A 72,089-nucleotide genomic window follows, 5' to 3' on the forward strand; every position below is an offset into this window, starting at 1 on the left:
GACACTTGGGGTACAGTCTTTGCTTCCATTTACACAAAAACACATGGTGTTCCGTCTATGGCGGTAATACCAGAAGTGCTAAAACAGATTCAGAATGAATACGGTCCAGAACCTGCTTTAACTCTTGGTATGAAATTACTGAAAGACTTCAAGCAGGTCTCGGCTATATTACTAGCCAATATAAAAGGAGAAGCAGCATCTGTGGCGATCCGCCAGAAGTTGAGTGAAACAGATATAACAGATCAACCAATTGAGCTTGCCAGAATCATAGAAAAATGCTATGAAGAACTAGGTAGAGACAGCTTGGGTGGAAAACCAGTAAAGCCCCAACTGCTCGAAAATCCAGAAAAATTATTCATTAAAAATAATTCAAACACTCCTAAAAAGAGCTGGGCTGGAAATAAACAATCCACTCCCAAAGAAAAAGTTTTCCAGTCCAGAGGAAGGTCTCCTCGACGGAGGGAAAGAACTCCGACTCGAGAACACCAGTCTCCCCAGAGGGAGCCCTCTGAGAAAAGATATAACCTTAGAAATAGGGATAATTTGAAGAAGCCTGATAGATATCAAAGTATTGATACACGTCCCTCTCGATCTTTTTCGCAGAAATCGGAAAGAAGAGGACGGTCAGACCCAGGAGAGCACACCAAGTCCAAAGACAAGGAACCTGCTCAGAGTAAAAAATCTCAATTTCCGAAAAAGAAGGTAGCCAGTATTAGAGTAATCAACCATGCCGAGAATACTGAGGACACAGTTGAAAAACGGGGAGTGGGCACAGACAACGCTAGACAGTGCAGCAGAAATCAGTATAGCCCGCAAGATCCTGATGAGTCATCTGGAGACAGTGGACACGAATGAATACATTCAGGTTGAAACTGCCGACACCAGACTTAGCGAGCCCCATAGGATATACGAAATAACATTGCGTATAGAAGGTGATAAGACTAGGAAAATAAGGGGTCTATTTTGGGATAAACTCTCAAAAGGCTATGATATTCTGTTAGCTGAAAAAGATTGGCCCCCAGAGTTTGTCAGGGAGTGCCCTAGTGGTGAAGAAATGATTATGCCTGCCTTCTCGAATCACATTCCGATTCACAAAAAATATACATATGCAAGGAAATGGGCAGTATATAAAAATCATGTAGGATGGGATGAGGACTCTCCTCCCCACAAAATCCAGTTAAAAAGTCAACCGACTGCCCAAAGGCAGTATCCCATTAAGCAAGAAGCTAAGAAACAAGTCAGGGAGATTTTAGATCAACTTGAATACCAGGGGGTGATTGAAACATGCACCTCTCAAATGAACAATCCTTTGTTTCCTGTCTCCAAGCCAGACAATTCATATCGTCTAGTTTTGGACTACAGACACCTTAATGCATGTTGCAAAACATTTGCAGTACAAAATTCCCATAGTGCTGCACTAATGAATAACATAGTTAGAAAAAAATATAAAACGACATTAGACATATCTAATGGTTTCTTTTGTCAAAACATTGCACCAGAAAGCAGATACTTGACCGCTTTCTCAGTAATGGGGTCTCAGAAAAATTCTGTAGGCTCCCACAGGGATTCAAGAACAGCCCAGGACTATTCTCAGCTAGAGTAACAGAGTTACTACAAATGTATGATGATGAGGCATTATCTTACGTAGATGATATCTATCTCACAGACGACGACTTGGAGACTCACTTGAAAAGAGTGAACACCATTATACTTGGGTTCGCAGCAGAGGGTTACAAATTCAACTTTAAAAAGTCTCGAATTGCCCATCTGACAGTATTATTTTTAGGATACGAATTATCAAGTGAAAGAAAAAGCCTAGCGGACAACTTCTTAGAGAAGTGCGCTGTACTCCAAGCTCCAAAAACACTGAAGAATTTACAATCGATTCTAGGTTTTCTGAATTTCGGTAGAACTTACATTCTAAATTACGCAGAGAGGGTTAAACCTCTCTACGAACTAATTAAACCTGATTTTAAACAAATCAATTGGACTAAAAAACACACAGAAATTTTGAGATCACTGCAAACAGACATGTTAGCAAAAACAAAATTAGATACACGTGACAATACACGCAATCTTGTAATCCGAGTCATCCCAGGAAGATGCGGATTCACGTACCTGACCTCTAATGATGGAGAAAAGGTACCAATTTCAATTAAATCTCACTTGTACACACAAGCAGAAAAAACATTCAGTCCCACAGAAAATACTGTGAAAGCAGTAGAAACTGCATTAACAAATGAAGGGAACTAGCACACGGCAAAAGGATTAATATCCTCACAGCGGAATCCGCCTTCGAGGCGCTATTCAGCCCAGTAAATCTGCCTACAGTGTCACTGGATCCGAAATGGATATGGTGTGTAGATTCTCTTGGGGCAGAAGATGTGAAATACTATTTCGCCACGCAATTCGAAAAACGGAATGATTTAGAATATGAAGAAGAATATCCTCTGCCAATCGAACTTCTGCCTTTCCCACAGTACGCCTGTATAATCTATACAGATAGATTTGTACAGCATTTCAACGTAGAGAACAAATCCTACGATGCAGCCTACGCGAATGTTAAAGGTCGCTGGCTGAGCGGTAAATTCAGACCGAAAATAACAAAAACTGAATCAGTGAAGTACGGTTCGGCTCAGCGAGCTGAAATCAGATCTTTAAAGATGGCGCTTGAAAATGCAGAACGTGAATTCCCGACACTTATCGTGTGCGATTCTCATTTATGCGTCAACTCTTACAATAATAAGTTGCAGAGCTGGATTGAAAACGATTACAAAGATGACACAGGTGCCACAATAAAGCATAAATTGCTCTGGAAACAGGTAGCTCTTTTACAGAAAGAACTACAAAAGACTCACGTGATACACGCACAGAGTCTTCAACGTGATGGCGTTCACGTTGCAGGGAATTCATTGGCTAATACAGCCACAGCGGAAGCAACTAAACCGGCTTCCGTAGCCACAAGAAAGCGTGCAGAAAAACACATAGACGGGGAAACCATGCTGGCAGTAAAAACGTCCGTAAAAGGCGACTGTGCAGCACTACCTGTGAACTATCCACTCAATTATGCATACGTAATTGATGCAAACTCCGTTCCTTTTGCTCGAATCCCTGGAGTGGGGGATAGGGTAATTCCAAACAGGAACCGGAGAGGTTTCCTATTACAGGAGGCACATATGGGGTTGGGTCTGAGACACCAAACAATCAGGGACTCTCTGAGAGAATTGTAATCAGAGTACTGGTGGCCGGAAATGAGTGAAGGAATTCATGATTTCGCAAAAAACTGTGAAGACTGCAACAGAGATCGCAGTGGAGAACCGGCCAGTGTAGTGTCAGAAACCCTAATAGAAAGCATAAGGCGATCTATCCGCGCTATCAAACAAGAGAAACGCGTCCCATTGTACATCATGAAGGCTAAACCCATTTAAAAAATGTGGCCTCCAGCGCTCGGCTGATGCCAGAACGGTTATAAAAGATCTGAGAGTCTTTATCGGCACATACGCAATTGCCATGTTCCATTCTGACCAGGGTCCTGCTTTTAGCTCTCGAGCTTATAAGGGGGCCATGGCCAGCATGGGAGTTGGATTGCGGTATTCTTGTCCATCACACCCCGAAGGATATAAAGCAATCTATAACAGCAAAGGTATTAGGTTCAGGTGCTGGGTGGGTCAAACATTTAATAAGTGTCCAGTTAAGCCTAAATAACTTGCCAAGAAATTCTCTAAAAGGTTTCAGCCCATACGAACTATTGTTCGGAACTAGAATGTTAATTCAGGACTTAGATAGTCAGGTATCAGTGGTACAAGATAAGAAAACAGACTTTGACATCAAAGATCGTTTGGCTGTTTTACAGGACTTGAATGAAACAAGAAAATCCTTAAGCAACATAAAGTTAAAGCAACAGCCAGCTACCACTGACGAGGCACCACCAGCCCCAGCAAGGCCTGTCTGGATTCCAAAGATTGGGGATCTAGTCAGAGAAAAAATAGCGGTGAAGAAGGAATTTGTACCTTCTTACAGAAAAGCAGTACCTGTCTTAGCTATCAACGGAACAAGATCAGTAGTACTACCGCCCCTTGCTGGTAAAAAGGAGAACAGAGTTGTATCAATCGACCTGGTAAAACCACAAGCATGTGGCCTATAATCAACAGTAGGCCCAGTGGACTCCCGAGAAACAACAGAATACCCAAACTTGCAACAATCCAAGAGGTTCAAACTGAAAGACTAATCACATTCGATCAGCCTGCAGTGCACAGAGAGGGACTATGCAATAATGCCATGGAACTCGTGCCTCTTGAGACACAGATTGAAACAGTTCGTCAAGAAACACCAGTCTACAATGACGTGGCATCAGAATGTGCTACCGAAAGACAAATTGAAAGAACAATTCCAACAATTGACAGAACTGCCTCTGGCTACTTCATCAACTTCGATAACTTTTCTGAGGATCAAACCGACCCCGAAGTGATGCCAGAAATAAAAAAGACTTTTAAAGAAAAAGCAACAGAACTCTTTCATCAACTCAAGGAAATTTACCTTGTTTCACCATGGTTAGAGTTCTGGTTTGGTCTAGGTATATTTTTTCTCCTGCTTTGGCTCATCATGGTACTTTGTTTGGGAAAATTAATTGAGGGAAAATATAGTACAATGGACACAGCAAGTCAGAACATCAGCTTAGTCCTCAAACCACACAGATCATCCCATGTGAAGAAAAGAGAACTGTCAACAGTAAATGTCACAGCCATTCCAAAACCCGGTGGGGTAGTATGGGAGAAAACTGACTATGAAATCTATGGTCCGGTTGAGATCCTGAAGTATCCTCATCAATTCAAGGTTTCCTTAAGTGACTTTGTAAAACCTAGTACATTCTCTGATGATTGGGACTTTGAAAGTATTAATAATATGATGTCTGATTTAGTAATGTCAGCTAGATTCACAGATCATGATTATTTACAAGGTTCGTCTAGTTATGAACAGATGTTCTGCTACACACACTATGGTGATCATTACTTGCATAAATCTGCACAGCCTAGAAATGTTTTTAAGTATAACCAATGAGAACATCGTGCTACACCACCTAAAAGCAGTTCTAAAACATTCTATGAGAAATTTCAGTACTTCTCAGGGTTTAGCACCAGTAATGCAGAAACGTTTTATTATAAAATATTAGATAAAACAGGATTGAAAACTATGCTGACAAATACTAAATTGATATATTCAGAAGCATTTTATGAAAAAATTATGACATTTGGTTTTGATTATTGGAAAAATAACATTGAAACAAAAACCATCTGGGGTACAAAAGAGTGGCAGGTACAAGGCCTAGAAGCACTATTTCGAGCCTGCATGATCCCAGAACAAATAATGTTTTTAAAGGATACAATTCAACAAACAACCTGTCTTGGCCTAGCTAAGATCAAAGACCTTAACAAACCGTCTATTCCGAAGCCAATAGCTGATAATGTAACAACAGATATTGAGATAGACGTATCTAAAATTTTACATCTAAACAGAACACATCCTGATTGGAAAAAGTGGTTAATCTGGCCTACTGACACAAACAACTGTCAAGATAGATTCCTGAACAAAACACAGGGGTTAACTATGTCCAGACAAGACCCTAGATACTCCCAGAGACAACATCCAGGGATAGTAACAACATACAGTGTAGGGAACCTGTGCCTTGAATGGCTAGAAACATCCACACTGGCTGAAATTAAGCAACACTTATCTTTACTTAAAGAGGGTGCTGATTTGCGCGATTTTATTATGGGATCACGCAAACAGCGTCAAAAGCATTTCATATCGACCAGTATCTATGCTGCATACAAGGAGGCTTGGAAAGTCACACAAATTGAAACAGCTGAAAAAATACGAGAAATTGATCGTATTAATTTGGAAAAATCACTTTCTGTAGTGGACAATGGTTAATGACTTTGTCCTCCAGAATATATTCACTGGACAGTATTGTATCATCTGCCATAGATATAATAGACAAAGACTTGCTAATGTTACAGCATGGCCAGTCACAATTGCGTTCTATTGTACAGTTAGGCTGGGCGCTGCAAAATCTTCGTTCAGGCTATGTGCCTTGGCGTTTAATCAACACAACTTCATTGTTTTCCATCTTTAACCTTACTGATAAACAAATCAGCTTGCACAGAAAGGAGCAGACTATACAATCCTGAGCATCGAAAAACTTAAGAGATTACCTTTGACAATGTCAGAAAGTCCTGTCATTGAATGATTAATAAACGGGATTATCACAATTCCGATAACAACTTTCCGATTCAAAAATTGCCTTGAATACATACCTACTGGCCAGTATGAACGATTGGGTAAAGGATACATTAAATCAGCATGGAACTTACCATACACACATACATGCTATAGTGACAGCAACAAAAATGTATTTCTTAGTGGTGAAAACTGTAAACATTCACTAAGCGGTATACTTTTGTGCCAGGGTAATAATTTACACGGAGCCTGTGATGGTAATTCTAACAACCTTTCATGCCACCAGCATGTCACACCTGCAACGCAGATAGAGCCTTTCTTTATGCAACTCGCAAATGGGAGTTACATTCTAAGAACGGATCACAGATGTTGTGGCCTTTTGCCAGGAAAAGCCTATCTCGTAAGCGTAACATCCATGGTCAAATGCTGTATGCAAGCATTGTTTCCAAACGGCCCTGGAGATATTGAGACTCCCATCTGGCCTCGTCTGAATTTCTCTTCAATACGAATTGATACTTTAAGCAGAATGAAGTCTGTGCTTTTACAGACAACAGTGCCCATCACGTCATCAAAAGAGACGTATGATCTCCTAGTTGCAAGGACGGCTACAGAGATTCATGACCTTTTATCAACAAATTGCCCCGTGCATTTCACAGAAATGCTTAGCCAAATTCTTAACATGTCTAGTGCCATAGGCATCCCAGGCGTATTTAAGACCATTTTTACGGGACTGCTAACACCATTTCAAGCAATTCTGGGAATCATTCCTAATTTTGTCCATTCAGTCTTTGGCGGCATACCCCTATTTTTGGGACTTGTAGCAGGCATTTTATTTTTGACCCTCCTGCTCCGATATGGCAAGCCAAAGCTCAGACATGACTCCTAAAAGGATGGAAGAAATGATCCTAGCAATCCGCTACTGGGACAGAATAACTAGAGTCCTTGGATTGGCCAGGCTGAGAGATCTAAACATGACCTGGTTTCTTTCATTCAGACCGATATGGCAATCCTGCATCTTACCTGTGCTTCGATGTATGCTATGCGGAGATGAGTGCGTGTTGGACATCTGTCTTGCACTTCCATCAGCAGTACCAATGGTTATCGATACTTTGCTAAGTCCGATAACGGCTCACGCATTGTGTTGTCCCCAGCGGCTACTAATCCTGATGACGGCATTCGTTGAGATTCCTGTGCTACGACTAGGTGGTAACAGTGGAGCGAAAAATAAAAGCAACATCACCCAGGTACGACCATCTGTGAGCATTGCTGATCGAGACTTTGATGATAGCAATCATTCTCACACCTGCCAATTTACAGCACTATCGAACTTGGTCGAACTGTCACCTGATTTTGTAGACCAATTCTTTGAGAGCCTGTCTGATATGATGTTCTCCCCCGAACAGAAACAATAACTTTAGAAAAGCATTCCGACACACAGCGTTCCCATGAACTCTGAATTCGGCCTTCGGTTTTGATCAACAAAAACTGCTAAAAAGCGTTGGAACTCTATTCCCCCGTTCAACAACAATTTTTTTTTTTAATTGAACACTTTAAAAAAAATATTCACCTTTTTCTGGCACGAAATTCTTTGCTTAAAGTAGACCTATTCATAGAGAACAGAAGCTTCTACTTCTATTTTTAGGTAAATCTAGAGACATAATAACTTTAGGGGGAAAATAACAGTCTGGTATCGTTAACCATTCAATGAAAATGAAACCCTAAGTAATGGGGTAGCAATAAATGGTGTAGGTGAGGATAAAGATTCAATGTGAGTGATTTGTATAATTGATAGTACAAGTATAGCAATTCATGTTCCACGTCAGGATTAAGATGCTTTGTGATAGATCAAGCCATGGGATAGCTATTCATGGCACAAGTCTAAATAGAGGTGCATTGTCAGACGCTGTTGGAGGTGCAGTGCTCGAATAGAAAGACATGATATAAGTGAGGATGCTGATACAGTGTGTGAGCTCTGTGGGAGCATTACTACTGGATAGCTATGCATGTTGCAAGTCAAGTAATATATGCATTGGGGAGCTCTGTGAGAGTCTTTATACTGATAGCTGAGATAGCAGTGCATGGTGCAAGTAAGTATAGGGATATTACCAAGCAATAGCTATCGCTTGGTTAGCGTGCAACAATTATCGCCGAGCTGCGGCAATTTTTATCGCAGATAAACCTTGGTATTATCAAGGTTTATCGCAAATGCGATAAAAATCGGCCGCAATGCATGAATATCGCTGAAAAGTCAGCGATATTCATACATTAGCAAGCTAATGCTCTTAGCCATGTTATCCACCTCCCATTGGATAACATGGCTAAGAACTGCTCAGGGCAGGTGTTAGCTTTTGGAGATATTTGCGCTTAGCGCGAATATCTCCAAAAGTTGGTAATAGGAGATAGCGATGTTAGCGACTGTTTCCAGTCGCTAACATCTTGGCACGCCCACTTTGCATGTCATTAGTGATAAATATCACTGACATGCAAAGTGGGGCCCAAGATGGTCGCTATCTCCTACTAGCTGTCACTAACTGGTGTTAGCGACAGCTAGGTAATAGGGAGATCATTTTATCTCCGCTTTCTTGGCTTTTAAAGCCAAAAAAGCTGAGATAAACCCCCTTGATAATATGCCCGGCAGTGTGAGACTGACAGAAACTCTTACTACTGGGTTACCAGTGCATGATGCGAGTCAGGATTGAGAAGCATTGTGAGAGCCCAGAGGAAGTTCTAGTGCTGGATTAGCAGATGTGCTTCGTTCAAGTGAGGAGGGAGTTCCAATAAGAGAGCTCTGTGCTAGACTTAGTACCGGGATAATAGGAGTGCATGGTGCAAGTGAGGATAACGATGCAATGTGAAAGCTACGAAGAGGAGAGTGCATGGTACAAATGAGGAGAAAGATGCAGTGTGAGCTCTATGTTAGTCTTAGTACTAGATTAGTGACGTATGGTGCAAAAGAGGGTAGAGATATCTTGATGGAGCTTTATGGCTGTCAGTACTATAATAGCATGAGCAAACATGTCTAGTTTAAATGCTTGCACCAATAAAACTTCACAAATGAAATCTTGCAATTTCCATCAAATGAAAAGTATTTCACCCTATGCCAGGACAATTGGCAGATACAGTTTTGCGAGGTATAATCAGACTCCCACAGATTTCAAGTAATTCAGCGTAAGGCAGAAATAAGCTCATCTAGTCCAGGAAGTATCTATGCATTATGTTATGAGATGTTTTGATTGGCCCAATCTACCTCCAGGAGTACAAGTACAGGAATGCAGAGTTAAAGCTCGGACGAGGTAAGCTACTTGTGAGGCGACATAGGGCCTCAAGGGACATTGTAGAAAAAGTGTAATTCTTATTTCCTTTTCCTCTGACTGCCTTGTCAGTGCTTAGTAGTCTAGCGCTGCAGTTGGATTGTTCAGCCTCATCTCTTGGGTGTGTAACAAAAGCTTATCCTGGTCAATAGGCCATGTTCATCTGAAATCGTGACAGGGCAAGGGAGCCAGTATTAGACACTGGTGTAGGCTATTTCCTAGACAACTGTTTCGTTTTGCGAGGAACACCAAACAGCAGAGAGCAATCATCTCATTTTTAGGTCGAGCCTAGTGTCCGCATGCAAGCGCTGCTCTAGGGGAGATCTGTGGCAGATTAGTACAGGAGAGAAGTCCCGCCCACTACCTTACCCATATTTTTCATTGGCTTGTGTGCTTGTCCTTTGTAAATGATGTCTTCTGATTCATTATGAGGCTTGCTATTCCCTCCTTATTACAGCCATGTCATTATTTGATTCCTCCAATGGGTACTGGCCCCTTTACTTCGGTTCTGACACAAAAGCACTATATTCTTTACTGAGTTTGTCCTACTTGAGGCAGGACAAAGTCCTTTGTTTACTTTCAGCGCGCTGTGCGCACTTTCAAAGGTTCTGGGACAATCTCGACTGCTTGTTTCTAAATCTCACGGATCTTACATAGAAGGCTTTCTTTATCCTGCAAAATGCCTGTAATATACATTTGCACAATTATAAAGCGTGGGCACGTGGTGATTAAGTGATTTACCCAGATTCACAAGATATTGAGTGGCACTGATCCCGAGGTCCGGGTTCTGTGTTGGAGGAGGGGGCGGGACAGAGCCGAGGGCGCTATGTGAGCTTGTTTTCATTCCTGTCATTTCCTCTGTTTATCCCCTACATTTTAACCTTTCCCAATGCCTTGATTTATTTTAGTTTCTCCCAAGCCCGCCTTCCATTTTTCTTTCCTATGTGCTCTGTTTTTTTAAATGCAGTCCCAACGTTTTCACATGATTCTCATTCCGTTCTTTCCTCTGTGCTCCTTTCTTTCTTCTCTCCCATGCCTTGGTTTCCGGTGTTTTCTTTAAACCATTTCTTCATTTTATTTGTCCATGCTCTTTCATCCCTTGTCATACATCATATGTTCTATTATATCCCACGTGTTTCTTGCTTTCATTCATGTGCATCTTTTTATTATTTATCTCTTCGTCTTTTCTGTTCTTCCATGCGGTCTCTTTTTTGTTGCTCTTGGTTTATTTTTTTTTCTCTTCCTCTGTGCATTGCATGCCTTGTCCCTCCCTTCCCATGCTCTAGACTTCTCCTTTTCTCTCTTTATTTATGCATATTTATGCACCCCGGACATTATGCAAAGGTGCAAGAGTACTTTACAATAGAAGTATTTTGTTACATGGAAGTTATAGACCCCCTTATTGATCACCTACCTACCTTACCCGAACAGCGTCAGCAGCTTCTCACCCTCCCTGCTCCTCCCTCCCCTCACATACTGAAATGTCACCAGGCTCTGTCTCCATCGAAGGCATGGATGTACCAGCCCTCATTGACACTGGTGCATCTTTTAATGTGATGGACTCGGAGCAGTTTGACTGACTGTCACCGCGACCCCCACTTGCACCTTCCATAGCCCGAATCTACACGTATGGAGGGACTGACCCGCTTCCTCTCCGTGGCGTCATCCAGACCACCGCCACCAGCGGAAACTACTCCACTGAGGCGAGGTTCCACATCCCCGAGGGGACAAAGGGGACCCTACTCAGCTGCCACAGGGCTGAGGACTTGTCTTCTTCACCAATCAGATTCATGACTCCCATGCTGAAGCAATCCTGAAGGAGTTTCTGGCTCTCTTCAAAGGACTGGGGAAGCTCAAGGACAAGAAGTTCAAGCTCAACTTTGACCCCTCGATACGACCTGCGGCCCTCAGGCACTGGCGAGTGCCGTTCAACATGAGCCCGCAAGTCGAGGAAGAGCTAAGGAAGCTCGAAGATCTACAAGTGGGCCTCGTAGCGATCCTCCTTCAAGAACACAGCCCGGAGGTTTGGAAGCCAGAGACCTATGCCAGCAAAGCTCTCACTGACACTGAGACCAGGTACGCTCAAATCGAAAGGGAGGCGTTGGCTATCAAGGGGGCGTGCTAACATTTCCACCTGTATCTGTGCAGCCAGGAATTCCATGTCGTGACTGATCACAAACCGCAACTCCCATTGTTTGCAGGCTCGTCCCGGCTAGCGCCCCGAGGATCGAACAGTGGGCTTTGCGGTTGCAGGAATACAACTTCAAAGTAATCTATCGTCCAGGGGCCCACAATTTCCGGACCCCTACCAGCCAGAAGGTTGGATCATGGTGAGTGCTCAAGGGACTATGGTCACTGCTCAAAAGGGACCACACTCAGTGACGAGGAATGTGTTCAGCTTCAAGAAGACCGCTGAGAGGGCGCTGGATAGAAAAGTTTTCGATGATCAAGACTCTTTTCCAAGTTTCTCGCCTCCTTCCTCACCCAGCATGGGGAGTTCATCACCAGAGATACCCCGGCAAGTCAGCCAGGGCTGTGCTGATTCTACACGGTTGTTGTGTTAAGGCACTGCCACTGAATCGTCTGGGAGTATCCCGTCCAGTGCATCGGCTGGTCACAGGGTCAGGAGCCAGAAGTATGGTCTCCGGCCGAATCCGGTGCTGAGTCAGCAACTGAAGAATTTTGCATATACTACTCCATGAACTGGGAGGACTTGATGGTTCAGAACCGAAAGAAAGGAGGGATGTAGAGAGCCACCCAGGCCCTCTACTACATTGTTGCACCTTTCACGCATTCACACACGCCTCGAGGCAGGCTCAACCCGAGGGGATAAATAAATGGCCGGAGACCGCTCAGGGTCTTCCGCCATGGGAGTGAAAGTGGTAGTCTTGTGTCCATTATTTGAGCGCTGCTGCAGCCTAGTGTTTCCCAAGTCCCGCCGCAGTACACTTCCCTCGGACAGCATGAGCAGAGATACCACAACAGTCCTGAGCCAGCCTCCCCCTCCCATATGGCATCAGTCGAGAGGCCTTGGTAGCCCGGATTTCAGGACAGGGGTAGGGATGCACACCAATTTCTCCATTTATCCATTTAACCCATCTTCTAACGGAATGCGTGCTAAATGGCTAGGTGCCATGCCCCCATGTCACCTGGGTAAATCAATATCACATAAATGGGGTGGAATCTCGCCCCAACCAAACGCACACCTGAACGTTGCCATCTTGACAATCATATGATTATGGTAGAAAACTCAGAAAGGGAAGACCAGGTCCAAAGTGGTGTGCTGCCTTGATTGGTGAACGAGGATCACACGGGTGCATGCGTAGAAGAGTGTGTTGAGTCACACTGGGCTGTGACGGTGCGGAAGTGGAAAGCGGCGCATTTAGCCACAGTTGTGCACAGCGCCATAGTGTAGTCTCACTTATCTACTACTAGGCGTGTTTTTAATCTTGACACCTACACTAATCTCTATTAGCAATCCCCTTGGTCTAGGTAGTCAATTTTAGCAAACACATTTTCTAGAGCACTGCACTCATTCTGTACTATTCTTTGAGCAAAACTGTGGCTAAATGCGCCGCTTTCCACTTCCGCAACGTCACTTGATGATATGGGCGGTGCATGGAGCGAATGCCTATTCCCATATGATGAAATGCCGCCAAAAGGGTGGTCTGATGGGAATTTCACAGCCCAGTGTGACTCAACACACTCTTCTACGCATGCTTGTTCACCACTCAAGGCAGCACACCACTTTGGACCTGGTCTTCTCTTTCTGTGTTTTCTACCTTGATCATAGGGGCATGAGTTGACTGGTCGATAAATTATTTCCCCTTTTGACCCTTTGCACATTTGGTTTTTACAATCATATGACAATTTTATCAATTTATTCATAGTAATCCTTATGGGAAACGCTTGTATTTCAACACATTTTTCTCGCCACACGCGGAGTGGGATGCCAATTTATACGTTTTTGAATGCTCATGTTGAGTCCTCCGAACCTCTTACACAAAGGCTGTGCATGTTTATTTAAAAACCCAATGTATTTCGGGCCACTGGTGCCCTTCATCAGGGGTCACTCCAAAGACAAGTAAAACAGTAACTGTTACCTTTTGAGCCATCTAACATCAATACCATCGCCAAAATGATGTACAATTAATTAAAAAACCCTATAACAATATACCATACTTTGCTGCCCCCACATTCGATACTTATTATGCCAATATACACGGTTGCATTACTAAAACTCTCACTCATCAAACCATCCCCAAATTTTCCTTATCCCACCCACACTACTCCCCAACTCATCATCTGTATGTTCTTATGCCCGATAATTCTATCGACTTGGCAGGCCTAGCACTAAAACGAAAATTTCTTTCGATTTATGGACACTTTCTACGTGCAGGTGAAGGGCACCGCCATGGGGTGTCCTTACGCCCCGGAAATGGCGGTGCTCTTCATGGCCCTGTACGAGGAAAGGTTTGTCTATTGTAACAACCCACATAGCGAGAACATACTAAAGTGGTATCGATACATAGATGATATCTGGTGCCATTGGAACGGAACCAAAGAACAATTATTCCAGTTCCACAAATGGCTTAACAGCAGGCATCCAGATATCAAATTCAGTATGACGCACAGCACTACACAAATAAACAAAGGAAGAGTGGAAGCTCCGGTAATGGAGAATTGTGTTCTTGTCTGTCTGTTTGCGATGTAGTGTAGTGACCAGTACTTTATTCTGAGGAAAGACTTCAACATCTAAGAATGTTAGTCGTGTAGTGCTGTGCCGATCAACAAAAGGAGAGACAGGGATTCGGGCACTCTCGTCCCCAGTCAATAGCAAATAAACAAAGGAAGAGTGTCCGTCAGACAAGCGTTCAGAAATTATTATAGCACGTGAGAACGAGATCCAGTGAGGGAACAGCTAGGTACCGAGAGGGTGCAGAGCGTTGCGGGCGGTGTGCCATTTTCGCTCCCACCCCCCTCTTGAGTTCTATGCGGCGTGGTTCATTTTGTTTACAAACTTCTTGGTTCCTCGTAACAGAAGTAAAATCCCCAGACTGATAAGTTTGTAATTTTTAATGAACCTTTTTACACATAGTGCTATTTTTAACTTTCACTGCCTTTGGCAGGGTGGGCCTTAGCGCGCCCAGACCTGTCAAGGTAACACTCGCTAACTGGTCCTGAAGAAAGCCCTGTAAATTCACACATACCACGGGCAGAAACATGTTGACCTTCCTTTGAAAAGAGACACACCAGTATATTTTATTTGGTTAGTTTCCCCACACATAGTTTTTATTATGTCAGGTTGACCAGCCAATAAATGATTTTTTGGTACAACCCTGGACATTTTTAAATTCACCACTTTTTTTCACCCCCTACCCTCACAAAAAACCAGCTCCGCAGTCGCCTGGCGTCGCAGCACACCGGGGAGGTATTCGATCTCTCCCGGTGGACCCGATGATGAAGCATGTCACCATTAGGGTGAGTGAGGGTTTCCTGAAAAAATACAGCATTTTTTCTTGAAATTGGTCTTGCCATACGACCACTTACAACTGGCCTCGTTCTCACATGCTATAATCATTTCTGAACGCTTGTCTGACGGACACTCTTCCTTTGTTTATTTGCTATTGACTGGGGACGAGAGTGCCCGAATCCCTGTCTCTCCTTTTGTTGATCGGCACAGCACTACACGACTAACATTCTTAGATGTTGAAGTCTTTCCTCAGAATAAAGTACTGGTCACTACACAACATCGCAAACAGACAGACAAGAACACAATTCTCCATTACCGGAGCTTCCACGCACCTGCCATACAGCCAACTGCTAAGAATCAGACGCAATTGCGCAAGAAAAGAAGATTACCTAACACACGCAGAAATCTTTTGCGAGCAATTAAAAGCCAGAGGGTACCCCACAAAAATGTTGAAGCATGCAACCAAGCGTGCATGGTACACACCAAGAGAAGAGTTACTAACCAAAAAAGAAAAACAACCACTGGAACAATTGGTTTGTGTCACCACATACGGTCCACTCACTAATCGCTTCAAGTCGATAATTCTTAAAAATTGGAATTGTTATCAAACCTTGAAACTCCGTTTGCAAAACCTTTGTTTGCCCTTAAAAAGAACAAAAATCTTGGCCAACAATTAATAAGAGCAGACCTGGGCACAACAAAAGTAAAGAGTGACTTACGAGCTCTATGGAACTTAGATCCACTACAGGGACACCACAAATGCGGAACCTGTATAGCATGCGCAAGCACTATTGAAGGAACCACATTTGAACACAATAACACAAAATGGAGTCATAAATAATTTACGAACTGTAAAAGCAAAAACATTGTCTATGTAATAATTTGTCCTTGTGACAAAATTTACATTGGAAAGACTAATCAGCAAATTTACCAAAGACTGGCACAACATCTCTCCAGAATAAAGCAAAAAGTATTGAATGCACCAATGGTACAACACTTCCTTGACCTGAACCACTCAGAAAAAGATTTAAAGTGGTCGGTTCTCTTAGCAATAAAATCACCATTAAGGGGAGGCAATGTGGAAACATTGCTACTCAGAAGAGAAGCATACCTAATCACGAAGTTTGACTGCGTGTCCTTAGGACTCAATGAACAATTAGAAGGCTAAAAGTAGGCTGTGTCCTCTGTATAGGACTCAATCGATCGATATCAGTTAGGACTACATATCCCACAATTCCTAAACCACATGACTAGAGTATAAGTAAGGAAGTCATGTGACTAATACCACCTAGTAAATCGCCGAACACGGAACAAGGCAGATACTTATGGAACCAAGACATAATTCTAAAGGAAAGAGACCACCCATAGGGAATACCCAATTATTATCAGTAAAATATCCCTCTAACATCGACCATTTCACCCTTACAGTAAACGCGACTATTCATTAGTAGCAACAACGCAGACGCCGTAACATTCAAGAAAGCAGCGGCGAGTCTGCGGGCTGTAACCCAACGTAAGTAAACATTACGAAGGTTCAAACGTGAATGCTGTAACAAGTCCAAATGCTAGAATTATAGTATTGTTTAAAACCTTCTTCCACATAGACCCTGCCGCAGACGTCCGTACAAAATTTGACTTAAGAAGGATAAGATCTGAATTTTGGCCATCACTTTCAAGAACTTAGGTAAATGCAAGTCCTTACTCTTATTTGAAAAGAGATTGACAATACAAGCATACATGTTGCACTAGATAAAAAGGTTGCCCTTTACCTCTGCAGAACGAGTTGTCAGTAAGAAGAACCAGACAGACTAGGATTCCGTTCTCCGCAAAGGTAATAACGAACGAAACAGACTAAAGGCATTTCCTCAATAAAAGAGAGAGGTCCCTGTCTCAAACATGTCCCATATTGTTTTCACTTAGGTACCCACTAACAAAAGCCCTGAAGAAGAGCCTGATGAACTACGCACAGGCTTGGAAACGCGTCAGCTTACCTTTGGCTCTCCCTTGTCCACTTCAGCTGACGATTTTCTTTAGTGCAAAGGGTGTAAAATAAGAAGTGACTTTCTTCAGCCAATAACTTGTTTTTGATTAAAAAAAACCTTTTTTTCCCCTTGCCATACCAGACCGGAAACTTTCTAAAGACACTCGACAACAGGTCTGGTGATAAAACCCGTTAGGAGGGTACAACTTGCACAATGTTGAAGGTAATGTCATTTTGAGAAATGTAGTATTTTTGTATTGTAAACATCACAAAGGTTCACTTGTTTAATGTTAAATGTATAAATGCTGCATATATTGAATATTGTGCTGTGTATGACGAAGCAAGTCCTTGGACTATGATAAATACATTCTCAAATGAAGCAATTGTAAATTTTGAAAAAAAACAAAAAACACCCATTGATTAAACACAATAGGGTGAAAAATCTGCCTTAAATAAAATTATTGGCAAAACCAAAAAAGCGTCTGGGTCCCCCCTTTTTTCTAAAGCATTTGCGTGTCCTACCCAGCGCTCAAACTGGACACAACCCCTTGTTTACCTCACGATAATTCTAATGGCATTTCCTCATGCGATTCCGCAAGTCTTGTTGCTGTTAATTCATCTCTCATTACCGGCTCAGTAGTTTTATTCTGCTAATACTACCCACATTTAAACACCACGAACCAGCCCCTCATCCAAATATCACCTGCACACCACTTCTTCTACAATTAGCCCGCACACACTGCCTCTCCAAGGAAAGCACCAGCAGAGAAGCCTCAACAGCCCAGCCCTCTTCTGCCCCTCCATCCCCAAACACCACCCTGCCTTCGGAGAGCAACAGCAGAGAGGCCTCAGCTGCCCCCAGCCCTCTTCTGCCCCCCTAGCCTGCCTTTGGAAAGCATCAGCAGGGAGGCCTCGCAGCCCAGCCCCTAACTCTAGGCATTTGTGTTTCCGTGTAATGACGTTGCAGCAGGCAGTAGAGATTCAGAGTGTTTTGAGTTTGATCGAGTTGTATAAGGTAAAATATTTATGGTTTTTGCATGGAAACTGAATATATGTTGACGGTGAAGGGAAGCTTATTATTAGAGTGAGGCAAGTCCCGTAGCAACATTTTTAAAGAAGCATATCGTAATGGAAGGCGCAAAAGTACCACATTTGTTATTGACTGTTGAGAAGTTCAGCTGACCTGACCAAAAGACTGAGGGAAAACATTAATTAAGAGCGGAGGAAAGATAGCCCATTGATTTAAAGAATGGACTACAAGGAGTGAATGAGGGTGGGCATATCTCAAGGCCAGCTACTACTCCCCCTCCACCAAAATGCATTGAGGTCAAGAGAACGGAGTCGAAAACCTTATGAATGTGTTGTAAGATGGTCAAGGGGGGGGTTCTTAGTAACCAAGGCATTAGGGCTAGGGAACTTTTTGACTGTTAATTGACTATTTTGGGGTAGTTCTCAAGAGACATTTTGTTTTTGCTGCTGAATTGTGTTTGTAATGATTCAGAAAAGGGGGTGGTGATGAACAGAGTGTCTGAATTAAGCAGACCACTCTTACCCAGTCCAAAGATCAGGGCTTGATCCATCACCGTTATTTATCTCACTGCACCATCCCAGTTCAGAACCTGGCTATATGCACATCAGTCTGTCCCTCGCCCAATGCATCATGGGAACAGGGCAGACTAAACTACCAAGCCAATTCTTCACCAGAAAGGAGACAAGCTACTGGGGACCGGTTTCTGGCATTTCAGCCGTCATCGGCCCGGCTTGCTTGAATCCTGATGGTGCAGTGAGAAAGGGACTCATGTCTGAGTATACCCTGCCACACCTATAGTGGCCAAAAACGATTCAGAAAAGGGGGTGGTGATGAACAGAGTGTCTGAATTAAGCAGACCACTCTTACCCAGTCCGAAGATCAGGGCTTGATCCATCACTGTTATTTATCTCACTGCACCATCCCAGTTCAGAACCTGGCTATATGCAAATCAGTCTGTCCCTGGCCCAGTGCATCATGGGAACAGGGCAGACTAAACTACCAAGCCAATTCTTCACCAGAAAGGAGACAAGCTACCGGGGACCGGTTTCTGGCATTTCATCCGTCATCGGCCCGGCTTGCTTGAATCCTGATGGTGCAGTGAGAAAGGGACTCATGTCTGAGTATACCTGCCACACCTATAGTGGCCAAAAACGATTCAGAAAAGTGGGTGGTGATAAACAGAGTGTCTGAATTAAGCAGACCACTCTTACCCAGTCCAAAGATCAGGGCTTGATCCATCACCGTTATTTATCTCACTGCACCATCCCAGTTCAGAACCTGGCTATATGCAAATCAGTCTGTCCCTGGCTCAGTGCATCATGGGAACAGGGCAGACTAAACTACCAAGCCAATTCTTCACCAGAAAGGAGACAAGCTACCGGGGACCGGTTTCTGGCATTTCAGCCGTCATCGGCCCGGCTTGCTTGAATCCTGATGGTGCAGTGAGAAAGGGACTCGAGTCTGAGTATACCCTACCACACCTATAGTGGCCAAAAACGATTCAGAAAAGGGGGTCGTGATGAACAGAGTGTCTGAATTAAGCAGACCACTCTTACCCAGTCCAAAGATCAGGGCTTGATCCATCACCGTTATTTATCTCACTGCACCATCCCAGTTCAGAACCTGGCTATATGCAAATCAGTCTGTCCCTGGCCCAGTGCATCATGGGAACAGGGCAGACTAAACTGCCAAGCCAATTCTTCACCAGAAAGGAGACAAGCTACCGGGGACCGGTTTCTGGCATTTCAGCCGTCATCGGCCTGGCTTGCTTGAATCCTGATGGTGCAGTGAGAAAGGGACTCATGTCTGAGTATACCCTGCCACACCTATAGTGGCCAAAAACGATTCAGAAAAGGGGGTGGTGATGAACAGAGTGTCTGAATTAAGCAGACCACTCTTACCCAGTCCAAAGATCAGGGCTTGATCCATCACCGTTATTTATCTCACTGCACCATACCAGTTCAGAACCTGGCTATATGCAAATCAGTCTGTCCCTGGCCCAGTGCATCATGGGAACAGGGCAGACTAAACTACCAAGCCAATTCTTCACCGGAAAGGAGACAAGCTACCGGGGACCGGTTTCTGGCATTTCAGCCGTCATCGGCCCAGCTTGCTTGAATCCTGATGGTGCAGTGAGAAAGGGACTCATGTCTGAGTATACCCTGCCACACCTATAGTGGCCAAAAACGATTCAGAAAAGGGGGTGGTGATGAACAGAGTGTCTGAATTAGGCAGACCACTCTTACCCAGTCCAAAGATCAGGGCTTGATCCATCACCGTTATTTATCTCACTGCACCATCCCAGTTCAGAACCTGGCTATATGCAAATCAGTCTGTCCCTGGCCCAGTGCATCATGGGAACAGGGCAGACTAAACTACCAAGCCAATTCTTCACCAGAAAGGAGACAAGCTACCGGGGACCGGTTTCTGGCATTTCAGCCATCATCGGCCCGGCTTGCTTGAATCCTGATGGTGCAGTGAGAAAGGGACTCATGTCTGAGTATACCCTGCCACACCTATAGTGGACAAAAACGATTCAGAAAAGGGGGTGGTGATGAACAGAGTGTCTGAATTAAGCAGACTTCTCTTACCCAGTCCAAAGATCAGGGCTTGATCCATCACCGTTATTTATCTCACTGCACCATCCCAGTTCAGAACCTGGCTATATGCAAATCAGTCTGTCCCTGGCCCAGTGCATCATGGGAACAGGGCAGACTAAACTACCAAGCCAATTCTTCACCAGAAAGGAGACAAGCTACCGGGAACCGGTTTCTGGCATTTCAGCCATCATCGGCCCGGCTTGCTTGAATCCTGATGGTGCAGTGAGACACTCTATGGTCATCACCACCCCCTGTTCTGAATCATTTTTGTCCACCATAAGCGTGGAAGGGTATACTCAGATGTGAGTCCCTAGCTCATTGCACCATCAGGATTCAAGCAAGCCGGGCCGAAGACGGCTGAAATGCCAGAAACTGGTCCCCGGTAGCTTGTTTCCTTCCCAGAATAAGAATTGGCTTGGTAGTTTGGTCTGCCCTGTTCCCATGATGCACTGGGCCAGGGTCCGACTAATTTGCATATAGCCAAGTTCTGAGCTGGGATGGTGCAGTGAGTTAAAAAACGGTGATGGATCAAGCCCTGATCTTTGGACTGGGTAAGAGTGGTGTGCTTAATTCAGACACTCTGTTCATCACCACCCCCTGTTCCGAATCATTTTTGTCCACCATAAGCGTGGAAGGGTATACTCAGATGTGAGTCCCTAGCTCATTACACCATCAGGATTCAAGCAAGCCGGGCCAAAGACAGCTGAAATGCCAGAAACCGGTCCCCGGTAGCTTGTTTCCTTCCCAGTATAAGAATTGGCTTGGTAGTTTGGTCTGCCCTGTTCCCATGATGCACTGAGCCAGGGTCAGACTAATTTGCATATAGCCAAGTTCTGAGCTGGGATGGTGCAGTGAGCTAAAAAACGGTGATGGATCAAGCCCTGATCTTTGGACTGGGTAAGAGTGGTCTGCTTAATTCAGACACTCTGTTCATCACCACCCCCTGTTCTGAATCAGAATTGTGTTTGTAGCAATGTGATTGCATGGTGTATTTGTGTGAGCATTAACCCCTTCGCTGCGGGGCTAATTTCCCCACAGCGCGGGGGGGAGGGGGGCCGCGCAAGGCGCCGCTGTGCTCATGACGAGCCCAGGCTCGTCATGCAGCACGGTGCTCGTGTGCTGGTGACGAGCCTGGGCTCGTCATGACCACGCCCGCGCAATGGAACGCTCAGCACAGCGGGGAAATTAGCCCCGCGTGTGAGCGTTCCACGGCTCATGGCGAGCCTAGGCTCGTCACCAGCACACGAGCACCGTGCTGCATGACGAGCCTAGGCTCGTCATCAGCACGGAAGTGGTTAAGGAAATGTCATAGTATGTGTTGAAAACGAATTTCTTTGTCAGGTGTGCTGTGTCCAGAGTCAAATGGTGTTGGTGAATGGATGAATTAGAATAATCTAATCACACCTGGTAATTGAAATTTCACTTTTAGCACTACTAGGAAGATATCAAAACAATGACATTGGTATACTGTGTACCTTTTGGCTGTGATTCTTGGGCCTCTATATATCCCTCCCTATCTGAAGTACAACTAAACAAAACTGTTCAAAGAATATGAGTGTGCACATTTGCACCATTGTAGAGGGAGATCAGAATACTTGACCTTGATGCACAGCGGGTGTAGTCTGGTTTTCTTTTCATTTATCTTTTCTATCAGGACACACAGCCTTGTCTATGGATACTGTTAAACGGATGTCCTATATCTGTTCCCTACAAATAATAAATGTAAAACGCTACAGGGCAATGTTCATGATTTTTTATTATTTGTTTTAAAACCTTCACCCTGCAATTACCCACTGTCACCAGACAAAATACATGGAGCCACTTTGGTACTCAATTAAGGGCAGTGAACATCAGAGTCCCAGCAGGTATGGGACTCCTGCACTGGGCAGCATTTGGGAAGGAGGCTTCACATTTTATTACTTTTTATATTTTTTTTATTTAGTCCGTTTATGTAGCTAATACATGCCACTTCTCCATTATTTCACCTCGATTTAGATGTATTTAAATTCTCACTACAAAGTGCACCTGTTGTAAACAGAAGATCTTTGAGCCAGGTGTAGAAAACAGGATAATTGTAGTCATGCTTAGTTCCAGGTTAAGTTCATTAAGAGAGGATAGGTAGATGGAATAAAAACTCCACCAGGAACAGCCTCCCTGCCGCTCAGCCTGCCTGCTATCAACTGCCAGTCCACACACAAGTCAGGCACCAAACATTCCATGATGTCACCAGGCATTCTATCACTCACACTAACTGAGCAACAGGTAAGTCACAGCCAGAGTAATGAAAGACAAAATTCAATTATAACAGCACCCTTCAAGTTATTAACATTCAACGTGCACAACAAGTTTGTATATACCAGTTACTTGATCGGTCTGCAAATAGAGTTTTTATTAACAAATTCAATTGCACTCATTTATTGAATTTGGGAGGATGAAAGCCAGAGTCAGGTGTGTGCGTCTATTCCAACTTGAGATAAGCAGGAAATACACTGAAAGCTTCAGCAAGCAGAAACTCACTGAGCTGTCTTAAAATCTGAATCCGAAAGGTAAGATCTAGCAAGCAGTCCTAAAACACTACTGAAGCTTGGCACCCTGACAAGGGAATGCTGGAATAGCAGATTTTAAATGGGAATCCACTGATCTGTAGGTGGGGCTAAGAGTGCCACATGCTACCTCTTTAGGGTCAAGCACATTCAGGAATACTTCTCTGCAAGGTGGACTTGGTTGTCAATCTTCCCAAACAGAACGAAGACGCCTGTGGTGGGCGATTGTCAAGGCTTGCATGCCTTCTTTCAAAATTTATAAATCAAACATTTGCAATGAAATAGGTCCCACATTTACGCGAGTTTGAGCTATTGGCATTGTAAATGACAGGGCCTTTTAGTTATGTTTTGGTTTTTAAAGCATAAATAAAAGGCATTGTCATTTAGAATGCCAATAGCTTAAACTTGTGTAAATGCGAGACCCATTGCATTGCAAATGCTTGTTTTCATGAACCTCGCTGATCTATTTCTAACTTTTCAAAGAGCTAGAAAGGTCTTTACATCCCCGCTTTGGACTCCAAAAAGAGTATTGATTTATCCACTTACAGGGTAGCCCCATCTCTTTCTTACGGAAGGCAACCAATGTTGATATAGACCAATTCAATAAATGTTTCACTATCGAGACCTGTGACCGCTACAGGCTTCTGAAGACCTAAGAAAGTGACAAGAGTATGTGAGCTACAGAATATAAACGTGGCTTTAAAAAAGCACGTTTGCTTTCTGATCTGTGTGCTGCCCAGAAGCTTCTCAGAGCCAGGTGTCGCAAGGAAAGTCATAGGGAACACAAGGGGAAAGCCAGGGTTGCAGCTCCGACCCCTAATTGACTCCCATGAAGAAGGTACCTTCCTTGTAACTATTTACTCCCTACTCAGCTTCAAGCACATTCTTCCTTAAAGGAAAATACTCAACATTAATTCTGACACCCAAAATAATAAATACATTCCTGGACCATACCCATTTACATACTAAAAGGCAGATGAAATGCTTAAGCAAATGATCCCAATCTTAATTCTAACCCAGTTAGGAGACCCATATCTATGAAAAATAACCAGAAAAGAAATGAAAAACGTACTCAACACATATCTCCCTCTAATCATTGTCACATTAGGAATTGTATATTATATTCAACTTACCAAATGATTGCGAACAATGGTACCCTTCAATCATCAACAAACAAACACTGACAAGTGTATTCAGCAACCTCAAACAATATGATTGTTTTCAAAATCCCACAGTATACATATCCTCAGGAACGAATAATGGACCCCATGATAAGGAACTCTGAAAATCAAAGAAAATCATCCTCTTATCATTTAACATCCTGTCTTGAAAGTAATCTCAATCCTGATCCTGATTCAAGAACTACTAACCCACCACAGTATTTTAAGTACATTTCGTACATTATCTTTCACACTTGATAATTTGCCAGTTGGAAAATGAAAAAATGATCACATTGGCTTTACCCCTATCTTTAACCTGCCTCTTAATAACTTAAATCTACCACTCAGTACTTGACAAGAACCCTACCATTAGCACATTCACTTTCATATGTTCAAAACCGAGTCAATTGAGCCTAAATAAAAACGTATCCCTTGAGTAAATGTATTTAAAGTCTATAATATCAATACAAAGCCCCAACACAAACAATCCTATTTTCTCATATTTCTTTTATTGATTTTTGTAATTGAACAAGAGTATGGAAGAGAATAACATACCCTCCATCACTCCCCCCACACGCAGATTGGTATACAGCAGGACTGACCACGGGGTCAGAATGAAATTGCATATGGTGGAGATCTGCTTACAGCAAGAAAATGAGGAACCAACTTTGGGGGATGGAACGTATACAGGTGATGAGTAATATATGATTATATTTAAGGGCTTGAGTGGAGAAGTGTTCACAGGGCATTGGCGCCACCAAGTGTGATGTATACAGTTATATTTATGCTGCTTGAAAGTCATGTCCTGGCTTCAGCAAAGAATGTTTGTGAACTAATGCCTCTCTATCTGGATCTGCGGTTGGTGAGGGGAGGGACGGGGGGTGTTATTCTAAACTCATCTTTACAAAGAGCCATTGAGCCCAAGTTTTCTTACCAAATGTCATTCGGGCCACCAAAGAAAACCTGATCCCACAGATTAACTCCAAACCTGAGCCCCTTTCCATGGATCCTTATATACCCTATTCGAATCTCCCTTACCAATGACATGATCGTGTTCAAAATTGGACCATACCTTTGTCTGGAGTTTCAACTCCAAAATGCGTTTTGAAATAAAATGAAAACAAAAATCAATTTACTCATTGCCATCTTGATGTTACCTCTGGCTAGTAAAAAATGGCTGAGTTGCTAATTCGAAAAAAAAAAAAATTAAGATACAAACGCAAAACAAAATGGTGAAATCTACTTACCATACGAAAAGAAACAATACACAAACTATGATACAAACTCCAAATACAGCATTAGAACACCTATTCTCCTCATCAAAAGTCCCTCTGTACTATACCTCATTCCATGATCAGCACATATGAGATTTTACTATTATTCAATCAGTAAATACAATTAAACTAAATTCCCTTAGGATCTAATAAACAAATCTCCAAATATACAATATCTGCAAACAAATAAATATTAATATTATCAATTCCAGAATTGGAATACAAACTAATATTTTTGTCTACAACCATAGCAGCACTCTACCGATATGCTAAGTCCTTCCCTACTCAAAAAATGGACCATGATATGCATATAGCTCATCAAAGTAATCCAAATAGTCCACCTATAAGCCCAACATCATAGCCTTTATGAAGCTAATACACCTATAACGATCTACAGTTCAATTCATAAGTTGTACAACTGTACCTATCAACACACCAGAGTTCCTGACTCTGTTCCCAAACAGAAAACATCAACTTCAATATACCAAAAGGTTCAAATCAATGATTAAATAATATTCAGTCTTCCGAAGCTGGGATTCAAACTTCTGTTTTAATCCTATACCCATATCAGTATTCCACCAATGTGCTATGACACCCTTACTTATTGAAAGAAGTAAATGGGATTCTATTAATTTAAGAACAATTCTTGCATACTTGGACACAAATGTATCTATATTACATATACCCTAATGTCATCAATAAATCTTACTGACATTGATACCTGTCTTCATCAAAGTATGTTATTCTCTCTTGAGAATAACAATTGGAACCATATTCAATTTGTTAATCCAAGAGGTCTCTCCTATCCTGACCTTCTTTTCCAAATTTCCTCCTCTACTGTTTACTTCAAAGGGCCTGATGATGATAGCGGGCAGTCGGACTAATGCCCGCTATCATGGCAGTCAGCCCCACAAGTAGACTGAAGTATGACCACCCCATTGTAGTTTGACAGCCGGGCTGGCGGTCACAAAGTGCTCTTTTTCACGGCGGCTTGTGCAGCAGCCCAAGAAACGGGCCGAAGCACAAGGTGCCATGAAAATAAGAAAACAGTGCATGAATGGGCATGCGGGTATTAGATGGTCTCCCAGGGTCACTGTAGAGTGGCCCATGACAGACAGGTCCACTGGCTGTGGCCCGTAAATTCTGTTTCCGATAACCTTTTCATTGGGGTCTTCTCACCATGAAAAGGCTGTCGGAAAAGGATATCGTAATCCCAATGGCAGTGCCTGCCTCTGCACTGCCACCATTCAGGACTATGAATCCGACTGCTGCCCCATCAGGATTAACAAACCTGATGGAGGCAACGGTCTTCCCCCGACCGCTACGGGTCTGACTGCCAGTATTGTGATCTGGCGGTCGGACCGGGGACTGTCGATAGGTGGACTACCACCGATGTCATGTAAGTGGCAGTCCGCCTGCCATCATAATCAGGCCCAAAGTGTTCAAACCCAATAAATTGTGTGTGACCTAATTCTGCAATTCTATGTGATTGCCTGAAATGTGTAACCAAAAGATATTTCATATCATTATTTTTAATGGCAAAAACATGTTCCTTCTAGTGGTCTTTCAGTTTGCATATGGTGGATTCTACATAATTGTTTCTTACAAATACATAAGATAATATCTTTGATTTAATTTTTATTGAGCAACATACACTGAACCAAACAGTTCATTTTACAAACAAAAACAATTTCGCTGCCCTGAGAGCATTCACATTGATCTATCCCCAATCCCAACTTCAATGATGCATTTCTATTTAATTGAAAGCGCAGTTTATTCCTCATCCTCAAAAAAAACAGATAGCATAAAATCGAGTTACGTTCATATTTCGTAGAGCATATTGATATTTAAACTTTTTAATCCTGATCATTTTATTCAGCCATTGGTCAGTTATTGAAGATGGAGCATCCACCCCAGCTCTGGAGCACGCAAATAAGTACACCAAACACGGATCTCTGTAGTACAGGTCTTTATTCTTTGGCTTACAACTGTTAACAAAAAGTACTGCATTATAGACTTTATTGAATACACCCAAATACCTCACAACTGATTATGGAAAACTATGTAAGCAGTCTGCATAGGACCACATGAGTCCTATTGCACACAATCACACAATACTCCAGCTCCACCTTTGTGAAATAAAAAATACAGACAATGTATATACATTAGAGTTGCTCAATGAGTCGTTGAGGTGCTCTCACCACTATTTCAGAACTAGTCACATGAGGTGAACAAGTTACACTGTCATCTGGAATAGTAGATGTAAACTCAGATGCCTGTCTTAGGTACACAGGTGGACTTGCTTCACTCATGAGGTCTGGAGCTGACAAACATCAATCTGGGACCAGTCTCTCGTAGTGAAATATCCGGGACATTGAACAGTCACAATTTGTTATTTTCTTGTCTCGACCCTCAATGCATCAAAATCAAATGGAGTGTCAGTCTTGCATTTCCATTTTTGTTTGACTAGGACTCGATCTCCTTCTTTGAAAACAGATTACCAAGCGCATCTGCACTTACCTGCATTGGCCTTCTTCTTTCTTTTGCGAGAAGTGTCCGTGACACGAATCTCATCGGTGTCTACTGCTCAGCTAGTGGTACATCATCGTAGCTTTGTTCCAATGGCTCTCCTAAACAGCAAGGTGGCAGGGCTTTAAACTGTTGTGGAATGGGGAGTTGACCAATTGGCATGAAGGGATGGCAAGAAAGATGCTTCTGCTATTGATTTCTTGTGTGCAGCATGCTGAAGCGCTTTCTTCAAGGTTTCCATTAATCATTTAACAACGCCATTCACCTGTGGCCAGAGGGGCATGCTTTTCTGATGCTTGATGTTCAATCAACTAAGAAAGTCCTTTAGCTCGCCTCTATTGAAGGGCAGACCGTTGTCAGGTTTGAGGATGCAGGGGTTAAACCACTATAATAAAATACTATCCAGCCTCTCAATGAATTTGTCATGTGTGTTCTACGATAAATCTTCCACTAAGGGAAAACGTGACTACTCATCAATAACTCCCATAAGATGATGGCCATTGTTTAAAAGTCCAAAAAAATGAACTGCAATTTGCATCCATGATTATTTAGGAAGGTCAGGCATATTTTGAGGATTCTGTGTTGTCTTGGAAGAAATGCAGCTACAGAATGACATGCTTTCAGTTCCTTTCTCACTCTGTCATGAAGGCGAGGAAACAACATTTGGTTTCTGTGGACTCTATTGGTGGTTACAATGTTGGGATGTCCTTCATGTGCTAGTTCAATAACATGTGGTCTCAAGCTCTCAGGTATGACAATTCTTGAACCTCTTGCTATGATATCAACTTTTGATATTCAACATCATCTGTGAGAGGTTGAGTATGTTTTCTCCAGGATTGCTTTGCAATTAAATCCTTGAGTGTAAGTATGTCTCTGTCTATATTGGTGGCAGCATTATACCATCAGTATACCATAACTGGGCACAATTGTGCTAAGAGAGAGGTGCAGTAGGTTAACCTAAATTCCAAGTCTTACAAGATCCCAATCTTTTCCTGAGAAGGAAAACTGCAGACGAAAGGCCACACGGCATGGCAGAGCCAGACATTAGCCATTACATGCGAGTGTGAGCACACCAGAATTAAAGGACATGCGCCACTTGTTATTGTTATATTAAATCGTGACTCAGTTGGAACAGTTTTATATTCATATTCATAAACTGAGTTTTGTAACAAAATGTTAACTAAACAGCATTTTATTAAAAGGAATATTTGAAGTATAATAAGTTATCATTGATTATACAAATAATGAAAGCCCAAAATATAGGGTTCTCTGCTTGCAAGTGTGTCTGCTTTCATAGTATGGGAACGGTTGTTGGTGCAATCATTAACAAAATACACCAATTCAAAATGGCATTTTAAGTGAAAGATGAAAAGAAGGCAACCAAATATAGCAACGTCAGTCCTCATATAGGTGTTTCATTGCATCATATGTACAAATCTTCATGATGCACTATTTAAGTGTAGGTGCATCAAAGACCTAAGTTCCACTCTGTTCCATTTACAATGCATTTTGACATAGTGATGCTAGCATACCACAAATAAATAAAAAAAAACAACGACAAAAAACAAGCAGTTTTGGTAAATATAATTAGAGGTACCTGGTGTGTATTCAAGTTTGTAGAATGTGCCGGCCTGAAGCTAGGGGCCTATTTGTACTCTTAAAACCCACATAAATAAATACACAATGCAACAACCAGCCTGGTTGACTTCCTGTAGTGATTGTGCTGTTTTCAAAATAATTACAATTATTTCCCATTCGAAATCTATTCAAAAGCAACCAGGACTAGCAGTATTAATTTTTGATTAAAGTTGGACATCTTAGAGGTGGTGGCACTATCAGTTATGTGCCCAGGGAAAACCATCATCCTAAACTGAGTAGGGTGGTCCTTTCATCCTCTGTGCTGTTTCTGTGTTTTTCTAATTTGAAGTGTAGTGAAGGGTAGCCAGCAGTTGGGTTGTTGTTTGGTCGGCTCAGGCCTCATCTACACGGCATATGAATACTGGGAATAATTGATGGGCCGTTGCTCTCTTCGCTATGCTGTCTTAAACACACATAAGCTAAAAATCTGTGTTCAGCATAGTGTGCATCCTGACTGGTATTTTGCTGCTTCTGTCATTGCATCCAGATATATTTAATACAACAAGTATAATTACACCTTCAACAAACCAGGACTGTTGGCTTTGTCAATGGTTCTTAGTTACATATGATAAATAAGCAGCAACTACGCTTTCATAGTAAATATCATTGCCAATGCTTCAGTTCTGACATGATGAGACTGAAAGAACTATAATGTGTCTCTTTGTAGTTACATCGAAGGAAGTAAAGGGCGGTACTGCTGCAGAGTCAGGATTTTATTTTTTCGCTCTGAGGGTGAGGGCAAAAATGAGGAGTCCAATAGGGACCCGTCTCAGCACCTGCTGAGCACCGGCAGGACCCGGTCCACTTAAAGCCTGTTTAGGGTTACTTTCTGTGTTTCTCCGCTCCCCGCGCAGTAAGTCACAGGCGTGAAGTGAGTCTGTTGATACCACGGGATGGCACATCAAAGCATGTCATGCTTGTAGACAGGGCTTTAAGTTGGATGAAAAAACTGGTGGGGGGTCTCTCATAGAGGCATGGCCGATGTAATTAAGGGAGAGGCTTAAAACCCCTAAGCTAAAAATCTGTACTTAGCATAGTGTGCTGCCCCACTGATATTTTGCTGTGTCTGTCCATTCATCCAGATATATAACACAACAAGTAACATTACACATACAACAAGCCAGTGCTACTGGCTTTGTCAATGATTGTAAATTGCACAAGATAAATAAGGTACAAATATGACTTTGTTGTATGTAATACTGAAAATGCTTCCATTCGTGTGGGCGAGGTTGTAGCTAAGGCTAGAGCTGCCGACTTTAGGGCTGCCGACATTGAGCTGAGAAAGCAGCTTCGTGCTTTACGTCGGCTCAACATCCTGTGATGCAAAACATGAAAATGTCCTTGTGTAATGTAACTGGTGCTCATGTTTGCTCCACATGTGTGCTATATAAAACTGAAAAATTAGTCTATTTGAAGTTACTTCAAAAGCAGTGACAGATGCAGAGTTAAGCTTTTTTCCCGCCACCCTGAAGGTAAAAATGGAGAGTGCAATAGGGATCCGTCTCGGCATCGGCTTAAACCTCTGCTCATGGTTTTTCTGGATTTCTTTCGTTAACAGAGTGCTGCACACAATCTGCCCTGCTCTATTAACAAAAGAAATGCAGAAAGTCTACAAGCTTGACGTGTGCTTTCAGGTGATCCTGAAAGCACACGTCGTGCTTGTGGACAAATGCATTTCTTTTGTTGATAGAGTGCAGCACTCAATCTGCCCTACACTAATAACAAAAGAAATGCAGCTAGTTTACAACCACAATGTATTCTTTCAGAATCACCAGAAAGTGCATGTCGTTCTTGTGGACTTATTGCATTCCTTTTGTTAAGGGCCTGGCTGCGGGGTAGATTGGGTGCCTTTGTGAAAGTAATCATGTTAATTGCAGTGCATGATGGGTGATGCGATTAACATGAATACTTTCATAAGAGCATACACTCTGCCCCGCAGCCGCAACCTTTTAACAAAAGAAATGCAGAAAGTGCAGGAGGCAGTTGCTGTTGAACTACCTACTGTTATGTGGTCTTCACACACCACATTGCCCCTTGAGGTGATATAGTTGTGCAAGCATGCACATGCACCTTACAGGGTCAGTGATCAGGAGTCATTCCCCCTTCAGAGAAAATATGCACAAAGAATACAAGCTTGTTTTTGTGAAACTCACACTTTTCTACATTCAACTTGAGACCTCCATTGGGGAGCAAATGACACACTTGTGTAAGAGCTTTGTCATGTTCCGTTCCTATGACCCCAAACACTAATATCTCATCACTGCAGTTAAAAACATTTGTGAAAGATTGAAGTGTTCAGTGAATGACATCCTGCAAGAGTTCAACAGTTGATAACACTTTTGTATGTAACAAACCAACATGAGTTGAAAAGCTAGCAATGCACTTACAATTCTCTTACAGCTCGAGCTGATGTTCTCCTTTGTTCAAATAAAACAGGAAAAGACTTTGATGCATTCAGATGTGTAGTCATGTCTGCTATGTATGGACTTAAATGTATTTCTCTCTTGATTGCTTTGTTGGCTTGCGCATATCAACACAAATGTACACAGCAGCTCCACTGTCCTTTTTTGGCAATATCACTATGGCTAAAACCAATAGCAATGGGCCAATAGAGTGTTCGATGATGTCATGCTTTAATTATGTTTCCAGTTCTTTCTCAGCGCCCTCCCGTAAATTAAAAACAAACTGACGGTGTCGCTGAGTAACAGGATGAATGTCCTCATTAATTTGAAATTGCACCTTCATTGTTTTAAGTTTCCCTAGTCTATGAAATAACGCTGAGAATTGACTTACCAGTTCAGATTGTGCATTGAGATTGAAGTTTATGGATATCAGTCCCATGTCAGCAGCAGTGCTGTAACTGAGTAGACATGGACTAGACGAAGTACATGAGAACATAAATTGGTGCTTGTACTTTTGTTTTCCTATGTCTTGTGATTGCTACAAACTACCTTTGACTTTGCATTAGTGTGTCAGCAGCTCAAGTGTACACCTTTGTTTTCTATGGCATCAGACATGATACCGGAGACAGTTCATTGTATTTTTCTGCCAGCATGAGGTTGATCAATACACCACTGTCTATAATGAAAGTTATTGGGCCGCCTTTACCTTTAGCATGATCTTTCGACATTGGCCAAAGGAGTTAGCGATCTCTATTCCATTTCTGTTCTTCTTCACAAGCTGCCCATCCTACATGTGCATGCTTTTCTGCAGTCGATATCACCATTGCACACCCATTTTGTTTACTGTTGCAAAGAGTCTTTGGAAGATGACTTTGATGACGAGCGACTTCTCTAGTCTCTACTTGCCTCAAGTGATGTAGCTATTTGGCATTGTGGACGTAGCTAGAATGCTTCTGGAATTTTCTAGTGCCCATTTTGTCTTCGCATCGTGAAGTATTTTGTTTCTCTTTTGCCTTGCAAACTGTTATGAAATGGTTTTCTCCTCCATAGCCTTGGCATATCTGTGCAATGGCGACACATTTACCTTCATGTGGAAATGAGACTCCACACCAGAAACACAATTTCCTTTTCTTCTGAGACATCATCTTCTGGGCCTCCACTTTGCATTTCTGCTTAATTTTCATGATTAATTCTGATTCATTCGGGGTTGTTCCAGCTCCCAACTGAGCAGCCTGTTGATCTGCACGTTCCTCCGCTCTCGCAGCCACGAGTACATTTTCTAGACTGAGCGTCTCTCCCAGCATATGCCATCTGAATGAATCACAGATACACCCATTGATGACTCTTCATCAGTTGAATTCACTGAATTTGCAATACTTGATGAAGGTATCAAGTTTTTCGACTAATTCACCCATCGTTTCACCAGGTTGATATCTGGCCAGGTTGAAAATATATCTTTCATAGTTGACATTCAGCATTCTTGGTTTCCAAAGTTTCCTTGATTCATCAACTTGTGATATTTTTTATCACCACTTTCACACCATCATCTGCATGGTTCTTTAAGTATTTAATGATCTTTCAATCATTTAGTTCTTCTAGGGCATCTATAAAGTCATCAAATATTCAGCTTTTTGGCGCCAACGAATGGCAGTGGGGTTTCAGGAATGTGGCTGCGCCACATTTGGTATTCTTTTTTGTGCCATTGGAGCACTTCAATTTCTTGAAGACCTTATGAGCTGCGCTGAATGCTGCTAGTTGCCTATTGGTTGTTTCTGCAGGGACCAACAGTTTCTTAAGCACAACCCCCATTTTGTGCTTGAAACACCTCGCTGGATTTGAAGGTTGCACAGCGCTTTTTTCTGTTTTTCGCTGGTGAGAATAATTTTGCTTCTTGTATCTGATTGCTGCTTCCTTAAGCATTTATTTGCACCTGCTCCTGTCTGCCTTTAGCGCTTTCTTAATACCTGGTTGTAGCTGCATTGAGGGTTTCTGCTTTGTATGGTTGATGGATCTTTGCTACTCTGTGGCGCAATGTCTTTTCCTTTGGCCGTATCAGTAGGCTTCTGGTGGGGTCTCTGACAGTGCTTCTCTGTAGTGCCTTCAGCTTCTTCAAGGGCCTTGTATGAGCTTGAGCAGTGCTTTGATTCCACATACGCCAACCATAGTTTGCTTCTTGGGGCGCATGTGGTATGCACAAGCAGCTTGCTGGACCTCAGCAAGCTTTCATGGAGAGAAGTCTAATTTCTTTGGGACATGTACCTCCTCCATTTCACCAGTTGTAACATCTACCCCAGCTCTGGAGCACGCAAATGACTATGCCACACATGGAGTTCTGTAGTACACGTCTTCATTCTTTGGCATGCAGCTGCTACCAGAACGTACTGCGTCAAAGACTTTATTGACCACACCCAAACAGCCCCAAATACCTCCCAACTGGTTATGTATCTTTGTAAGGAGTCCACCTAGGACCACAAGGGTCCTACTGCACATGATCACACCACACTACAGGAGATACTATGGATCTCCTGCCTTGCAATACAAGGATCATGCAACAGCCATGGTTATAAGAATAAAACTGAATTGGCCTAGAAAATGCTTTGGCCATCCTTGATACATCAGATAAGACTAAGGCAGTATCTGGATGGATATTGGCATCAGCTAGTTGACTCAATGTACCAAAGTTCTGACACCAGAAATCATAGAGAATAGGGCAGGTAAAAAACATATGGGGCCAATCAACTGTCATATTGCTCAGGCATCAAAATCATTGGTTTGAGATCTTAGAGTTCATCTTGTGGAGGTTGCCTGGGGTCATATTTATCATGGGTTTGCTTCATGTTTACACAAAACAATGTGGTGCGTGTGTGGCACAAACCCTAAAATATGATTTACCAAGCCATTTACCTGGCCCTGAGTGGATTGATAAACCAGGAGTAATGCAATGCAGCCCAAATCGCTACTTTGCATTTGTCTGCCATGGAAAGACTTTCTATTGGTGCTGCGTGTGTGTTCCCACGCAACTCTCATGGATTTTGATGCTTTTTCAGATTTACCGTTGCTGGTAAACCTTGGAATGCGTCAGGATGCTATGCCTTTTGAGGTGAGATGTAACAAGGAGGAATATCTTTATTTCTGCTCGTTAATTCCTCTTTTGCAGCACACAAAGATAGAGGAATATGCATCAGGTGATTGTTTTTGTGCAAGTAGTGTACCTTCCTGCGCAAAAACAATCCTGCATGCAACACAGGCACCCTGGCGCTGTGGTGCAAGGATGTCTGTGTTGGGGCTAGGCAGCCCATTGTGTGCCAACTCTAGGGAAAGGACAGGACTTCACCATATTGTAAAAAATACAGTGCATTCCTTCTCTTTCCCTTTAACGCAGCAACGCAAGTTGAATTGCTGTGCTGCATTGTATTAATTTTTAATTAAATACGGCCCTAGGAGTGTAATGTGCTTGATGTCTATATAAAAAAAATCTTTTAAAATGAGCTCCTCTCAAAGTTCTAACACCCCATTTCTGGTATAGCCCGCCACTCCTCCAGCATAATATTGCAACCAGTAATCTCAAAAATTCAATCTAGAATGTGGGTAACCACATCAGATTATCTTCTTGATCAGCACCAAGATAACCCTAGGGGTGACAGTGTGACACTTTACAAATGCTGATTATTATTATTATTATTATGTTTCTTATATAGCGCCTGAATCGACCCCCGAAGGGGTATCTCCGCGCTTGCCTTGGGAACCCGTCCTGGCTTTTTCCTGTGAGATAGCCCCTACAGGGCATCCCCAAGGTGAAAGCCAGGCATCCCGCTGCGGGGGCCATTGTGGAGATTAAGCAAGCTTAATGCCCAGAGTTGCAGAGTGTGAACCCATGATTAGGTCAGGCACCGAAGCAAGAATTATCGAGTCCATGGACATTTGAGCTCAAGACCCTGCTGCGTCGGGAATTGAACCCTGGTCCCGGGTCTGACCTCTGCTTCAGGGTCTGCCTGCTCTAACCGGTGAGCCACACTTCTCCACATTTATTGATTTATTGATATAGGTGTAAGACGCTATACCAATACCCCTCCCCCCCCCACATTAGTCTAGATTTGGAAATGTAGCTCATCAATCTATCAGAGTTTTCATTCAATATCAGGCATTTTTTTTCAAGAAGCTATTAAGTAGTACAAAGCTAAAGAAGATGGATTTGGCATTCCCACCAGGTGATAATGCTAGCTCTACATCGGCCCCAGATGTTATCCTCTGCTGATTAAAAACATTACTGATTAGATAAAAACCCTCAGCTATTCCATTTCTCTAGCATTGTACCGGAGCTCCTCAATCCTATATACCTATATTCTTTTAATGTTAGAAACGCATGGCACAAGGGAATTTATTTTTCTATTTTAAACTGTTTATTGTGAACCATGAAATCATTCACTACCTTATATCTTGTTTTTCCTGGTAGTTTGGCAATCTTTGAAAAGGCTGGTAAATCTTTCTCTCATTCCTAGGCCATCTGGGCCAAAGAGAAATGAGCAGAATGCCGATGAATAGTATGAACTATACAATCAAGTAACAGGGGCGTAACACAGGCCCCAGCATTCCCCGCAGTGCGAAGGGGCCCCCAGCTGTGGGGGGCCTCCTCAGCACAGTAGTCATGTCTAAGCGCTCCGGATAAAATCCGGAGCAGAGGACCTCTGTTTACATTACAGTGGGTCCCCTTCAACTTTTGTTACGCCGATGATTGTGAACAGCGGTAAAAAAGGGGGTGGTGATGGACGGAGCATCTCAATCAATCCAACACTCACACCCAGTCCCAAACTGCCAAGCCATGTCTTCCCTGGACCGGAAACAAGCTTCCGAGGACTGGTTTCTGGCATTCCAGCTGCCTTCAGCCCGGCTTGCTTCAATCCAGTGGCAAAGTGAGCAAGGGACTAACGTCTGAGCATACCCTGCCACACTTATGGCGGCCAAAAGTGGTACAATAGGGGGTGGTGATGGATGGAGCATGTGAATCAATAAAACACTCACACCCAGTGAAAAGATATGGGTTTAATCCATCACTGTTCTTTAGTCCACTCTGCCACCCCAGTTCAGACATGGCTATATGCAAATCAGTCTGACCCTGTGCCTCATGGGAACAGTCCAGCCCAAATTGCAAAGCCATGTCTTCCCTGGACCGGAAACAAGCTTCCGAGGAACGATTTCTGGCATTCCAGCCGTCTTCATCCCGGCTTGCTTTAATCCAGTGGCAAAGTGAGCAAGGGACTCACGTCTGAGCATACCCTGCCACACTTATGGTGGCCAAAAGCGGTACAAAAGGGGGTGGTGATGGACGGAGCATCTGAATCAATCAAACACTCACACCCAGTCAAAAGATCTGGGTTTAAACCATCACCGTTCTTTAGCCCACTCTGCCACCCCAATTCAGACATGGCTATATGCAAATCAGTCTGACCCTGTGCCTCATGGGAACAGTCCAGCCCGAACTGCCAAGCCTTGTCTTCCCTGGACCAGAAACAAGCTTCTGAGGACCGGTTTCTGGCATTCCAGCCGTCTTCATCCCGGCTTTCTTGAATCCAGTGGCAAAGTGAGCAAGGGACTCACGTCTGAGCATACCCTGCCACACTTATGGCGGCCAAAAGCAGTACAAAAGGGGGTGGTGATGGACGGAGCATCTGAATCAATCAAACACTCACACCCAGTCAATAGATCTGGGTTTAATCCATCACCGTTCTTTAGCCCACTCTGCCACCCCAATTTAGACATGGCTATATGCAAATCAGTCTGACCCTGTGCCTCATGGGAACAGTCCAGCCCGAACTGCCAAGCCTTGTCTTCCCTGGACCGGAAACAAGCTTCTGAGGACCGGTTTCTGGCATTCCAGCCGTCTTCAGCCCGGCTTGCTTGAATCCAGTGGCAAAGTGAGCAAGGGACTCACGTCTGAGCATACCCTGCCACACTTATGGCGGCCAAAAGCGGTACAAAAGGGGGTGGTGATGGACGGAGCATCTGAATCAATCAAAAACTCACACCCAGTCAAAAGATCTGGGTTTAATCCATCACCGTTCTTTAGCCCACTCTGCCACCCCAGTTCAGACATGGCTATATGCAAATCAGTCTGACCCTGTGCCTCATGGGAACAGTCCAGCCCGAACTGCCAAGCCATGTCTTCCCTGGACCGGAAACAAGCTTCCGAGGACCGGTTTCTGGCATTCCAGCCGTCTTCAGCCCGGCTTGCTTGAATCCAGCGGCAAAGTGAGCAAGGGACTCACGTCTGAGCATACCCTGCCACACTTATGGCGGCCAAAAGCGGTACAAAATGGGGTGGTGATGGACGGAGCATCTGAATCAATCAAACACTCACACCTAGTCAAAAGATCTGGGTTTAATCCATCACCGTTCTTTAGCCCACTCTGCCACCCCAGTTCAGACATGGCTATATGCAAATCATTCTACCCTGTGCCTCATGGGAACAGTTCAGCCAGAACTGCCAAGCCATGTCTTCCCTGGACCGGAAACAAGCTTCCGAGGACCGGTTTCTGGCATTCCAGCCGTCTTCAGCCCGGCTTGCTTGAATCCAGTGGCAAAGTGAGCAAGGGACTCACGTCTGAGCATACCCTGCCACACTTAAGGCGGCCAAAAGCGGTACAAAAGGGGGTGGTGATGGGTGGAGCATCTGAATCAATCAAACACTCACACCCAGTCAAAAGATCTGGGTTTAATCCATCACCATTTTTTAGCCCACTCTGCCACCCCAGTTCAGACATGGCTATATGCAAATCAGTCTGATCCTGTGCCTCATGGGAACAGTCCAGCCCGAACTGCCAAGCCATGTCTTCCCTGGACCGGAAACAAGATTCTGAGGACCGGTTTCTGGCATTCCAGCCGTCTTCAGCCCGGCTTGCTTGAATCCAGTGGCAAAGTGAGCAAGAGACTCACGTCTGAGCATACCCTGCCACACTTATGGCCGCCAAAAGCGGTACAAAAGGGGGTGGTGATGGACGGAGCATCTCAATCAATCAAACACTCACACCCAGTCAAAAGATCCGATTGTAAACAGGCTTTGAGAAAAAGCAAAGTAAAAGGGCAGTTAGGCATTTGGAAAGTAGTTAATGGCAATAGGCTGTAGGTAAGGATCTAATAGTGAAGCACTTTTTTAAGATTTATAACCTGTTAAACTGTTTGTCTGAGGCCGCCGAACACCCTTGCACAAGTTCCCTATTGATAATGTATTTTCTTTGGAGAAGGTGAGAGAGGTTGTTAATAACAGCCCCAGTTATGAATGAGAATCCAAGGACTTCCATTAAGTTAACTTAGATACATCGGTACGGTTACTTTCCAATTATATACACATTGTTTGCAAGTCTAATCTCCCTCGATCCTTGTACTTTATTGTCCCACATTTAAAGAAGAGAACTGTGCGAGTCCCCGTTGTAACCCCGAATTCCAGTTTCAGACTCTAACTTGTGTGCTAGATGTTTCTGGATAGGTCAACAACATGGATGGATGTCTGACAAGGGGTGCAGTATGGATTTAGGGCTGGCTTAGGTGTGTTGGAACACTGCCTAAACTTATATCTCCTGGCTAGCAAGTATAGTTGCAGGTGAGGATGGAGCACTGATGCTAAACATAGTACCTTGTTCCTAGCCTTTATGAATCTTTCCTGCGCTTTTGATAGTGTTGCCGGATCCATGCTCTGGGGAATGTTAGAAAACATAGGGGTGTATAAGAGCGTTGTTGCTTTTTTACGTGTCTGCATTATGACCTCAAAGTCTTGTTTAGATATGGGGCTAGTGGTGAATCCCAGTGGTGTAGCAAAAGCCCCCGGAGTGCAGGGCCCACAGGCTCTAGGGGGGCCATCAGCACTGTACCCTGACCTGAGATCTCCTGGGTGAGCCCCGGGGGCCTCTCCATGTACTTTGCAGGGGGGCCCCCTCAACTTTTGTTACGCCACTGAATAGTAAACTTGTAGTTGGGGGTAATGCAAGTCCCCCTTGCTCCATATTAAGTTGTAGTGCAGCCAGGCAAACTCTTGGATGCTTATTTTTCCACATAAATTTAATAAAATGGATATCTATTTCATGAAAATAAGAGAAATTCAATCTAATTGGTACATTGACAGAAAGAGTAACAAAGGTAAAATTGACATTGTTATCAAAGAAACTTGATCGATTATTGATAATGGGATCAAATCCCAGCTATTTAACAGATCCTTACTTTTTCTCACTGTGGACAGATAATTTAAGCAAAACAGGTCTACAAACCTGGTGGTGGTAAAAATTCCTAAATAACGTACTAGACATTCCAGAGCTGCTGGCTGCCGTAAACATTCAGGAATATCTCTGGCCTCAGATTTGGTTTTATTGATTTACCCCAACCCTCTCCCGTTCTCCAGTAAATTCCTGGATCAAGTTGAGAGCTTTTTGGATGTTACTTTTATCTGGTCGAAGGTAGGGGATAATATAATCTGCAAAAAGTTTCATTTTCGTCATTACTTCAACAGTAGTGTACACCGAAGGTGCCTTTTGAAACGTAATCATCAGAGGCTTAATGAAAAAAGTAAACAGAATAGGGGTCATTGGGCAACTCTGTTGGGTGCCCCTCCTAACTGGCATTATACCAAACTTTGCTAAAATGGCAAATATTGCATTCCAATTGACAAGTTCGAAGGCTATCTCAGCATCTAATAAAACCGCCACCACTGTCATACTATTAATAGAGCAGAAATCAATTGCCTGTATTAGGTAGCTAGAATTAGCTGTCATAGATCTGCCTAAAATTAAGCCATTTTGATCTTTCTCAATCATCTTTTGGGCCAATGACATTAGTCTTAATTGAATGATTTTAGTAAAAAAACTTGTTGGCAGAATTTAACAAAACACTCAGGCGATCAGAATTAACATCCAGAGGAGTGTTGCTTGAATATGAATTTATCATGAAAAAACAAAAGACAAGAGGCATTTGGCAAAACATGAACAGTTGTTTTAATTAAATACTTTGGCCGGGAGTATAGCTTACAGTAATGGGTCTGAGGATTGTCTCAGAGTACAATCAATCCAGTCGATTTTTATATAGTTTTGGGTGTCATAAAAGTACAATATTATAAAGCCCTTTGAAGTGTAGAATCACAGTTTAGTCACTATATGAGCATCTTGGGAGTATAGTATCACAGTTTAGTCACTAAATGCAGACACACCACACTGTGCTTTGCACAAACATAAGGTCTACAATCACCTCATGTCCTGCCTAACTATGCCACTCCGGACTGGGGAACCATCATTTTTCTGTTGGAATAGTAGTGCAAGAAAGCTAAAGCAAGTCTTAAGAGGCACCCTCTGGGCGGCCTAGTCTAGTGCTTAGGCAATAGGAGGTAAGTCTAGGGGTACATATTTTCTTACATTTCTTTTTTAGTGACTAAATTGTTATACTACACTTCCAAGAAGTCCATAATACTGCACAATTTTAGTTTCCCATCATATTATGTTATATGATGAAATAACACATACATATACAGTAACAATGGATATGGTGCAGTTCTCTGCCTCTGTGTAATATGTAGTCTTCATTTTTCATTCTGAAACTGTACATGAATCTTTAACATCGCGTCTTGTTGTCACCTCAAAACACATATTTGTTTTTCCGTTCTGTTCACTGTAATGTACCTAATGCAGCCTCGTTTAAACAGTGCAATATGTAGTTGGGGTGCATTACGCAGCCTTGTGCATGATTATTTGAATCTGCTCCTATGTATTTTATGCTCGCTGCACGCCTGTTGCTCCTACAATATTTGCTTGCATGCGTCTATCACTTGTCATGAAGAGAGTACTGTCCCTCATTTGACATATTCCACTCTCTAAGATGGCCACCATCATTTCTGAGCCGATCACGTGACATTCACGAACATGCGTCTTCTTTAGTTCCCATCACAGCAGTCTCCTCATTCGGCCCGGAAAGACTGTGGTGTCGGGTGGCTGATTGACACTGGCAACGGGAACCTTTACAGGATCGATGGGCCTGGGGGCTAATTAAATAAAAACAGGAGACGGGTGTGTAGTTACTGCTAGGTTGGCGCACGTAGCCCGACTGGCGCACATTTGCGCGTACCCTTGTTTATTAACCAGAGATCACATGACCCTCACGCTACGTGCGTGCCTGTTGCGTCACAGGTAGGATACAACATTCCTCCCCAACAAACATAAAATCCATATGAGCAGCTGACCACTGAGCCTGACAAACTAATGAAATAAAACATTTTGGCCATTTTGTGAACATGCTTCTTTCAAATATAATTATGAACAGGCTTACGTGAAATAGTCTTGTAGATGGCTCTGGATTCTCTCTCAGCCGATAGTAAGACTGGCCTCGGCCCTGAGTTTCTCTGGTTGCAGGTTGAGAGATGGCTTCACCCCGACCAGGTACGGGAGATCCACAGTGGATTTCTGGCATATCACTCATTGTTCCTTCTCGCCAAGTCGGACTAGGAACCTGACACTCACAGCCAGCCTCCAAAGGCGGCATCTCCGCTGTCTCATCCAGACTGACATCAGCCGATGATATTGCGCTGGGACCAGTCTCCGGCCCAACCGGCACCAGTGTTGACGCCTCTGACTGATACCTCTTAAAGTGTGACACACTGCGGGCCACCGTCTCTCTTCCTCGGGCGGCGATGATCCAAGTACCCTTGACGTTGATTACAGTCCAGGGATTTTTTTCATATGACAACCGGAATTTGCCACTGGTTACACGGTTTTTGAGTAGCACTCTGTCCCCTCTCTCAAACTGCACCTGCTGGGCCTTCCTCCGGCGGCTGACTTGGGCATAAGTCTTTTGTTATCTGGCATCAATTTGGTTGTCATCAGGTGCTTCCGGTCGCCACTGGGGGTGGTGAGGGACATAATCCGTGACCACTCGGCCCATCAGGAGATGAGCGGGTGCTACGCCCGTGGTGGTATGGGGCGTCTGACGGTAACTTCTGAGGAAGGTGAAGATGGCTAACTCTATTGACCGACCCTTGTCATGGGCAATGCGTATTACCTTATTTAAACTTCACATGAACCTTTCCGCTTTGCCATTGGCCTGCGGCCATCTGGGTGTGATTCAGCGGTGTTGAATGCCAAGAGAATTAATGTATGTGGCTAGCTCCTGCCCTTGGAAGGGAGGTCCGTTGTCTGTGCGTAACTCCTGTATGAGCCCATAAGCGGCCATAATTTTCTCAAGCTTCGGGATTTCTTCAGTAGCATTGGGGGTGGCTATGATTTCAATCTCGGGGTACTTTGAATGGGCATCAATGTCCATGAAAGTGTGACGGCAATCAGGAAGGCTACCAAAGTCCAAGCTGACACACGACCATGGAGACCTTGGTCTGGATTCCACAATGACTTCTAACGGGCGAGGTGCTTCCGCGGTCACCTGGCAGGAAGGGCACGAGCGGACAGTTGCTTCCACCAGTTCGTCCATCAGCGGGAACCACACGTTGGTTCGAAGTCGGGACTTTGGTATTTATCATGCCTTGATGCCCTATATGAGCATGTTGCACACATTGATCCGTCAGGGACGCTGGGATCACCAGCCTGTGTCCTCGTAGCAAACACCCCATTGTATCTACCTTGAGTTCATCTCGGACATGGTATAGGCTATCCATAATTTTCTGAGCATGGCCTGTCAGTATTTTCCATTCTTCTTTGGCCTTGTGCCAGTACAGTTACCTCTTTGCAGAGCAGCCTTGGCCCTTTGCAAGCAATCATCTCTCGCCGTCGCTGCGCGGAGATGTTCCATGGAGACGGGAAGAGGGCAGGAGTGAGCAGTGACGCACCAGACGTACTCTTCTGTATCGGCTGCGTCTTCCGTTTCCTGTGCTGTGGCTGGTCTGGGGTGGCGAGATAGGTAATCAGTGGGGTTTTAAGACCCTGATTGGTACTCCACCTTGCAATTGTAATTTTTGAGCTGCAACATCCACTTCTCAATTCGGGGAGGCAGTTTGGTGGACGTCCCGGAGAACAGAGCCACAAGAGGCTTGGGATCAGTCGCCACTACGAACAGCTTGCCATAAACTTAAAGTTGAAAATGACGACACCCCAAATGAATGGCAATAGCTTCTTTCTCAATCTGAGAATAGCTCTGTTCTGTCCCTGTGAGGGACCTGCTTGTGAATGCCACACGAGCCCATTCATCATCCTGGTGTCGTCTCTGCAACGGTACGGCCCCTAGGCACATGGGACCGGCATCCACGGCTATCTGGGTCATCTTTCCAGGGTCAAAAAAGGCAAGCGTGGTCACCTCTGAGAGTGCATTCTTTATTTCCAGGAAAGCCTTGATTTGATCAGGGCCCCACTCCGAGGGGTCGAGTCCTTTGTGAGCTCTCCCAATGGCAAGGTCAGGTTAGTGAGATCTCGAATGAACCTTCCGCAATAGTTCACCATGCCGAGGAAGCTACGGACCTCAGTCACGTTGGCAGGGGCCACGGCATCTTTAATATCTCGCACCTTTTCAGGATCTGGGTTGACTCCTTCCGTGGATAACGTATATCCGAAGCATTGCAGCTTCCTCTTTAGGAACTCACACTTTTCCCAGTGAAGTGTAAGTCCAGCGTCTCGCAGCCGGCGAAGTACTGGAGTGAAACAGATGTTGTGTTCCGGAATGGTCTTCGCATGAACCATGATGTTGTCTCTGACATTGATAACACCGGGGATATCCATGATGAGTTTGTTTATAATGTTCTGAAAGACCTCTGCCGCACTGGACGCTCAGCCAGAAGCTCAGCCGGGTTTATCTTCGTAACCCCACATGAGTTGAGAAGGTGGTGATGTTTCGGGATGCCTCATTTAAGACCAGTGGTGGTATCCTGACCGTAGATCAAACTTGGAGAACCAACAGGCCCTGGCCATTTCGCCAATGAGGTCATCTATTGTGGAGGTGATGTGGTGTTCCCTCTTAATTGCAGCATTTGGCAGGCGCGTGTCAACACAAATCCTCACCGCACAGGGCTGTTTGGGCTTCCTGGTGACAACAATCGAAGAAACCCAGGTGGTGGGCCCCAACACTTTCTCAATGATGCCGGAAGCCTCCAACTTCTTGAGTTTGGCCTCTACCTGTGGTCGCTGGTGAATGGCAATCCACCGGTGTCGTAATGCTACGGGTAGATTGATGTGCAGGTGGATCTCCTTGACTTTGAATCTTCCGATTCCCTTGAAGACTTCTGACAACTCTGCTAGTAGATGCTGGATTGACTCTTGGTGTAATCTGAAGGCAAACGTCACCACTCCCAGATCTTCTGCAGCTTGACACCCCAACAGCATGCCTTGACTGTCCTTGATGACATACACATTGGTGGTGATGGAGTGGTCGCCATGAGATATGGATGTCTTGAAGCGACCTCGTATCTTCAGGGGTGTGTCTTGACCATACGCCAAGACAGTAATTGTTGAGGGATGCAACCTGGGCACTGGGTTCATGATACTGTAAAGAGCCGAGGCCATGATGTTGATGGTAGCCCCGGTGTCTACTACGGCCAGGACGTCCTATGGTCCCACGTGAATATTAAACTGGGGTAGTCGTAGTGCCTTCCGGGCAACTGTGCCAATCTTGTGCACCTTGTGTACTGTCCGCTCTTCCTCCTCATCGTCATCCATATCGCTTTGGGGCCTCTCACCTTCGGGCAGTGCATTGACCACTTGTCGAGGCTTGCGCTACCGCTTGGACCTGCAGACCTTCTCAAAACGATTAAATCACCCACATCCCGAGCACCTTTGGCCTTTAGCAGGGCATTCTGCCATTTGGTGGGGTGGTCCTCCACAGTATCCGCATGTTTTGGCCGGCCCTGAAGACGTTGTTCCGGACCCTTTCTTGTTCCACTTCGTTGGGGTTTTAGTCATCACAGCATTCACCGGTTCCGACTTCACCGGGGGCTGGAGGGCCGCCTCCATGTGTGCGGCGCGTGCCTTGGATAGTTCCTTAGTGCGCCAGAGGGTGAGTATGTCGGCCAGAGACTTCCCAGACTCTTGGTGGCCTCAAAGAATATTTGAAGATGGTCCACCCAATCTTTCCACTTTGGTACAAGCGATGAGGGCTAGCCCTCCACTATGAACGGTTCTGTGGGTGGTATCGTGGACATGGTGATTGTCTTTGACCTGGTGTTTGTGGCTTCTTTCCTTTGCTCTCTACTCCGCTGTGCAACAGTTGCGCAATACTGGCTGCGTGGACTTCTTCTCCGTCCTTCACTAAGGCTGATGGCCACTGGGGCATAGGGAATCTTGCCCCCGGTTAGTTTCACTTTGTCCCACTTTCCTTGCAGTTTTGGGGTTAACTGGCTCTCCTGCCTTATTGTGTGGGGGTGGGGGTGCCTGTACTGGCCTCTGCCACCTTCCTTGTTAGCTACAATGCACCCTTCTGGGTGTATGGCTCCCCTTCTGGGCCTGTGTTGATGCGTGCACCTTCTCTCCCCACGTGTTAAAGGGCGGGTCCTCCCCCTGACACAGTATCGCTAGGCCACAAGCCCACTTTTGCTGCAGCACTGCTGGGCCACGTGCGTGATACAGAGCCTCAGGCTCGCAGAGCGCTGCACCAAGCCTGGGAGCGCTCCTCGGCAGGTGCGGGGTGGTGACTTGCCCCTCCCCCCCTTGCACATGAGGGTTTGGTCGCCATGGTGGTGCATGGCTGCGGTAGCTGAGCGGGACGTGACGCTGGGGCATGCTCACCTCTAGCGGCTCCGACTGAGTCACCGGGCACCGGGACTTGGGGCATCGCCCTCCGGGGCACGAGCGCCGCAAGCAGATGGCGATGCTCGCAGCCACCGTCTTCTGATGCGAGGGCAAGACCACCCTCGTCGCCAATTGTGGTGTTGGGTGGCTGATTGACACCGGCACTGGGAACCTCTACAGGATTGATGGGCCTGGGGGCTAAATAAATAAACACAGGAGACGGATATGTTGTTACTGCTAGGTTGGCGCACGTAGCCCGAATGGCGTACATTTGCGGGTACCCTCGTTTATCAACCAGAGGTCAAATAACCCTCACGCTACGTGCGTGCCTGTTGCGTCACAGGCACGATACAACAAAGGACGTGCACTGAATGACGCTTCGCTGACTCAGCCGGCTCAGCGAATTTAGCAGTCTAGCCTCTATTATATTTATGGCATAGCTTCTGCTATGGGGAGGCAGTTTGGTGGACGTCCCGGAGAACAGAGCCACAAGAGGCTTGGGATCAGTCGCCACTACGAACGGCTTGCCATAAACTTAAAGTTGAAAATGACGACACCCCAAATGAATGCCAATAGCTTCTTTCTCAATCTGAGAATAGCTCTGTTCTGTCCCTGTGAGGGACCTGCTTGTGAATGCCACACGAGCCCATTCATCATCCTGGTGTCGTCTCTGCAACGGTACGGCCCCTAGGCACATGGGACCGGCATCCACGGCTATCTGGGTCATCTTTCCAGGGTCAAAAAAGGCAAGCGTGGTCACCTCTGAGAGTGCATTCTTTATTTCCAGGAAAGCCTTGATTTGATCAGGGCCCCACTCCGAGGGGTCGAGTCCTTTGTGAGCTCTCCCAATGGCAAGGTCAGGTTAGTGAGATCTCGAATGAACCTTCCGCAATAGTTCACCATGCCGAGGAAGCTACGGACCTCAGTCACGTTGGCAGGGGCCACGGCATCTTTAATATCTCGCACCTTTTCAGGATCTGGGTTGACTCCTTCCGTGGATAACGTATATCCGAAGCATTGCAGCTTCCTCTTTAGGAACTCACAATTTTCCCAGTGAAGTGTAAGTCCAGCGTCTCGCAGCCGGCGAAGTACTGGAGTGAAACGGATGTTGTGTTCCGGAATGGTCTTCGCATGAACCATGATGTTGTCTCTGACATTGATAACACCGGGGATATCCATGATGAGTTTGTTTATAATGTTCTGAAAGACCTCTGCCGCACTGGACGCTCAGCCAGAAGCTCAGCCGGGTTTATCTTCGTAACCCCACATGAGTTGAGAAGGTGGTGATGTTTCGGGATGCCTCATTTAAGACCAGTGGTGGTATCCTGACCGTAGATCAAACTTGGAGAACCAACAGGCCCTGGCCATTTCGCCAATGAGGTCATCTATTGTGGAGGTGATGTGGTGTTCCCTCTTAATTGCAGCATTTGGCAGGCGTGTGTCAACACAAATCCTCACCGCACCGGGCTATTTGGGCTTCCTGGTGACAACAATCGAAGAAACCCAGGTGGTGGGCCCCAACACTTTCTCAATGATGCCGGAAGCCTCCAACTTCTTGAGTTTGGCCTCTACCTGTGGTCGCTGGTGAATGGCAATCCACCGGTGTCGTAGTGCTACGGGTAGATTGATGTGCAGGTGGATCTCCTTGACTTTGAATCTTCCGATTCCCTTGAAGACTTCTGACAACTCTGCTAGTAGATGCTGGATCGACTCTTGGTGTACTCTGAAGGCAAACGTCACCACTCCCAGATCTTCTGCAGCTTGACACCCCAACAGCATGCCTTGACTGTCCTTGATGACATACACATTGGTGGTGATGGAGTGGTCGCCATGAGATATGGATGTCTTGAAGCGACCTCGTATCTTCAGGGGTGTGTCTTGACCATACGCCAAGACAGTAATTGTTGAGGGATGCAATCTGGGCACTGGGTTCATGATACTGTAAAGAGCCGAGGCCATGATGTTGATGGTAGCCCCAGTGTCTACTACGGCCAGGACGTCCTATGGTCCCACGTGAATATTAAACTGGGGTAGTCATCGTGCCTTCCGGGCAGCTGTGCCAATCATGTGCACCTTGTGTACTGTCCGCTCTTCCTCCTCATCGTCATCCATATCGCTTTGGGGCCTCTCACCTTCGGGCAGTGCATTGACCACTTGTCGAGGCTTGCGCTACCGCTTGGACCTGAAGACCTTCTCAAAACAATTAAATCACCCACATCCCGAGCACCTTTGGCCTTTAGCAGGGCATTCTGCCATTTGGTGGGGTGGTCCTCCACAGTATCCGCATGTTTTGGCCGGCCCTGAAGACGTTGTTCCGGACCCTTTCTTGTTCCACTTCGTTGGGGTTTTAGTCATCACAGCATTCACCGGTTCCGACTTCACCGGGGGCTGGAGGGCCGCCTCCATGTGTGCGGCGCGTGCCTTGGATAGTTCCTTAGTGCGCCAGAGGGTGAGTATGTCGGCCAGAGACTTCCTAGACTCTTGGTGGCCTCAAAGAATATTTGAAGATGGTCCACCCAATCTTTCCACTTTGGTACAAGCGATGAGGGCGAGCCCTCCACTATGAACGGTTCTGTGAGTGGTATCGTGGACATGGTGATTGTCTTTGACCTGGTGTTTGTGGCTTCTTTCCTTTGCTCTCTACTCCGCAGTGCAACAGTTGCGCAATGCTGGCTGCGTGGACTTCTTCTCCGTCCTTCACTAAGGCTGATGGCCACTGGGGCATAGGGAATCTTGCCCCCGGTTAGTTTCACTTTGTCCCCCTTTCCTTGCAGTTTTGGGGTTAACTGGCTCTCCTGCCTTATTGTGTGGGGGTGGGGGTGCCTGTACTGGCCTCTGCCACCTTCCTTGTTAGCTACAATGCACCCTTCTGGGTTTATGGCTCCCCTTCTGGGCCTGTGTTGATGCGTGCACCTTCTCTCCCCACGTGTTAAAGGGCGGGTCCTCCCCCTGACACAGTATCGCTAGGCCACAAGCCCACTTTTGCTGCAGCACTGCTGGGCCACGTGCGTGATACAGAGCCTCAGACTCGCAGAGCGCTGCACCAAGCCCGGGAGCGCTCCTCGGCAGGTGCGGGGTGGTGACTTGCCCCTCCCCCCCTTGCACATGAGGGTTTGGTCGCCATGGTGGTGCATGGCTGCGGTAGCTGAGCGGGACGTGACGCTGGGGCATGCTCACCTCTAGCGGCTCCGACTGAGTCACCGGGCACCGGGACTTGGGGCATCGCCCTCCGGGGCACGAGCGCCGCAAGCAGATGGCGATGCTCGCAGCCACCGTCTTCTGATGCGAGGGCAGGACCACCCTCGTCGCCAATTGTGGTGTTGGGTGGCTGATTGACACCGGCACTGGGAACCTCTACAGGATTGATGGGCCTGGAGGCTAAATAAATAAACACAGGAGACGGGTATGTTGTTACTGCTAGGTTGGCGCACGTAGCCCGAATGGCGTACATTTGCGGGTACCCTCGTTTATCAACCAGAGGTCACATAACCCTCACGCTACGTGCGTGCCTGTTGCGTCACAGGCACGATACAACAAAGGACGTGCACTGAATGACGCTTCGCTGACTCAGCCGGCTCAGCGAATTTAGCAGTCTAGCCTCTATTATATTTATGGCATAGCTTCTGCCATGGGAGCCTTTTACATGATCGTCATCTATTTGACCCCCTGCAATGTCCATATGCCTTGCACCTCGTTATCCCAAGGTAGACATTGGCACCACCATTTACGCTGATGTTTTAGTTCCCTATTTTCCCGTCCCCTACAGGACATCATGTGTTTGTTCTTGGATTGACTCCAGAAACAGGCTATCAGTGACTTATAGCCATTTCCCACCTACCATATCCCCAGCTTTGGTGAGAGGCCACCCTTATTTTCGCTCCAGCTCCAACCAGTAATTGTCTGGTAAAAGAACTTTCATTAGAGACATTTCCATCTGCATGCAGATTTTTCTAATGCATGCTCTGTACACATGGCCAACTAGAGGCCTCTCTTTCACATTTTGCCCATAACCACATTGTCTTTACCATTTCTTCCACACAGCGTTTACTAGTTACCCTCTAACATGCTGCATATGATAGATGTATTTGTGAACATAAACATGGTTTACATGTGGCTAGCACTCTAGTATGCACGACACAACATGAAACATTTTGCACCAAATGGGAGGACAACAATTAAGTCTTCATTCTTATTCGTTTTTTGTATATATGATTTAAAATGCTCAAAAAAAATGTTTGTTGATACCTTGATCAACAGGACATTTTTTTCTTTCAGCTGTGCATTTTTAATGTATATGTACCCGATGCTATGTTGAAAAATGTATTATTCTTCATAGGGTGGTCCTACTTCCATTGTCCTCTCTGGCCGAATCACGTCGACACCCCCATCTGGAGGAGTCTTTCTCTCTTTTTCAATTTGCAAGTCGTCTAAAAGATAGTTCTGTGGGCACACACTAAGAAACAGAGGGTAAATGTGTCCTCCGTTTGTTGCTCCTGCCAATGACTTCATCCTATATGGATTAAGCGATAATTAAGACGCACAGCCATAATAGGTCCAAAAAATTGGAAGATTGAATAAAAGATTCTAGTTGCTAAGCAAATTGCAAAACCATAACTTGTACAGCACAGACTTTTTATTCTTCGTGTTATTAATTTGTTTGTTCACTGTGTGCATATGTGTATAAATGTATGTCAGAAATGTTTTTATATATACACCCCTGGGACCTGTACCCGGAGTGAAGATTACTAAGCATGTTAAGAAATAGGAATACATAATTATTTGTATAATTATATAGACTCCTAGTGCCTAATTTAATTTTAATGGGTGAAAGCACTTTTGTATTGATTTATTCCCACATAATAACAATTATTTCTAATTTATTCTGTTCCTTGCCCAGGTATTGTTGGGGCAATTGGGAAAAACCATATTCCTGTCAGTGGCAGGGATTCCTGTGAGTGGCAGGATTACATTTTTGCACTTCTTCCTCATACCTCATTTACCATACACCAAATGTGGTCTCTTACTGACATTCAATTGAGACTTCAAGACCAATAAATCACAACATCCCTTGTTGCACCCGAAGATGCAAAGAATGCATCTGAAAATCTCTGAAGCCCCTTGCCTGCGGATTATTATTCTTTAAATGTGTCTCTTGTCTGAAAATCATATTGGCTTTTAAAGATTATAACTAGCTCATAATTGACTGAAATGTCCGCTTATTGAGAACCCAATTAGCGTTACATGTTGGGCTCCTACTCATTTGCGTCATCAAACCAGTCTTTATTTATTTATTATTTTATTGATTGATTTTGTAGAGCGCAGCAGCTACCCAAAAAGGGTTTCCCAGCTTGACGGATGGAGTGCAGGTCCTAGTTAATTTGCGCAGATAGAGTTATTGGTTGAATAACTAGGTCTTAACCCCTTCGAGGCTGATGACGAGCTCAGCTCGGCATGAGTGTTACCTGCCATGCGTGCATGACGAGCTGAGCTCGTCATGAACCGCAGGGTTTTTAAAACTTTAGCGCGCAGCGGGAAAACCCGCCGCGCGCATTTAAGGGATCTGCGAAAACGTGTATGGATAGTTCCTTTGCGGATTTTCATACCTTCCCTATGAACTTTGCTCAATGTCATTCTCAGTAATCAAAACATATCAAGTATGATGCTCTTTTTTCCCCTGAAATCCCCACTGTGCAAGCCCCTCACAATCCTTTCCCTCTCTACCACCCTTTGTCCTTGTGAACCTCTCCCAAAGGGATGCCTGCCTGCTGCAACCCTTGAGTCCCCTTTATCTTAGCTGGCGCTCTGTTTCTTCTCCTTGTAGCTCCAACCCTTTCACCATACTACCAATAGGCACCCTCCCACATCTGCTCCCTTTTCTTGACAATCATTTTTTTTTCTTAAACTTAGCTTTGTAAATGTTCATTCTCTTAAAGCATACATTTTCCCACTTAGGTATACCATATACTGGCATTGCTCCCTGACTGACAATGTCAGTTTACTTTAGGATTGTTAAAAACAACATCCGCTCCTCTTGGATGTCAGAAAAGATATTGAAGTGTCCTGTATACAAGATTTTGAGCTTTTACTGTTGGATCACCGAGCCCTGGATTCCACCCAATATGAACTGACTTAGAAGGCATAGAAACTCCTTCCATTTTTGAACTGCTAATATAGACATATCCGAAGAAATACACATTTTCAAACTCTTTCCCCTAGATGCATCAATGTTGTCATTTGCGATTCCTTAATTGCGAAAAATAAGGAATCGCAATTAAGGATTCGCAAATGGCAATGCATCATTAAATTCGCTATTTTATTGGAATTCGGTAAAAATCGCAATTTTTACCGAATTCCAATAAAATTGCGAGTTCCAAATAGCGAATCCGATATTCTCATTCATTCCTATGGGCTGAAATGCCCATAGGAATGAATGGGAATTGCGAATTCGCAATTTCACTTCGGAATGCATCAAAGCCTTTCAAGGGTGGAGAGGGGGGTCCAAAGGACCCCCCCCTGCACTCATGAAATGCACTTTTACATGTGAGTTACATACACACATGTCCTAAGGACATGTGTGCCTGTAACGTACACGTTTAAAAAATGCATTTTCATGCGTTTTTAAACATTTTTGCAAATTACCACGAAGTTCAACTTCGTGGTAATTTGCATTTGCAATTTTGGAAATCGCAAATGTTTTGGGGATGATGCATTGCTGTTAAGGAATCGCAAATGTGCGATTCCTTAACAGCAATCGCATTTTTTTGGAACTCGCAAAAAAAGCGATTTCCAAAAAATGCTTGATGCATCCCAGTAACCAATTTAGGAAGTGCAAAAGGCCGATTTATGCGAATCGCACCGTTTGCACTTCCTAAAAAGGTTGATGCATCTGGGCATTTATGCTTATTTGCAGCTGCCAGGATCTGTTCTTTGATCCTATAATAATTAAAGTTCACTAGGATGGTCCGTGGGTAATTCATATTCGGCCACAACGTCTATCAGGATGGATCATATGCAATTAGGACTCTATCGGCCTATACATATACCTCTACATAGTAGATGTTGTATGGGATGTACTTGTTCGGTAACAATCTACAATAACGAGGCAAGCACTGACAGTGGCTTCTTTGTGTCAACAAACTTGGGGAAGGTGGTTACACAGCATGCCGCCTACAACCAGCAGTGGGCCGGCCGCATCTCAGGGTAGGATGCTTAGTACTGAATAGATACAATGTGCAGGCTTCTTAATGACCAGAGCCAAGTACCAGCTCGTTTCTTCTTCAGTGCAGTGCTACCAAACAGGAAAAACTACAAGTGCAGCCAAGTTAGAGTATGTAAACCAAAAGAACCTGGGAACTTAACCAGAGAGAAAAAGGGAGAAAAACAGAAAACCAAACCACCCCTCCCTCCACCCCACCCACCCCGAATGAGCCAGCTGTAGAAAAGTGTGCACTCTGAGGATATGTTATAGGTCTTGGGTTAAGCTGATAACCTGCCAAATGCCTTGTCCTCTTCTAGAGCGTCTGGTAGTATCCTCAAAAAACCTAGGTATGCAGGACTCATCAACTCCCTGAACTCTGAGCAAAGGATAGTAATTATGGGGCCCACATTTTAGTGTATGGCGAGTTACCTGCATAGGGCACCATCGACAGTCGTTCCATACCCAGCAACGGCCAAAGCTGATGAAGCCACTGCCGATGGTCCAAAATGTTATCTGTGCCCCACCTGGTCAGCAGTACTCTCTGTGTGACATTCAATGCCAGAGCCATCTGCCTTCATTTAATGGAGCGAAGTGGGTCTATAAGTGCATTAGGAGCCCCAGTAGCGTTTATGAAGGGAATCTGGGGATTGTAGTGTTGAAGGCACAGCCAATGTCATTCAGAACCTGATCCCAGAATATAGTCTGCTTTGGGCAGTGACATAGGAGATGGATCAGCATCCCTGGGTTATCACAGCCCCGCCAGCATTCACAGTCACATTGGTTGTTCCATTTGTGTATACGAGAGGGGGTGTAGTACAAATAAGAAATGATCTTGTATGTAAGCATGGGCGGAAAATCCGTTACGCTCGCGGATTTTGCGGATGTTTGGGAAATTCGCAATCCGCGAGATTTGCGAATTTCCCGCAACATCCGCAAATTCGCACGCAACAGATTTTTTTGGCGGCGCGCGGCGTTGGTGATACAATTTTTGCGGCGCGCGGCGTTTATCATCGTTTGCCGAGTTGTTTTTCTCGATAGTTTGCGAGTGCTGCGCCATTTTGGATCTTGCTGTGTGATCCCGCGGGAATTGGCGAGCGCGATTACGTCATCGCGGCTTGCCAGCGATAGTTTGTCAACGTGAGTACGGCGAGATCACGTCTCGCGGTACTTCGCAATTGCGAGATTTGAGATGCGGCGAGCGAAAATATAAAATTTGCAATTCTGCACAAGAAATCCACCAGCAAGCAGCATAAACCTTCTAGAAATGATGATTTTTATCTGAATAACTCCTTAGTTTGACATTTGCCTGCACTTTTTTAGCGAGGAGTCCATTTTGGGGAGGGGGGCAGGGGGGTGGGAGGAAGGAAGTGCCCCACAGTCTTCAACTTCCTGTTCCTGTTCAGCAGGCTCCTCCCAGTGCTTTGTCCATCTCCTGGTCACTTTTCATTTGGGTCTGGAGCTGGAAGGATTACTTTTTGTGGATGCTGCTGGATATTTGGATTTGAGGCCTTTTTGACTTTCTTTGGATCACTGTTGGATTAGAAATTTTACAAGTAAGTTTGTTTGGGGCATTACAGTTGCTGCAATTAAAATTTTGGAATTTTCGATTTTTGGGCTGTTTTGGGGCCTTTTGCCCAGGGGTACTCAGTGGTGGGTGGACTGAGTCTTTCTGTGGGTTGTCTTGAACTTAAACATCATGGAGGCCATGGATGGATTGGGATTGTGCTGAATTTTCAGTGATTTTCGTTTTTTGGGGCTGTACTTGTGGCCTTTTCACCAGGGGTATTTGAGTCTAGCATGGGCCTAGTCTTTCTGTAGGTTGTCTTGAATTTAAACATCATGGAGGGCACGGATGGAATGGGATTGTGCTGATTTTTCAGTGATTTTCGTTTTTTGGGCCTGTACTTGTGGCCTTTTCACCAGGGGTATTTGAGTCTAGCATGGGCCTAGTCTTTCTGTGGGCTGTCTTGAACTTAAACATCATGGAGGGCATGGATGGAATGGGATTGTGCTGATTTTGCAGTGTTTTTCGATTTTTGGGGGTGTTCATGGGGAGGGACAGGCCATGTGGCTGGTGGCCATTTTGAGTGCAGCTACAGGCACTGGCCATGTGCTGGCAGGCAAGTGGCCATTTTGAATGCATGCTTTGTTGTTAGGCCTCCAACCATTTTGCCTACTTTTCAACCTTTATTTATGCCCAGGGGTAGTGAGTCTTGCATGGGCCTAGTCTTTCTGTGGGTTGTCTTGAATTTAAACATCATGGAGGCCATGGATGGAATGGGATTGTGCTGATTTTGCAGTGTTTTTCGATTTTTGGGGGTGTTCATGGGGAGGGACAGGCCATGTGGCTGGTGGCCATTTTGAGTGCAGCTACAGGCACTGGCCATGTGCTGGCAGGCAAGTGGCCATTTTGAATGCAGGCTTTGTTGTTAGGCCTGCAACCATTTTGCCTACTTTTCAACCTTTATTTATGCCCATGGGTAGTGAGTCTTGCATGGGCCTAGTCTTTCTGTGGGTTGTCTTGAATTTAAACATCATGGAGGCCATGGATGGAATGGGATTGTGCTGATTTTGCAGTGTTTTTCGATTTTTGGGGGTGTTCATGGGGAGGGACAGGCCAAGTGGCTGGTGGCCATTTTGAGTGCAGCTACAGGCACTGGCCATGTGCTGGCAGGCAAGTGGCCATTTTGAATGCAGGCTTTGTTGTTAGGCCTCCAACCATTTTGCCTACTTTTCAACCTTTATTTATGCCCAGGTGTAGTGAGTCTTGCATGGGCCTAGTCTTTCTGTGGGTTGTCTTGAATTTAAACATCATGGAGGCCATGGATGGAATGGGATTGTGCAGATTTTTCAGTGATTTTCGTTTTTCGGGCCTGTACTTGTGGCCTTTTCACCAGGGGTATTTGAGTCTAGCATGGGCCTAGTCTTTCTGTGGGCTGTCTTGAACTTAAACATCATGGAGGGCATGGATGGAATGGGATTGTGCTGATTTTGCAGTGTTTTTCGATTTTTGGGGGTGTTCATGGGGAGGGACAGGCCATGTGGCTGGTGGCCATTTTGAGTGCAGCTACAGGCACTGGCCATGTGCTGGCAGGCAAGTGGCCATTTTGTATGCAGGCTTTGTTGTTAGGCCTCCAACCATTTTGCCTACCTTTCAACCTTTATTTATGCCCTGGGGTAGTGAGTCTTGCATGGGCCTAGTCTTTCTGTGGGTTGTCTTGAATTTAAACATCATGGAGGCCATGGATGGAATGGGATTGTGCTGATTTTGCAGTGTTTTTCGATTTTTGGGGGTGTTCATGGGGAGGGACAGGCCATGTGGCTGGTGGCCATTTTGAGTGCAGCTACAGGCACTGGCCATGTGCTGGCAGGCAAGTGGCCATTTTGAATGCAGGCTTTGTTGTTAGGCCTCCAACCATTTTGCCTACTTTTCAACCTTTATTTATGCCCAGGGGTAGTGAGTCTTGCATGGGCCTAGTCTTTCTGTGGGTTGTCTTGAATTTAAACATTATGGAGGGCATGGATGGATTGGGACTTGTGCTGATTTTGCAGTGTTTTTCGATTTTTTTGTGCTCTATAACTGAACTGATGTTCCTCTGTCTTCCATTTTTTTTAGGTGCACAAGACTCAAGAGAACCACCAGTGCCAGGAAGAAGTCCTGCAGCGGTGTGTGTGTGCAGCATAACGTCACGCGACGTCACATCTGGCCTCAGACAACTCTACAATTCGTGCAACTGCGGCCTGCTGTCTGACCTGCTCTGAAGAAGATGGCCCCAAAGAAAGGTCTCCGTAGCTCCTCTAGCAAGAAAGTTGCTAGTAAGGAGCAGAAGAAGCAAGTTACCAAGGAGGCTGGTGTGCCACCCGCCACGTTTTTTGGGAGAAAAAAAAAAGTACGCCTGCAGCAGCAGGATCTGCTGGGGACCAAGCTGGGAGCAGCACCCCTGCTCCATTGGGTTCAGTGCCTCCACCACCACGCCAACTTAAGTCAAAGCCCTTGAGTGCTTCAGAGGCAGTCAGTGTACTTCTCCAATCACCATCGACCAGTGATGTTGGCTCATCGCAAGAAAGTAGCAGCAATGTCCCTGAATCAACACAGGTTGTTGTAACTCATCTGACAGTGTTGAACAACCACAGCCGCAACAACAACACCATGTGCAAGTACACGCCCAAGTACATGTGGAAGGAGAGGCAGCAAAAGGAGATGCGCAAGCAAAGGTGCATGGAGGTTCACAAGTGCCCACAATAGTTGTTCCTCCCGAAGTAGGGGCACATCAGGAAATCGACAATGAAGCCGAGGTATCATTGGAAGCCACTCCTCCTGATGATCATTCATTGTCTTCCACATCCCTAGCAAGGAAAAGATCAAGGGGGGTGTCTACATCTTCTTCAAGCCCACCTCGTTCTGATGCAAGTGATCTGTCTTGGGAACCACAACTGCGGTCTGACAGTGAGGCACACCATGATCTGACACCGGTACCTAAGCGTAAAAGGAAGGTCGTCCAAAAACTCAAACCTATGGAGTGTGATGAGGCTCAACAAGAAGTGACAGATACTGCTGGTGATGAAGCCTCTCACGATGACGACGAGCCAGTCATCACAAAGGTCACTGCAGCCCCACCGGGCATGCAGCAAAGAGACATTTTGACCCTATCCCGAGAAGCTGCTGAGCGTGATGATGATGTCGGCGAGGAGGCAATGGAAATGGAATCATTAGATTTGGAGTTAAGTAGTACACCAAAACCTACCGCTTCCATATTTCTTCCTCGCAAGAAGGTACCCACCTCGTCCTCAACCTCAATTCGTGGTGGTGAAAGTGCAAAACATACTGAAGTTCGGCAATCCACATCCTCCACTTCATCTGGCATTAGCAGCAGGACCACCACCACCAGTATCGCCGCCTCCTCCGGCCCCCAAAGACATTTCAAGTCTCCAGTTTGGGACTTCTTTAGTGTTTGCCCAAAAAAGGAAAACGTAGCCATTTGTAGCATTTGTAAGCTTCGAGTTAGTCGTGGTAAGTTTGGTACCAACTATGGTACCGGAGGCCAGAGAGGTCATCTTAGGAGAACGCACAATGTCCAATGGTTTGCGCACCTACACGCGATCAAGGAAGCCCGAATTGCACGCAATGAAAACGTTGATTTTTTATCTGATGATGACGAGGAGGAAGAAGACGATTCAAACACTTCACTTACACCCAGTACCCCTGTCAGCAGCACACCCCATGTGAGCCACACTAAGAGTGTGGGAGAGAGTGAGACATCAATGCGGAAAAGTTCATCAGCGAGCGTAACTGGGTCGAAGATATCATCATCATCCCGTAAATCCTTGGTCCAGGGCAACATTAAAAAGATGTTGTTTACAGAAGCGCAATATGAACGCAACCACCCAATGACGCGTCTGTATAACACTAAGCTGGCTAAAATGCTAGCTCTGGACCTTCTCCCTTTTTCTTTTGTAGAAGGGGTTGGTTTTCTAGAATTAGTGGCAGCGCTCTGCCCTAAATGGAAGGTTCCTAGCCGGTTCTATTTTGCCCGAGTTGCGGTTCCAGCACTACATGAAGATGTTCTGAAGGTGATTGGGGCAGCTTTGCAGAAGAGTGCTGTTCACACTATACATCTGACAACAGACATGTGGACCAGTGGCGCAGGCGCTGATTACATGTGCATCACTGCACACTGGGTCTCTTTTTCAGGGGCTAAAGCAAAGCTAAACACAGGTGTTGACACGAACATTGTTTTTAAAGCTGCTCGGAAACATGCAACACTAGCCATGTTTGGTTTGGAGAAACGTCACACAGCAGAAAACATTTTGGATGTCTTTAACACAAAGGTCCTTAACTGGCTGTCCCCACTAAAACGCAAGGTTGGTTATGTTTCCACGGACAATGGCGCAAATATAGTTAAGGCCATGAGGGACGGTTACTATTTCAGAGTGCCGTGTTTGGCGCACTGTATAAACCTGGTTGTCCAAAAATTCTTGGGTCATAAAGGCAGTGCAGCGTACAGTGTATTGGACACCTGCCGAAAAATGTGCAAGCATTTCAGCCATTCTTTTAAGGCCCGGAAGCAGCTGAGGAGCCTGCTATATCAACGTCAAATGCCAGTGAAAGCACTCATCCAGGAGGTGGTAACACGTTGGAACTCAACCTTCTACATGCTTGAGCGTCTGTATGAGCAGTATACGGAACTCGATCAATATTTCCTTAAAGAGGGTACAGAGGAGCTGAGGATGGGTGGGCCGCAATGGAACATAGTTCAAAGCCTGACACGCATGCTTCGTCCTTTTGAGTTCTTCACGCGTGCAGTCAGCAAGGAGGACTCTAATTTGGGAAAAGCTATCCCATTGTTGTACATGCTGGAGGACCAACTGAAGGAGGTGTGTTCTGTGTTTGAAAAAGATGACAAAAACCAACACTCTTTGCTTCTGGCTGAGCAATTATTAGAGCTCCTACAAGGTGATGAACGTCTTAAAAAGATCCACTCAGAACAGCATTACATTTGTGCTACTATTCTGGATCCACGCTACAAAAAGGCGCTGGCAGGCCAAGCATTCTTTCCTTTTGATGATGAACATGTTCCAAAGTACAAACGTTGGCTAGCCTTGTCAGCCAAGAGGTTTGAAACAGAACGGCTGGAAATTGAAGGAAATGGCAGTACATCAGCAGGCCATCCCCAGTCAAAACAATCCACTTCTGCACCTGTGGCTGTGGCACAAGTGACCTCTCAGCCGTTAAAGACACCGGCAACCGGATCATCTGCACGAAACACAACAGAAACATTGGAGGCTGAAGAGGATTGGCTAGCTCTGCGTGGGTTTGGTTCTCAAAAGGTCAGAGGCACAGCAAGAGCTAAGCAAAGTGGAGGAACCTTGGATGAGGACCTTGAGTCGATGGTGAAGGACTATCTGAATGGCTCAACAGAGGTCTATGTTAATTCTGACCCATTGGCGTATTGGCATGGGAAAAAAGAATTGTGGCCACAGCTCACCAACCTGGCTTTAAACTACTTGTCTTGCCCACTCGCAATCGTGTCTTCTGAACGGGTTTTCAGTGCGGCTGGTGGGATTGTAACTCCCAAACGGAGCCGCCTCTCGCCCAAAAATGTGGAGAGGTTAACAATGATCAAGATGAATCAGCACCTCATACCACCAGATTTCAGAGTACGAGAGAGCGTGCCGGATGAAGAGGAGGTGGCCAGCAACATAGATGAGGGAATTTCTACTCTGTCAGGTGACACTGAGCTCACCCTGCCTGAATTCGCAGAGTATGATGACGAAGCCTTTTTCTCATTCCTGGACCGTGATACCGAGCCCTGAAAATGAGACAACGAATCAATAACTTTCTTTTTCGTCCCTATTCACTTTTATTCCTGTGTGTCTGTCTTTCTTTGTTGTGCACAGTTAATATATTTCAAACTTTAATCAGATAATCACAAAATCAAGCCCATCAGCAGAACTGTCTTCGCTGGTTTGCTAATTGATTTGAAGTTGCCGCAGTCTGCATTCCTCAGGTTCACAAGTTCAGAAGAACATGCTCCTCTATCCTCCTCCTCCAGACTCCTATTTCCATCAAACCAGAGGGCTGGTTTACGCCCAATGAAGAAAGACTCAGCACTTGTGGGGGTGTTGTTGTACCTCTTTGCAGGTGAGTTGACGGCTCTGGGACCATTGTTGGGAAGCTCTAATACCGGATAAAAGGGGTTTGGACCAAATCCCAGGGAGAAATTTTTTTGTGTTTTTGATGACTTGCTTGCCTTTTAGGTGCTCTTAGGGAAGGTTCCGTCTGTTTGTGGGTGAGTTTCGTGGTCTGGGAGCATTGCTGGGACACTCTAATCTTGATTGCATTTGCTTTTCAGGAAATCCGTCGTGCCAACCCCGACTTATGGCCTAGCTACGCAGCGCGTTTGGACCGAAGGCCGAGAAATATTGCAAGTATGAGATTTTGCTTTTGGCCTGTTTGGGGGTGTTATGCTTCTTGGCGGGTGGGTTGGCGGGTCTTGGGGCATTCCTGGGAAGGTCTAATACCGGGTAGAAGTGGTTGGGACAAAATCCGGGCCGATTTTTTTTGGGCTATTTCTGACATTTTGCTCTATGTAGCGTTTTCGGGGGCCTGTTTGGGGGGCTTCCTGGTGTTTGTGGGTGAGTTTCGTGGTCTGGGAGCACTGCTGGGACACTCTAATCTTGATTTCATTTGCTTTTCAGGAAATCCGTCGTGGCAACCCCGACTTATGGCCTAGCTACGCAGCGCGTTTGGACCGAAGGCCGAGAAATATTGCAAGTATGAGATTATGCTTTTGGCCTGTTTGGGGGTGTTATGCTTCTTGGCGGGTGGGTTGGCGTGTCTTGGGGCATTCCTGGGAAGGTCTAATACCGGGTAGAAGTGGTTGGGACAAAATCCTCGCGGAAAAGCCTTTTGGCACTTTTTGTAACTTAGGGTTCGTTAGGGTTAGCCCTAGCAGCAGGATTGCATGTGTTTCGGGGTGTTCTAGATTTTTCCAACTGAGTTCTGGGGTCTTAGAGCACTCGTGTTATGTTATGTTATGTTAACTGGATTTATTACGCGCGCAGCTGCCCCAGCAAAGGGGCGTCCTGGCGCGAGGACAAAAGCCAGGGGACCGAAACTGAGAAAACACAACAACAACAGAACTAGGGTGCCAAGGGGAAAAGGAAGGTTTTTACCGCCTTCCTGAAAGCGAGGAGCCCCTCGATGGCCCGGATGTGGACAGGCAATGAATTCCATAGCTTAGCAGCAAGGACTTGAAAGGAACGTCCGCCAGCCCTGGATCTCTTAAAGCGGGGAATTGTGGCAAGATGTAAGGCAGAGGACCTCAGAGTGCGAGTAGGCACATAGGGAGAGATGAGTTGCTGGAGAATGGGAGGGGAAGAGAATTTAAGGATTTTAAAAGTCAAAATCAAAGTTTTAAATTTAATTCGTGAGAATGTGTAATTTTGGTTGCAAGTCATTTGAAGAAAATCCATGGTGGGAAAGGGGGGATTTGGCATAGTTAAAGAAAGCCTTTGCCACTATTCTTAACTTAGGGTTCGTTAGGGTTAGCAGTATTTCTATTGCATGTGTTTGAGTGGGGGGGATTTCGAGTCTTGGAGCGATGCTGGCTATGGCTACTTTTGCTTGGTTGCTTGCAAGTGGTTTGAATGCAATCCACGGTGGGTAAGGGGTAATTAGGAAGGGGGTACTTCGGCCTACTTTTACTTTCAAAGTAAGTTTTGTCACCAGTTTTCTGCTAGGCCTCGTTTTTTGAGATATGATTGGGGGTCTTCTACATTTTTGCGACTGGCTTTAGTAAGGGTCTGGGTGGGAGCACTGCTAGGAAGATCTAATTTTGTTCTAAAACACAGTTTACAGTACACCTAGCTTGAGGGGCAAGATCCGCTACATTAATTTGCCCATACTTATTTATCCTTCAAAAGGTGACTCAGAGTACGCACTTTCAAAAATATTGTACTGTCTACTAGGAAAATCAAATTGTGACTTTTTGCACTCCACAGCCTACATACCTTATATTTATTTATCAGTGGTGTTGTAATATTATATCACTTCCTGTTTTTCGTTGAATAATTACATGCCGGGTTTCAGTCTCTGCAATGGGGAAAAAAGGATGGAGTCAGGCTTCACAGTAGCGAGCCACAATTCAGCATCAGGCAGGCAGTGGACAAGGTGTCTTCTGGTGACCAACATCGATGGACGAAGCGTCGGCTGCAATGGAGGAGTGCCGCTAATAGGAGGATTTTTTTTCTGCAGGCAACTTACTTACCACTTCCAACAGGACCACTACAACCACATAGATACAGTATCCCTTGCCTTTTTCTCTGACTGTGACTGCATTTCTTGGATCTCTCTCTGCTTCTAAATTGATCCCTTAACACATCACTTACTCCACTCCACTATCACATCTGCACCACACATAGTCATTTGTAAGTGCTCCTACGTAATTCGCAAGTCGCAGCACGCCCCAGGCCGTAGAGGACTGGGATGGCCCCAATGATGAAGCATGTCACCAAGGGGCAACCCTGGTGAGTGAGGGGACACCTAGAAAACAAGCAATTTCTCCTTTTCTATCTACTATACCTTCCAGACCAACCCCACTGAGTGTTGTTGTGAATGGATTTATAGTGACCAGCAAGGCTCTCGGGTATCTGGCTAAGTACAGAGACCTTATGTTGAATATCGTTATCAATAATTCCACACAGGCCCTGTACTGTCGCATTCTTTCTTCCACAGTTGTCGAATGTACTACTTACTTTTCACTGACATGCATGCAGTAGTGCATGCACTTTCAAAGATTGATGGATAGGTTTGTACCCAAAGAATTGTTTATGTTCCATTGTTTGTCTATGCTGTGCTTTTTTTTACAGGGTGTCTTCTGGTGACCAACATCGATGGACGAAGCGTCGGCTGCAATGGAGGAGTGCCGCTAAAAGGAGGATTTTTTTTCTGCAGGCAACTTACTTACCACTTCCAACAGGACCACTACAACCACATAGATACAGTATCCCTTGCCTTTTTCTCTGACTGTGACTGCATTTCTTGGATCTCTCTCTGCTTCTAAATTGATCCCTTAACACATCACTTAGTCCACTCCACTATCACATCTGCACCACACATAGTCATTTGTAAGTGCTCCTACGTAATTCGCAAGTCGCAGCACGCCCCAGCCCGTAGAAGACTGGGATGGCCCCAATGATGAAGCATGTCACCAAGGGGCAACCCTGGTGAGTGAGGGGACACCTAGAAAAAAAGCAATTTCTCCTTTTCTATCTACTATACCTTCCAGACCAACCCCATTGAGTGTTGTTGTGAATGGATTTATAGTGACCAGCAAGGCTCTCAGGTATCTGGCTACAGAGACCTTATGTTGAATATAGTTATCAATATTTCCACCCACGCCCTGTACTGTCGCATTCTTTCTTCCACAGTTGTCGAAAGTACTACTTACTTTTAACTGACATGCATGCAGTAGTGTATGCACTTTCAAAGATTGATGGATAGGTTTGTACCCAAAGATTTGTTTATGTTCACAATTGTTTGTCCATGCCGTGCTACTTTTTCTTGTCTCCCAAAACCTTTCCCAAAAACCCCCGTACCCATCCATTTTTCAAACCCTAACCCTCTTCCCCCGGGCTGTGTGGTTTTGATTGATGTGTGACTAAATTACAGCAATAAATCCACACACTTGCTGGGGAGGATAAGGTGATAGCAACAGGCTGGTGAAGAAATCCGAGGATATATTCTTACTCTGCTTGACAAAGACCCATGGCTAATGTCAAAGAACTTCAACCGAATTAGTTATACTTTAACATTTGTTAGGCTACAATGTGGCACTGTTCTAGTGTACTTCTGTCACCTGCTATATTCTGTATTGTACCTTTGTATTGCTCAGGAGGACAAACCAGATTTCATTTTCTTTTTTTTCATAGGCAAGCAACTGCCACTGTGTCACACCACTAGTACCACCGCTATGAGGAAATGTTATCCGCCCAGGATTGCCAACCTTATTTGCTGTTTCCCGTGGAGCCAGCCCTGGGCCTAGCCCTACTTGCAAACAGAAATTACAGGTAAGATAGGCGTTTGGTTGGAGGTAGTATAATGGAGTATTAGGAGAGACGAGAGATTTGATTGACGGTAGTACTACTAAAGTCCTAGGACTATTCAGGAAAACAAACTTACTGTTATGTTAAACCCCCACCCACCAGACTCAAAAGCAGTAAAAAACAGGTATGGTCAGATAAAGTTTCAAAAAGTATATTTTTATAGCCCTAACAAAAGAATCTCCCGCAAGACCCTCCCTAACCCCAACGATTGTCCTTCAAAAGTCCCCAAAAATCACAACTCCCAATTCCCACCCCCCAAAAGTCTCTAAAAAAGGGGCAAGGGACACTATGGCAGGGTGCTGTTGGAATTAGCAGCCAGGGCATCATGCTCCTTGCGGAGGGTGGCAAGTTCGAAGCGGAGGCCCTCCACCACGTTCTTATAGTTATGGACCTCCTGCTCCAGGTAGGACAGTCTGAGGGATAAGCGGCGCCGGTGTGCCTTGCAAATCCTGTGAGGGGCAGCTGCTTTCTTTGCTGCTGGGCGGTGGCGTTTGGCTTTGGTAGCCCGGCTCCGTACCGCTAGAGCACTGCGCTGGCTGGCAGCCCGCACGGAGGAGGATGCAGCTGTCCCAGTGGACATTGTTGTTGTACCAGACTGCGTCTCCTCCTCCTCCAGGGCCACCAGCCGCCGATATTCAGCAACAGTGGCATCCAGCCTCCGTTGCCGGGCCATTCGAGCCAGCTCCTTCCTCCTTGATGGTGTCTTGGATTTGGAAGGAGCAACTACATGAAAAAAGAAAGACATAGTCTGTAACCAATGCTCCTTAAGATTAACACAAAATGATTGAGCAGAAAGTTGTCACAGTACAAGTAGCAAATTGAAAGCACAGTGCATAACTATTGAGGACAGTATCTATGTAACCTCCGACTTCTTCATCCTTGCTCTAACATTAGTGGGAGTTTAAGGAACAAATTCTACGAGCACTATGGACTTCTATTACAGTCGACTATGACAGTACACCACTCTTATTCTTCTTCTTCTCTCTTGTTTAGGAAAATTGGTACGTTATCTTATGCAAGCCGGCATAATGCCAGCGCAGTGAACTTGCACCCGAGAAAAACAGACGCACACCATGGTGAGTGAGACAGACTTGCGTTACTGTACCGGTCCAGTACATGCAGGTGGTGAAGCTCTTACTTTTCTATTACGGGTGGCACTGAGAATACTCTGTTAAAAGGGCTACTGCTTAATTAATTTAGCTTTCACCCTACAGTGCAAATGAGTATTAGAAAAGGAAAATGAAGAAGCTAAATTATCTGATTATCTATCACTTCACATGGGATGTATTTGATGACATATGGGATGACTTTAGGTGCTTTGCTTATTATTGAGTGAACAGTGATACCCCCACACATGAATGACGTACTACTACTAAACTAAAGTTATTAAGGGAGGTAGGGAGTGTCCACCGTAATAACTGGATATATGCTGTGCTTGCAGTTGCAATACAAACTACTGCTACTATTCATGGTAGTCTTTGGACAACGTTACAACTTCTTTTCCTTGCCTTTCCTACACTGGAACGGACGTGCGGGTGCGGTGTTACATGCTCTTCAAAGTAACACTTAGTTCATCCAGTGACCGTCTACTCTCTCTAGATTCACATATGCTATCTAAGAGTCAGATAGTACCATGAATGATCCAGGCATCCATCCATTCAAAGTATATTGCACACATACAGTTTCTGTCTCACCCACCCAGGCTGTTCTCCTTCCACCCATCCTTGCTTCATCATTCACCCAGCCATGCACCATACCATTTTCTTACCTTCCCAGCCACTTCGGGGACCAAGCAAACACATATCATTCTTCTTTGCCAGTCATCATTACATTTCTCGTGCTTCCACACTTACTTACACCCTTCTTTCGCTTTTCGTTCATCCCATCCATCAAGTTCACCCCAGATCTGATTGGGATTCTTCTCGCCAAAAACTTCACAGCTAAGTCGAAGTACATTTAGAGGAGGCTACTACCTGCTTTTTTTATAATACACCCGTGCAGAAAGCACACTCTGCAGTCTTCAATCTCAATGACTAAGGAATGTATAGCTTACCTCTGCCCGCCACCACCGTGTGAACCCTCACAGGCATGTCCTTGTCCGGCACTTGCACCGCCTCCTCCCCAGAGTTGTCCTCCTCGTCCAATGCCACCACCACCTCCGCGCTGGCCCCGTCTCCAGATGTTCCACCTACAAAGTACATTTAATAATGTTAGAATACACCACTCACTACTATATAATATTTGGTCTAGGAGGAAGAAAGAAATGTGAAAAAAAGTGTACAATTTAATAATTTTTGACTGTGTACTCTAGAGTAAAAATGTCCCTTTTTCCAGGGAAGGCTGTTGGCTTGCTGCACTTTGTGGCACAACTGATGAATGTTTGCTTTTTACTTTTTAACACGCACCACTTTTTCTCCTAACAGACAGAACCTTGACTTCTAAGAACACGAGCAGGATCAAGTTCAAACCAGGTGAGAGCTCGGCTCGACCACAAGAAATGTGTCCAATTAATCGTCAGCACTAAGCACTTTTCCATTTTCAGTTACACGTTCACTTTTATGACAAACTTGAATTTAATAAATGTGTTTACTTTTAATAAAGCTTTTAAACTTAAATAGACTCTGTGGTTTTTGGTCCTCCAGACTAGAGTGGATGAGCTAAAGGTTTTCGAATTTTTGCAAGCATGAGTCCGTGCCTCTGCCATCGGTGACTTTGGGAGCTAAATGACTCTGCCACACTATCTAGTCAGTAAGGAGATTGGGGGTTCAACTACAAAGTCTGTTATCACTGAGGTATGTGGAAAGTCTAACAGTTACAGCACCTATTATAATTGATAAGCTAAGCGATGCATTATTTAGTGTCCATAGTTCTGTTTGTGCAGATTTGTCCCTGCAACAGTAGTAGAATGGATTGTCCTCCTATCCAAACCAAAAGTAAAGTAGTATCTTATTCTTTCTTGGTGGTGGTCATTCACCTTTTTATTGTTGGCAATGGTCAAAGCATAAACATTTAGAATACTTGAAAAGACATTATGGACAATCCCAGAGGACTACACTCAGTGCATAGAGCTATTGCTGACTAGAATGGGAGTCCAATGGAAATGCCAAATGTGCAATCTTAGTTAGCTACACAGACAGACTAATAAGAATAATCTAGTAATACCACACGGAGTCATAGTCGAGGCAGGATAAGAATTTAGATCCTGTCTACAAGAAGATCAAAGACGATTTAGAAAAAATCGAATGAGGAACGCTAGGAAAAAATAAGTACTCTATATTAAAATTAAAACTTACTGGGGCCAGCAAAGGAGCCCTCGACTGCCCGGTCCTGGCCTGCATCGACAACAGCACCCTCCTCCTCCTCCTCCTGTGTCCTCCTCTTGCCCCTGGGGGAAGCTGATGTACAACATGAAAGAAAGAAAAACAGAAAACATGGATGATATTTCTCAACCAAATCAAACATTTAAAAAAGAACTAACAAAGTAACAAAATATTTTTGCGAAATAGCAAATAGGGAATGACTCCACGGGATATATTATTGACCAATCTCATGTGGTCGACTACGTCATTACTTTAGTATTGCTTGATTTGCGGACCGTCGAATTGGAAACTACCCTATGTAACTCACTAAACAAAGTACTAAAAAGGTTTGCCTAGGATTGGCAGGCAGCAGTCCACAGCACGCAAAGTGACAGCCAAAGTCCATCGTGATTGAAGATCAGCGACAACACTAAAGTTTCCTACTACATTCACCAGTCATTAAAATACTCAAACTATTAATCCACCACCACTATTTCTTCTTATCGCCATGTGTACAAAGGAAGGACTGGACTTGAGTCTGTAGGGGCTGATTTAGAAGGCCCTTGCGGCTCTTTTGCTCCATTGTTGCGTGACTTTTGTGACGCAGCGACAGCACAAAAGAGGCGCAATGGTGCGGCGTATATTAACAACGTGACGCATCTGGGAGATGCATCACGTTGTAAAGCCCTGCGCCAATAGGGGTGTTCCGGCGCAAGGGAGGGCGTTCCTGCGCAGGAACGCATCCTAAAAGTGGCTGAGGGAAATCTACAAGATTTCAATCAGTCACTTTGAGGACAATGATGCGTGACTCAAACCCTGCGCCTGCTTGAAGCAGACGTACGGCTTGACGCAGCATTGGGGAGATAGGGCACCCCAGAGCATTGATGGAGCTGCACCATCGTTGCGACGCAACTCCAGCAATGCGCCGCCTTTACGGCACAGATGCGTAACGCTTTGGTGACGTTTTGGGCCCATGGCGCGCCGCATTGTAAATACGGCGCACCATGGGTGATGGTGGCGTGACGCACAATTACTGGCGCATCCCTGCAACTTTGCAGGGATGCGCCGGTAATTAAAAATCTGAACCTTAGTGTGTAGCATTACGCAGTTCTTTCAACTACACTCATACATAATTTCACAGGCCAATGAAATGAACACAAAATCTAAAACAAATAAGCATAGTAGCAACACTACTGAGAAGAAGGAGAGCAGTGTACCTGAAATGCACAGAAGATTTTGAAATAAAATTTACCTACAATGTAATGAGCAGCAATATTGCTCTTGGTAAAAAACAAAAATTTGCAATATAATAACACAGCAGGAGAAAACATAGTAGTAAAGACATAGCTACTACTACTCACCAAGCCCGGGGATCTCAAGGCCAAGGAGGTCGAGCAGATCTCGCTCACGGGTCAGGACATCCGTCCAGCGGTGGGTGGCCTGGTTGTAGGTGCGCCAGACCCGAGAGTGGTGGTAAATGGCCTGGCACACCTTCTCCCACCGCTTCCGGCGCTCCCGGGCCCCGTACCCGGCACTGATCTTGCCGCCTCCCATGATGGTCCTGGGGAGGCGGCGCTGAACATAAAAAATGAGTTGGGCCACCTCCTCCGGGGTAAAGATCTCCCGTGGCATCACTAGCTCCCCCCTCAAACGCCCGCACGGGAGCCGGACACGGGGTGCAGGGACCCTTCCCCTTCTCGGGATGCTTCCCGGCTCCCTTCACCATGGTCTGGGCGGAAAGGAATAAAGAAAATAGAATAGGGAAGAGAAGAAAAGAAAAGAGTTTACAAAAGTAGTTTAAAATTAACCAAAAGTAGCAGTAAACACAAAAATATAGGGCTAGAAAAATAGAGGGATAGATAATAAGTAAAATAGATCAAAAAAAACTTCAAACAAGCAAAGGATGGCAGAGATTGACAGAGGATACAAAGACCATGCCCAGAACCATAGCAATGAATGAGAAACAAGATGGCCGCGCCCGTTCACGACCGCGCGGGTAAGTTCGCGCGAGATTTTCCTTGTGAACACGCGCGAGACTGTACTGGCAAGCCGCGGACTTTGCGAGATTACACTTCGCGCCCGGAAACGGAAATACGTCAGGCAAACAAGATGGCTGCGCCCTTGAACGACCGCGAGGGTAACTTCGCGTCTTGCGCTACGAGCGGCTCGCAAAAACGCACAAAACCTTGCCAACTAACACGCCGCAAAAAAAACAAATTGCATATTCGCACGAATTTGCGGCTTCCGAATCTGATCTCGCGCGTGTTCGCACCCCGCGAACCCCGCGAAATTGCAGAAAAACGAGTTTTTCAAAACTGAAAGCACTCGGCAGGGGCAAGAGTTCAAACTCATCATAAGTAACAATTCCCGGTAGTGCTTCCTGACTGGGGCCCCTCCAGAATTCAGTTGCTAGTTGCAACAATTGTATGACCCTGCTCTGACCCTCACAGCAGGCTCATACAATAGCTACAAGTAGGCCACAAAGAAGGTCCTGGGGAAAAAAATGCACTGCAACAGAAAGCAAAATTACAGATAAGGAAGCAGGTGCCAGACTGGAATTTTAAAACAGTGACACATTAATAAACTAACCCCAAATTAATTCATCTCAGTTGAAGCAGGGCTGGTGTGCTTGCTTTTCCCCCCCATAATCTACAGTAATGATGAACCAGAGGGTGGCATTGATGTAACAGAGGGTTGCAGTGGTGAAACAGAGGGTGCTGGGAACCTGTGATGATGAACCAGACGTAGAAACAACATAATTCGCGACCGTTGCGCGACGAAATGTAAGTTCGCAATTGCGAACTGGTATGAAACCCTCGCGAACTGGCAGAAATCCTTGCGAACACAAAAAAAAAAAATCTGCAAATTCGCAAGAATTCGCGGATTTTGCGGATTGCGAGTTCGCAAATCCGCAAAATTTGCGAACGCGAGATTCGCAAAATTCGCCCATGCTTACTTGTATGCAATTTCAGTTTGTTCTGTGGTATGTGCCGGTGCTTTCCGGAGAAAATGTCATCCCACTCTTTATCTGACAGTGATCGACCTAGCTTTGCTCCCCAACAATTCTGTCCCATAGTTCTACAATGTGAGAAGTTGGTCTGGCATATGCTGTCCACTACT

This window comes from Lissotriton vulgaris, chromosome 6 (genome assembly GCF_964263255.1).
Source record: "Lissotriton vulgaris chromosome 6, aLisVul1.2, whole genome shotgun sequence".
NCBI lineage: Eukaryota > Metazoa > Chordata > Amphibia > Caudata > Salamandridae > Lissotriton > Lissotriton vulgaris.